The sequence below is a fragment of the Thyridium curvatum genome, assembly GCF_004353045.1.
Source record: "Thyridium curvatum strain D216 chromosome Unknown NODE_133_length_58504_cov_82.914470, whole genome shotgun sequence".
In the NCBI taxonomy this organism is placed as follows: Eukaryota; Fungi; Ascomycota; class Sordariomycetes; order Thyridiales; family Thyridiaceae; genus Thyridium; species Thyridium curvatum.
This window is the reverse complement of record NW_022156888.1, coordinates 1-58504: the sequence shown is the minus strand read 5'-3', so window position 1 is coordinate 58504 and position 58504 is coordinate 1. Positions and strand designations below refer to the sequence as shown.

The following is a 58504-nucleotide window of genomic DNA, read 5'->3' as shown; positions in this document are numbered from 1 at the left end:
AAGGGTTTTCCCCCCCCCCCCCCCCCCCCCCCCGCCAATGGGATTCGTACCTCCTCGAGGAACAAAAAGTCCGCACCTGAGACATCGTGCATGCTGCTGCCGCCCTGTTGGCAGCTTGTTGTCCAGTGGCCAGCCATTTGGGTGTGGCTGCTGCTGGACAACTGCAGCAGGTGGCTTGCCGAATGAACTACTGCATGCAGAAGCTGGCAGAGCACTGGCCTATGGAGAGCCGCATCGTCGTACAGCGAGGGAGCTAGAAAAAGGAGGGTGTTGTCTGCTCAGTGGTCAATAGCGGAGAGTGCGAGATCAAGGTGCATATCGGAAGCACAATCGACCCGGTAAAGAGGTGGTGTGCGTGCGTGTGGTGACGGGCGAATCGCCGGATGCTGTTTGTCATGCAGTGAAAATCAGGAACGGGCACATGGCCTCCCACCCCCTGCTTAGGGTCTCCCATTGCCTGCATGGGAGCGAAGGGATGCGGGTCCTCCAACTCGTTCAGACGCTTGTCACGCAACATGTCGCGGCGACGAATCGATTGCATACTTGTCGAGAACGAAACCCGGCGAATTCTGCTTTTGGACGAGCGTGCAGGAGGGGGGTGTCTCTGTCAGAGCGTACCTGAGCCTGTACACGCGCGCGAAGAAGTATGAGAATGAGTACATGCACGAGCTCCTGCCTCATCAACAAGCGAAAAGAAAAGCCAGAAGAAATAAAACCAAGAGACTTGTAAAGCAAGCAACTGGACGTGCAGCTGGAGACCACGAGGCACCCTAGAAGCGAGCCCCTTTTGAGGTGTGCACCGCGGCTTCCTCAACAAGGAAGTCCCCTGGACGGCAGGGCCCGGAGAGACAACCCCCCCTGCTGGAACGATCGGCGCTGTCTTTTTCATTCGGGGACGCGAAGACCGCCTTGGCCATCCCAAACTTGGGGTTAGCACTGAGTGCACGGGCAGCTTCTGCGCCAAAACATCTCGGGCTACTTTGATGCTAGCACCAGGCTAGGAGGGGGGAGCTCCCGCAACTCTAACACCAAAAGCCACAAGTTCGAATCCCTAGCTCCCTGCTGCTCCCTGTGTACTCACTCTCCAGTCAGTAGCAAACAGGTACGAGGGACAGACAGTGCAGTCCCAGCTCGAGCAAGCACATACTTGTAAACATACCGCAAATATACCGAGGGGTAGGTATGCAGCTAAAGCCAACCACGACCAGGGCATAGAGACGAATAGAGTAATGTATGCCTGAGAATGGCTAGTCTGGCCTCGAAACGAACCACCATGGCTGGGCTTGGAGAGGCAACCCTGGTTTGTTCAGAGGAGCGCCGGCTTCGACGGACTGAGACCAGTCATGGACCATGGTAGCTGATCTGCAAAGGAGACCTGCCCCGGAGCCTGAACACAGACAATTCCTTGGGGTAGTTACCAGGCGAGAAGAAGCAGAGGAAGAAGCGGTGTAGCTACTGCGCGGGACTGATGAGCTGAGCAATCACAGTAGCAGAGTAGATGCCGTTTTGATGGTTCTCTCTCGAGATATGTTTAACTGTTGACTTGCAGAATCTCCAGCCAGGTACACGCCGGTGATAGGAAGCGGGTGAGGAGCGCCTCCCCATGCATCACGAATATGCACGTGCCTCAAATTGGCTTTTGCGTCAGCCTCTTTGGACGTGGATAGGCAGATGGCGTAGGTGAGTTGCATGCTTGTGCTCAATGCCGCGTCTGTCTTGTACAGCCATCGAATAGGATGTGCGGCAGCGGAAACGCAGAGCCACTTCTTGTTATCGTACATAGTAGGTACATGAAGACCTTAGCCTAGTGGGATTGATCTTTATCAGCCAGCTCTTCTGAGCATCCAAGATCGCGATTCCGACGATCCCCCAAAGGACGTGCCCGCATCATGTACGAAGGACGGCAGAGTTGCACAGCCAGCCCATGGTCAATGCAGGTCGATGACTAGCCGGAGACAGACGCGGCTTCGGCATCATAGATGAGACGGGCGAGGTTTGGGGCCAATACCTATAGTGGGGGTCGTTATTGATATTGCTCAAATGCAACCTGGATTCATCACCCGTGATACTTGTAGATTGAAAGGGCAGAAGGACAATGTGACTTGAGCGACCAAGCGAGCAAAAAGCATTATCATCATCATCACCTACCCACACCCTTTTGCTCAGCAGCCGCATCCGTCACATCGCTCTAATGTTCGCAACCTACCTGCACTAGGCTCAGGGGTAATGCTTGAAGCTCTCTTGATCTCGCATTCCCCAAATCATGCACCACCGACCGCGAGTGGACACCACCAGTTGGGCCGGTCGCCGACAAACTTCGGCCAGCGACACAACTAGTCTGGTCGGTCTCTCGGTGTGACCAAACGGACAATTCCGTTCATCCTGCCTGACTGCCAACCTACATACCGCGACGTCGGGGCGGGACGACAATGCCATGGCTGGCCATGCGGTATACTTCACGCAATGCATGTAAGTGGGCTCACGATTATCGTCGTCGTCTCTTAGTAGAGTGAGCGGATCAAAATGCACGGACAGGTATGGAGAGCAATCATCAACACGGACAGCACACTACCCAAACCCAGCTAGGTATCTCGTCATCAGAGACAGACATACCTGGACTCCTTCCCCCCCGTTAACTCTCCGTATCTCGCAATTCGCAATCAGCACACCCACCTGGCCGAATTGAGGCATGCGCCAGCGTCACATCGTGCTCCGGGTGCAAGATTCATTCCTTTCTCGGAACCTGAGATAATTTAAGCTGCCACTACGCATCACTTTCGCTCTCCTCTGGGGTCCTCAGGGACCACGAAGTGGTCACGGCGCCCATCACCCCAGGCAGTCCCTGTATCTTCCCAATCCAAGGTGGATCCGGCTGTGGCGGCAGATTGAGAAAAAGCAAAGACAGGAAAAAAGCAAGAACCTGGGTCGAGAAACACATCTGCAAGTCGTCGGTACCATTGAGGTCAATCACACCCCAGGTGAGACGATCAACATCTTCGCTTAGGTACAAGTAGTGCCGCACCTCAAACGAAGGGATCCAGAATCTGTGACAAGGAGAGGAGAGAAAGCGAAGCATACATTCATGAGTATGTGCCATGGCTTGTTGTTGTCGAGTGTTTCGCTCCATACATTGCTAGACAAGTTGGTCTATTTGTACCTACTTTACAGATAGTGTAGACTCGTTTGCTCTTTTCGTCTAATGGCATGTCGTTTAAGAACAACTAAGTAACCAGGGTGGGTAGTACAAGTACGTAGTAGGCGTCTAAGGCCTGAAGATGTCTGGGCAAAGGTTACAAGCGGCAGCCTCAGCTTCCAGTTGTTAACAGAACGAGTGGAAAGGGTCGAGTCCTGTGTTGATCCGGGAGCAGGCCGAACTCAATGTCCGGCTAGGATGGGTCTGCTCAAAGGTGATAAGCCAAAGCATGTAGCTTGGCTCTGTTTTGTGGCTTTGAGGAGATAGAGAGCTACGTACAAGTAGGACTAGGACGAGGTGTATCTATCTCTTTTGCCGCGTAAATGTACAAGTATGTAGCTGGATGTTTATTAGGTAGACGACTTGGGGGTGTTAATGCACGCCAAGGCATGAGAGGGGCCGATCACCCACTCATCCAATGCATTCAGGTATGGTGCGCTGCGTGGTAACAAACGGTCTCTGGCTTTTCCTTTTCGTCTGTCCGTGGTGCCTGAAAGGGGTCCAAGCCCAGCCCCAAGCTGACGTCCCAGATCTCTCCTGCAGCACAAGAGGGGAGAAAAAGCCCCGTCCCATCTGCAGAGTTGATGCAGTGTCAATCTTAGTACGTCTCAATAACCCTCAATTCGACATCGACTGGATGCATGCATGTACGTGCTAAATGCATGTACATAGAATTCCAGTCTGTCATCTCTCAGTCTCTGTCTCTGTGTCTACGGTAGAACCACAGCCCATCCTCGTATGCCCTTCAGTCATGTACCTCGTAAAGTAGGTACTTGCACTAGAATTCATACTTGTACGAAGTAAAGGTAAAGGTCTGTGCTAGGGCGGGTAGGGAGGCAAAGGGTCTAGGTCTGCTCGTTACCCAAGTCGGCTTGGTCTGAGGAGAGGCTTGGGACTGAGACGGATCTGCTGGAATTAAAAAAGCGTCGAGAGCAAAGCGGCCGTGGCGGCGTAGCGGCAAGGGTCGGCATCACTGATGGCATTTTCTGGGGACGGGTGGAGGAGGCGTGTCTCTGTTAATTTCGCTCCCCTGGAACTTGCCTTCATCATCCCGGTTCGGCGCCTTCGTTCTTTCCGCCTTCTTTCGACCAAGCCAAGGATCAAATGGCGTCCCCACTGTCGAACCTTATGTAATTCCACTTTGTCCGCCGGCCTGGACGCTTCATGTCCCCTCGAAAGCTTTACATACACCATCTTCTCGCCTCTTGCACCTCCTCCTACCCTCTTCGTCTTGTTGCGGCGCGAGGTCGACCAACTGGTAGCCTCTACCTCAAAAGCAAGACCAGCCCGCACGACCCTGGTCGACAACTCCGCCTATCTGCACTACCTTGGCTATCTTCTCCAACAACACCCCGAAACCAATCGTCTCCTCCATTGCTGTCGAGCGCTCTCTCTCAACATGCCGCAGCTCTGGCTTCCTTGAAGAGATTGCAGTGTTGTTGGTAGCCTCTATCGGTCAGGCTCTCGGCTGCCGTTCTTACTGAACCATAGCCGCCAATCGTCAGCTCCCACAGCGCGGATAACAAACCTTGAAAGCGCAACCATGGAGGGCGTCTTTCTTGTCCCTCCGGATAGGGGCGCACTGATTGGTAGAGCTCTGTGGAAGGTGAGCCTATCCAGTTCTGCTCAGACGACACTGCCTCTTATTTTGTGACCGAGAAGACTAATTCAATTCATCAACCCAAAAAGCCCCGATTTGTCACTATTGGTGGTCCTCAGAGGGAACCTGCGCATAGTAACAACCGCGCCCATGCCAATCGCTCCTCGACTCCCAAAGGCCAACAGATCACGGACCCTGACGCTGTCTACCTATCCGTGTACAAGAGCAGTGTATGTGGCCCTCGTTGCCATCCTAATGATTGCTTATTCGCCGCTCCATGTGGTATCGTTGGCTAATACACAACTACAGAGCGATTATGAGCCAGCTCAACAACACGCGATCGGTTCAATAACCGATTGCCAAATCCAGCTGCTATCCCATCGCAAACAGGGCCCACCGCAGGCCACCTTGGTCATCAGCATTTCCCCCGATCCTACTACTGATAAACTGCGGAAGAGGCGCTCGAGCAGGACTGCCGGTCTGACAAGCACAAAGGAGACCAGCCCCTCAACATTACTGTTTCGTCAAGGCGACCCCGACGGTCCCACGCTACGGGAGTTCTTGCAGCATCTCCAGGCGGTCATGCGCCAGGCCCCTCCCACGCTGCCTATGAGCCCTATCACCCCGGCCTCTCCCACCTTCATCAACCCCTTTTCTCCCCGGTCGAGAGACGCCTCTGACTATCAACGGCCCGGCAGCGGTCACGCAGCCACCAATTCTACGCTCAGCCACAAGGGCTCAAGCCACACGGGCTCCAGTAAGGAACGGGAGAGACCCGTCACTTTTTCCGAGGCGCAAAGCCTCAGGTCGAGACGGAGTGATATTTCCCACGCCAGTTCCATGAACCCTTCACGCCCAGGCTTCACTATTCAACCTCAGGCGTATGGACGAGCGTATCCGGCAGATCTACCATCGCCCGCTACCACCGTCGGCGAGTACCAGGGCGAGTTCATCGAGGGCTGGACGTCGGCGCAGGGTAGGTCATCTGTAGTGAGCTCACCGGTGCGGGGCCGTGACAGCATCGATACCCAGCCCTCGGCGGCGCCTCGCTCTATCGTGGACTCGAGCTCTCCTCCGGGTCCACGAGAGACCATTTTGGATCGGGCATTCCAGCTCAGGTGTATCCCTGGCTCCGAACGTCAGATTCCTGGGGAGGAAAAGCTCAGCTCCCTAGCTCGCTTTGACGCTCTTATGCGCGAGGTCGACCAGAAGCAACAACGGTCAAAACCAAAACCAGTCCTGACTGATAACGATCCTGGTATGAAGAGCGCATGGGATCTGGATGAAGATGACTCGGACTCAGATGACAGCATCATCCCAGAAGAGGATGAAGATCCCGACAGGGAGCTGGCGAGCGAGCATGATATCGACGGTTCTGTCTACATGCCGGCGTCCGCTCAGCGAGCGCTCTTCTTTATCACCAGCCGCCACGAGCCGCAACCATCGAGGTCGCAGAGCTCCAGGTCGCCAGCCAGCTTTGATGCCGAGACCCTCAGAACACTAAATAGTGGGTATCCTCATCCCAGGCCGCAGACCGGTTACGCCAGAAGCAGACCAGGCATGGCTCAACGAACCCACAGTCAACCCCAGCTAGCGGGCAACTCGGCAGCAAAGCTGTCGTTGCTTGACATACCCGCCTCCTCTATACCGGCCAAGACGCCCGAGGAGCAGATTTCCGCACGAGGCAGCGTCGAGAAACGAGCATCGAACTCGAGCACGGTGCGACTCAGCTTCACCGATTTCACCCGACGACTGAGCAGCACCAGTAGCCTCCTCTTGGTACAGACTAATACTAGTGGCGGCAGCAGTCGCGGCAGCACCAGCGAGGCCGAGCTACAGCAGACCGCAGTCAAGGGAAATCTGAACCCGCGAGGTGTCCCTCCGCCACCAGTCGATCGGGATCGCTGTGGCTGGCGTGGTAGTGTCGGCGTCCTTGCGCCTGAAGGCGGATTTCTCTGAAATACTACACTGGAGGGGAGCTATGTTCTTTCCCCTTCAAACCGGCATCGGCACATTTCTTACCGGCTGCATTGCCTTTTGATACCTTGACCTAGCATTCAACGGCGCATTCACACTGGGGATTCCCCATTCATACCGCATTGTCTTTACGTTTCCAGCATGAGCATTTGGTTCTCTACACGACCTGATGATGCCCCCAGGAGAAATATGGGGTAGCTTTGCAACAACCTGTTACGAGAATCATGATGGAAGGAAGAACCATCCAACAACTTGAGCTTGGCCGGGGAGAGAGAGGGTCATGGCTTAGACCCGAGGGTGTTGTATCAGTCATTGAAGAGTACGCCGTGCAACGAATATTTGCGACTTTCCTTTCCTCGTTTTCTGCTTCTTTACGACTGTTATTTCCTATTGAATCGAAGTATGACGAGACGGCCGCCTCATATCTGAGAAGAAGGGCAGAGTGATATCCACTGGAAAAGAGATGGGCAACGCTTGAAGTGGTGATCAATTGCCAGATGCCTTTTTGCAGAGATCTTGTAATGATTTTGATATCCAATTCGCTGTACTTGTTTACTTTCGACACTTTCTCTCCTGGGACTCAAGGGGATCGTTGCAATACAATTTCAGGTGGTCTCCTGAAGCACTAATGGTTCTCATTCTCTGTGTATCGTGTTTGTAGCAAAGGGAAGGCGGCCTGGTATAGAAGCCTGACTTTCCCGGCCTCTCAAAGACATGTGTGCCTACAGGTAAGAGGGTGGTAGCCTACTATACTTGAGGGGTGGCCCGAATAGAGACAAACTCTATATACAGCGGTGCATGAATGTTGCAATCCTCCCAGCACTGATATATCCTGTCACGAAATTAGAGAAAGCAGCTAGTTCAGAAGAACAGAGAACCCCGACAGCACATGCAAAATGACTGGTGGTGGGACAACCTTATCTCTCCCAGTCCATCAACTCCAATCGATCCGAGGGACAACAAGCCAGCGCATCCGGGCCGGCCTATTAATCCAGCCGCCGGATCTAACCTTGTATTTAGTCGACTTTAGCAGCCTGGCTGACCTGGTGTTGACAGACCGGGGGCCGACGAAAAGCATTGCCTCATGCCCCATGCCTCAGTTGCATCATTCGTGGTGACCGAGTGGTGATGTTTCGTCTCGGAATCGGGGATGCGCTAACGAGATAAAACATGCAGCCAACGCCAATCAAGCCTACGAGCCTACCTAAAGCTTGGGAGAAGATTGCCTAACCTGATTACTCCGCACGCTAGACACGATAAAGCAGCGTCTGGGGGCGTGCATGGGCTTGTTTCTGCAGCACTGAGTGAAGTCTATCGGTTTGGTGGTCGTTGAACCCAGCACTGTCTGTCCCTGCCACCATCCACGGCACGAAAACGAAACGGGCGAGCCAGGCAGTGCCTGATGGATCAGTTTGCCTCGCATCTTCTCGCTCAGAGGTACTGTTGTGCCATGTGAGTCCTCAAGCTGGTTGAGTCGGGCACCCGGTCCGGCAGGGTACCTACTTCCCGAGACGGGAGCTCTGATCAGGCACTGTGACCACTGTGGACCCCCCGAAGGTGGCACCTGATCACCACATCTGGATGGCCCAGTGCCCCATACGAACTACCTGCCTACTAGCATCTATCATTTGTAGGGGAAGGTGCTCGGGCTGCTGACACACCGCATTCATTTAGGGATACCATCCCCCATTGCAGCCTTCAACGCTGAACTGTCCATGCCCCATCCATTTGATCCGTTCTCAAAGGCGACATCTGACTCGGAATACAAGACATCTTTCCTCATCCACTTTCACCCAAACGGCCAGAGACTACCTCTACACTTTGCAGTCAGTCAGGTTACGCTTTTGGGGTGCACCCGCCCCCTCTAGAGTACGTTTGTTCTAGATAAGCCGACCGCATGTAGTCAGTGGGCTTCGCAGGGCGGATGACGGCATACTCTTGATCTCTCGCAAGCTGCCGGCTAGCTTCGTCTCCCCCATGACTTGACCTACGTGCCACGACCCAGCAGACACACTACACACACAAAACACAACATCCTGCGGCGCACTGCTTGGGCTTCTGGAGCCTTCTTGAGCATCAGCGTTATCTGCGGGACGCTGCCTCCCGCAGCAAACAAGACGAAGTGGCAGACGACACTCCCCAGCCGCAGTTCCCCATCAACCTATCCACCTCCGACGACCCATCCACCACGCAACCCCCCAACCCTCCTATCAACACAGTCTACTCAGCACAACATACTACGCTATCTTCTGGTCCTCAGCAGGACCGAACAGCACAAGGCGGCGATCTCTTGAACGAACCCGCGGGTGTCAGTACCGCAGCAACGAATCCACCAGCCCCTCCGCGCCCTGCTCCACGACAAGTCCTTGGGCGAAGGCAGCGTCCCGAGGCTGAAGAAGACGACGTCGGCGAGCCGGCTGGAGATTCTGCAGTCTCTTCTGCAGCCCAGGGCTCCCCACACAACACTCGACGCCGAGCCAAGCGAAGACGAGCCGAAATGTTGGGCGACGGAGATGGAGACGCAAGTTCTAATGGAGCTACAACGGCGGTATCTAACGGGACACGTGCCCAAGGCAACTCCTTTGCGGCCTCAACCAATGGAACTCGCAAGGCGGTGTTGTCTGAATCCTTGAACGGTTCATCGCAGAACGGGAAGCAGGTGGCAGAGCAATCCGCAACCACTGCATTCGGCCATGACAGGGAGGAGGTCACTCGCATTCTCATCCAGGCTTTGTCCGACATGGGCTATTCTGAAGCGGCGGCAAGTGTCAGTGAAAAGAGCGGCTTCGCGCTAGAGAGTCCGACGGTCGCCAGTTTCCGTAAGGCCGTGCTGGAGGGGGATTGGGCCTCAGCCGAGCAGCTGCTCATTGGGGCAGCAACGGCATCAGAAGACAGGACCGAGTCCGACAGCGGTCTGGTCCTTGCTCCCGGTGCCGACAAGAGTCTGATGCGCTTTTGGCTGAGGCAGCAAAAGTTTCTAGAGCTCCTGGAGCAGCGAGATACGGCGCATGCCCTCGCCGTCTTGCGAAACGAGCTGACGCCGCTCTACCAAGACACCCAGAAGCTGCATTTCCTCTCGAGCCTCCTCATGTGCCAGTCTGCGGAAGATCTGAAGGCCAAGGCGGACTGGGATGGTGCTCGTGGACAGTCTCGGCAATTGCTGCTGTCCGAACTCTCTCGTACGTAGCCCAGGGAACTCGATCTCCAATCACCCAGAGATGGTAGGTGCTAACTCACGAGTAGGATCTATCTCACCTTCTGTCATGCTCCCGGAACATCGTCTCGAGGTTCTGCTACAACAGGTAAAGGAACACCAGATAGGCGTCTGTCTGTTTCATACCAGCGCTGCGTCGCCGTCGCTGTACTCGGATCATTACTGCGAAAAGTGTGATTTCCCTACAGAAGTAATACACGAGTTGGACGCACACGCCGGCGAAGTCTGGCAAGTGGTCTTCTCTCACGATGGTAAGCGGCTAGCTAGCTGTGGCGGAGACCGACACGTCATAATCTGGGATGTGCCGTCCTTTGAAGTCTTGTTCAAGTTGGACGGGCATGAAGGGGGTGTGGGCAATATCTGCTGGAGCCCAGACGATAGCCTACTGGTTTCGTGTGGTCGGGATAGATATGCTAGGATATGGGACATGAAGGTGAGTTGAGTAGACATGGGGAAAGTCCCCATCGCCATTGCCCAATACGCAAAGCTAAACAACCCTCCGTAGGACGGCCTTTTCAAGACAGCCCTGGAGCGATTCGATGAACCGGTCAGCAGCTGTATCTTTGCTCCGGACGGCCGATCCATCATTGTCGGATCGTTTGACAGAGAGCGTGCGCTATGTCAGTGGGACCTGGAGGGCAACAGAATGGTTTCATGGACGAAGAAGCACAGAACCGAAGACTTGGCTGTGTCTCCGGACGGACGCTGGCTAGTAGCCATGGACGACCAAAATACGCTTCACGTCTACAATTTCGTCACGCGGGAGCTGGAGTACGACATGGACTTCAAGTCCCGGCCGACATCAGTCAGCATCAGCCAGGACTCGAGGTTCCTGCTCATCAATAAGACGGATGGAGAGCTTCAGCTGCACAACCTCGGGTTCCGCGGCAATCCAGTCAGGAAATACATTGGAGCGACAGGGGGCAAGTATCTCATCCGGAGTTCTTTCGGCGGCGCCAACGAAAGCTTTGTCATTAGCGGAAGTGAAGGTTTGTGTGCCCGGCTTTCCGGTGCCAGCAGGTCCCCCTTTTCCGAAGGGCACGTTTCACTAATAGGGCGCTCGCAGATGGGAAACTGGTGATATGGCACAAGAACTCGGGGATCCTGGTGCACAAAGCCTCGGCGCACCAGCCTCGCTGCAACGCAGTGAGCTGGAACCCAGCGGATCCTTGCGTGCTCGCAACATGTGGTGACGACAGCATCATCAAGATGTAGGTTTTGTTTGAGCCTCTCTTTCGCAGTGTAATGCTGACTGATCTCGGGCGCAGCTGGTCCAATAGAAGTCGAGCGGCGAGGCAGAGGACAGGAAGGCCCTTGGCCTCCAACGGCAGCGGCCGCATTTCAAACGGCAGCCGGCTTGATCTTTTGGAGACTTAGGGACCTCCGATACAAGCCCGGCAGGACTTGAATGCTATGGCTGCCGTTGACTACCTCCAGCATATGATACGTGCGAGGACATCTTTTCAATAACACGGCTTAGAGTAGAGATGAGGGATAGCCGTCGAGCAGAAGATAACCCGGCGCGGCACGGCATCAACGTCCATAGCGGCGGCCGACAGAGGACGAGAGATGCACCCTGTAAGCGCCGCAGTTGGAATACCGAAGCTGAGACTCCAGCATGGTCCGGGTATGACAGATCGAGTCTCGTATGGCTGGCTGCCATCCCCCTGTGTATGTAATATGTAGCAGCTCTCTGGCGGTCACATAGGCATTTCGTGAGCGAGAGAGCACAGATGTCCGGACGCAACCCCAGCGCCCTTAGCGCATGATAGTAGAATATCAATATCAACTCTAGCATTAGATTTCTCAAGTACTCTCTATGGAGTAAGTTGACAAAAGGCTATTTGTGAATCCCTAAGATTACACTAGAAGGAAAAGCCAGAAAAGCCGCGTCCAGCGATGACGAGTCAATCCAGGGCTGATTGCTGTATACATACTTGAAGTATATGGAAACCCCGGAAGGTAGGCAGCAGAATAAGGTTGATGTCTTAGGTAAGTTCGGGTGTACGTACTTGTAGTTCTATCGTCCCCTAGAACAGAATGGAGGCCTGGGCTGGATGCGTGACCCACTGACGATAAATATGAACAGCCACGTCAATCACGTGTGGGGGCGGTGCAAGGCCAGCTGGCGGGCGGCCCTGTTAGATGTCTACCTAGTCAAGTGGCCCCCCCCCCCCCGAAACTCGTCGAAGCTCAGGCGAAAAGATACGTAACGCTCTTTCACTTGGTGGTCCCGCCGCGCTTGTGAATGCTGGTCCCGGCCCTGGCACTGCGTAGTTGGGCCCAAAATATCGGCCTTGCCTTCCCATCTATCTATGCAGCCTGGATCGTCCACGCACGACCCCCCCCTGAACATCTGAATCTCCAAAAAAAAAGGCCATTGTACGTACGGACTCGACAATCTGTCGCTCCCTCTTCTTCGCAAAACCGACTGCAAGCCAACGACGGCATACGCACAGCATCGCTGCAGGCTGACGAGAAACCCTTTCCCCGCGCGACACAGCTAGCTAGCTCATCGGGCACCGTTGTACTCAACAACAAACAAAACACCGCTTTCCTCCTCGACTGTCGTCGACATCACAGATCTGCGCCAGCTTCAGGCGTCGATAGACCACCACACACCCTTGACAACCCGCGTTCAACACCAAAAGGCCAACGCTTCATTTGCTTCTGCCACGACCGACCGCCAACATGACGACGAGCTTGGCCACGCCGGGAGGCATCTCGGATCCGGCGCTCATCCAGTACGTTGTCGTCACAGCCCGCCGTGCCGTTGACCGGGGCGGCGATGGGAGAGATCGCCGGAAGGGGCGTGGCTAACATGGGCGTTTCTGCTTTCTAGGCTCGTGAACAAGCTCCAGGATGTCTTCGTTACCATCAACGTCAACAACCCCATCGACCTGCCGCAAATAGTCGTCGTCGGCAGTCAGTCTAGCGGTAAGAGTTCCGTGCTCGAGAACATCGTTGGCAGAGATTTGTAAGTTGGTTGCGATGCGTCACCCCCCCGCAATACCCGATTGTCTGAGGAGCGACATACTGACCCAGGTGATACTCCGACACAGCCTGCCCCGTGGCTCCGGCATCGTGACTCGACGACCGCTGGTCCTCCAGCTCATCAACCGGGAACCCAAGGCGCAAACGAACGGCGTTAAGGACGAGGTCGCTAATGGCACTACCGACAAGCACGCCAACGCAGATGAATGGGGCGAGTTCCTACATATCCCTGGCCAGAAGTTCTACGACTTCAACAAGATCCGCGATGAGATTAGCAGAGAGACCGAGGCCAAGGTCGGCCGCAACGCCGGCATCTCCCCGGCCCCTATCAACCTGAGAGTCTACTCCCCCAACGTTCTCAACCTCACCCTTGTCGATCTTCCCGGTCTGACCAAGGTCCCCGTCGGCGACCAGCCCCGCGATATCGAGAGGCAGATCCGTGAGATGGTCATGAAGTACATCCAAAAGTCCAACGCCATCATCCTGGCCGTCACGGCGGCGAACCAGGATCTGGCCAACTCGGACGGTCTGAAGCTCGCGCGAGAGGTGGACCCCGAGGGCCAGAGGACGATCGGTGTCCTGACCAAGATCGATCTGATGGACGAGGGTACCGACGTTGTGGATATTCTGGCTGGCCGGATTATTCCTTTGCGGCTGGGCTATGTCCCCGTCGTCAACCGCGGTCAACGAGATATCGACAACAAGAAGGCGATCTCGACTGCGCTCGAGGCTGAGAAGAACTTTTTTGAGCAGCACAAGGCCTACCGAAACAAGAGCTCCTACTGCGGTACCCCCTACCTGGCGCGGAAGCTGAACTTCATCCTGATGATGCACATCAAGCAGACGCTGCCGGATATCAAGGCCCGTATCACCAGCTCTCTACAAAAGTACAACACGGAGCTGGAGAGCCTCGGGCCCTCTATGCTCGGAAACAGCGGCAACATTGTCCTCAACATCATCACCGAGTTCACCAACGAGTGGCGTACCGTGCTGGAGGGCAACAACACCGAACTCTCGAGCGCCGAGTTGTCGGGTGGTGCCAGAATCAGTTTTGTCTTCCACGAGCTCTACTCAAACGGTATCAAGGCCATCGACCCCTTTGATCTGGTCAAGGATCCCGATATTCGCATGTTCCTGTTCAACTCGTCTGGTTCCTCTCCCGCGCTGTTTGTTGGCGCCAACACCTTCGAGCTCATCGTCAAGCAGCAGATCAAGCGGCTGGAGGAGCCTAGTGTCAAGTGTATCTCCCTGGTCTACGACGAGCTCGTCCGCATCCTTACACAGCTCCTGGGCAAGCAGCAGTACAGGCGGTATCCCCAGCTGAAGGATAAGATCAATCAGGTGGTCATCAGCTTCTTCAAGAAGGCCATGGACCCTACCAACAAACTCGTCCGGGACATGGTCTCGATGGAGGCTTGCTACATCAACACGGCTCATCCCGACTTCCTTAACGGGCACCGCGTAAGACACCCGCCCTTGTTTACCCCGGCCACTTACCTGTCTCTTATACTAACGCGTGCAAACTTAGGCGATGGCCATTGTCAATGAGCGACACAACCCCTCGAAGCCGGTGCAGGTCGACCCCAAGACCGGCAAGCCCCTGCCCAGCCCATCGGCCCGCGCTGCCTCGCCCACGCTCGCCGACACGAACCTGGGTGGCGAGGACAAGGCTGGCTTCTTTGGGAGCTTCTTCTCTGCCAAGAACAAGAAGAAGGCGGCTGCTATGGAGCCGCCACCGCCGACCCTCAAGGCTCTGGGTACGCCCACGGAGCGGGAGACCATCGAGGTCGAGGTTATCAGTACGTCATAGAACTACCCTGGAGGAGGTTAGATTCGGAGCGTTTGAGACTAACCACTCCTTTTCCTCTCTCACAGAGCTGCTTATCCAATCATACTTCAACATTGTCAAGAGGACCATGATCGACATGGTTCCCAAGGCTATTATGCTGAACCTTGTCCAGTGAGTTACACCCCAGGCAAGACTTGCTCGAGATTTGCGATATGTGGCTAACACAATGATACAACAGGTTCACCAAGGATGAGATGCAACGGGAGCTGCTGGAGAACATGTACCAGCAGGACACTCTGGATGACCTGCTCAAGGAGAGCGACTACACCATCAGGAGGAGGAAGGAATGCCAGCAGATGGTCGAGGCCCTTACCAAGGCGGCCGAGGTGGTTGGCCAGGTACAATAGAGGACACGCTGGGCTTTGTGAGACTGCAATGCTTTGGTACGTACGTAAAGAGCGCGCGCGTGAGACTGTTGCTAGAGATGGAGGAGCAGAGAACAGGCAGTAGGCAGGAGGAGGAGGAGGAGGAGGAGGAGGGGGAGCTGGGCAGCAGGCAGAGATTCGGTATGATTGACTGACAAGACGAAACGTTTCTTGTTTTTCTTTTGGAGCGGCGTCTGTCTGCATATGTCTATTAGAACGAGAAACACTTTTGATAATCGAGGAACTTTGATACCAATATTTCGATAATTATCGCGGAGGCAGCTTTCTTTTTCTTGAAGCGAACAGATAGGTAATAATACATAGATGCCAGGTTGCAAATATGCAGTGTGTTTGAACCATTTCCATTGAGTTCGTTTGGCTAATCAGAACACACCCAAGAGAAACGAATCCAACCTACTCACTGTATCTATAACCTTGAACGATCCCGGAGCACCAGACCCCCCTTGTTGCTCACCTCGTAGTCCCGGCCCCTCGCCCAGCCGGCCCATTCCCGCAGCCGCTCCTCGCCGCCCTCGCCGGGGCTCAGCGACGCGCCCTCGTACCCGCTCCCGGGCACGCCGGGGCCCTGGCCCTGCGCGACGTCGGCGGCGCCCTGGTGCACGGCGAGGCAGGGCGTGTCGCGCAGCGTGACGACGGGCCGCTGGTCGCCCTCCCTGGCCGCGGACCCCTCCATCTCGCGGAAGCCGAGGACGGGCGTGCAGCAGGCGTCGGTGCCGTCGAAGACGCGCTCCCACTCGGCGCGGGTCCGGGTGCGGAAGGCGGCCTCGATGAGCGCGCGCAGCTCGGGCCAGCGCGCGCGGTCGGACCGCTTGGCGCCGCCCGCGGCGGACCAGGAGCGGTCGAGCCCGAGGCCGCGCGCGAGCTCGGCGAAGAAGTGCGGCTCCAGGGCGCCGACGGACATGTGCCCGCCGTCCGAGGTCTCGTACGTGTCGTAGTAGGGGCAGCCCGTGTCGAGCAGGTTCTCGCCGCGGGGGCGGTCGCCCAGCGGCGTCTTGAGCGCGTAGCGCGGGAAGGTGGCGAGGTAGGCGCTGCCGTCGACCATGTTGGCCTCGACGACCTGGCCGCGGCCCGTGCGCGCGCGCGCGACGACGGCCATGAGCACGCCCTGGAAGAGCACGGCGCCGCCGCCGGCGAAGTCGCCGAGGATGTTGTACGGCGGCGTGGGCTTCTGGCCCGCGCGGCCCAGCAGCGAGAGCGCGCCCGAGACGGCGAGGTAGTTGATGTCGTGGCCCGCCATGGCGGCGTACTTGCCGTCGCGGCGGAAGCCCGTCATGCGGCCGTAGATGAGGCGCGGGTTGTCGGCGCAGAGCACGTCGGGCCCCAGGCCGAGGCGCTCCAGCACGCCCGGCCGGAAGGGGTCGATGAGGACGTCGGCGCGGCGCGCGAGGGCGCGCACGAGCGAGACCCCCGCGGGGTCCTTGAGGTCGACGGCGATGGAGGCCTTGTGCCGCGTGAGCATGTCCTCCGTCGGCGTGGGCTGCGGCGCGGCGCGGTCGATGCGCAGGACCGAGGCGCCGGCGTCGGCGAGCATGAGGCCGGCAAAGGGGCCTTTTTTTTTGGTTTTGGTTTGGCTGTCAGTCGCCCGATTTCTGGTCTTGGTTCTGTTATGTGATATGTAACGTACCTGGTGCCAGGCCGGCGAACTCGAGGACCTTGATCCCCGTGAGGGGAGGTTGGCTGGCCATGTTTGTGAGCAGGAGTAGACAGACGTTCGTGTAAGTGGGAGAGGCTATGTATGTATGTGTGTGAGATCCTTGGAGCAAACTGCGCAGATCTTCACGAAAACCCCAGAGAAAGAAGGCAATCAACACGACGACATATATCACACACAAAAACACACAAAAAGGAGAGATGAGAAGAGAGGAGAAGAGAGCGGTTCTCTTTTCTCCAAGATGTCACACACCCCACTGGACCTGGGGTCGTCGTTCGTTCCCCTGCCGCTGCCACGGCTTCGATTTGGAGCTTGTGGGGGGTGCCGCCCGCCTGTTAAGCTGGGGAAGGCCCAAAACGGAATTGAATACCCGCGGCGAAATATGGCAATTGGAGATGACCTTTTGAGGTGCGGAGGTTCAGTGTGGTTCGGTGCATCCTCACCCCCACAAGAGCCGTCGTCGTTAGCGGGCAGTCCGGGAGCCCGTTTTGGAGCCGAGGTTCAACGTCTCCACCTAGGTAGTTACTTAGTGCTGCTGATTGATATTCTTCGGCCATGACCTCATGTAAGTCTAGTGGATTGTCACAGCTGGATGCATTATACTGATTATTTCAAGTTGAACAATACGGACATGCCATGCCATGCCAGCCTTCATTACAAAGATTGCCTAAGCTAGTCGTACATAACTACACATCATGCGAGGTGCCAGGCCGCAGAAGAACAGAATCAGCAGAAACACGGAGACTCCCCCGTAGATAGATAGATGCCCTTGCCCTTGAAGCCTATACACAGAACCCTCGAGACCCCCGTCGACCTGCCTGTATATGAAGAAGCCAGCCATAGAGAGAGAACAGAAAATGATCAAGTAAACGCCACCGACAATGCAATATGAGTGAGTCCCTTTCTCCAGACCTCGGCCATAATACACCAGATCCCTCCGTTATATCCAGGACCAGGACCAGGACAACATACACACATGGACCAGACCAGACCAGGCCAGGCCAGGCCGTTATGTACTTTTCGACTGGACACCTCATCGCCACAACTCCGGATTTTGTGTCGTCGTGCTCCCTCCCCCCTTCCCAGAAAAAGTAACATTGAACTCTGCGAGAAAAAAGCAGAGAGGTTGACTCGACACCAAGAAAGTCTTCGTTCGGAATCAGTTGCAAACCCACTCCGCAAAGACACACCACCTCGCCGTCCGGTCGGCCAGCACCAGGCCCCTCCAGACGCCCCTCTCGCTGCACTTGATGATGGTCTCCCACGTCCCGCCGTCGCTCTGCTCCTCGTCGCCCCCCGCAGCGGCCGCCCTCCCGCCACCCGCGGCGCCGACCCCGACCCCGACCCCGCCGCCCGTCCTCCGCTCCTCCTTCCGCATAAGCCGGAGGATCTTGCCGCCGGGCGTCTGGATCGCCAGCTTGGCCGGCTTCTTGCCGCTGACGTACGCGCCGCTGCTGTTGGTCGTGCTCGGGTTCGAACCGGCCGCGCTGCTCGACGTCATGCTCATGGCCGAGCCGGGCCGCGCAAAGGGGATGGGCGACGCGCCGCCCGGGTTGGACGAGGGCGTCATGGCCGAGCCGCTCCCCGACGAGCTCGGGTGCTGGCGTATGGCAAAGACAAAGGTGTTGTTCAGCGCCAGGCGCTGGCACTGCGGCTGCACGACGTAGATGTCGTGGCGCTGCGCGTGTGGCGTCGGGTGCCGCGTGACGAACTCGTACGGCGGGTTCTCGCCCGTGTGGATGACGGGCAGCACGAACGCCAGCGGGTGCGGGATGTCCTTGATGCTGTGCATCAGGCCCCGGGTTCCCGCGTACACCTTGAGCACGCCCGTGCCCTCGTCGCCGGGGAGCAGCGCCTTGACCGTGTACCGCTTGACGCCGCCGTACCACTCGGCCTGCGCGAGCGCCCGCTTGCGGACGACCTCGCCGCTCTCGAAGAAGTCGCCGTCGGCGTCCCTCGAGTAGCCGCGCACTTCGACCTCTGCCACCACCTCGACGTCGGCGGGGACATTAAACTTGACGTGCACCATCTCCAGGTCCTCGATGCGCGTCACAGAGGTGTTGTAGCCGTGCATCTGGAGACCGTTCTTGAAATATGGGGGACAAGCACATGGCAGGTTGACCAGGATCTCATGGGCGACAGGCGGGCAGATGTGCTGCTGCGTGTGGTGCTCGGGGATATGTGTCCAGCAGCTCTCGGTCGGGCGGACAAGGAACCACCATGGGTCGGCCATGCCGCTGCCTGCACTCGAGTACAGGCCACGCCTTGGGTTCGAAGGGCTGGCAAGGCAGCAATCCATGATGCGCCACTCGTTGTCGACCAGGACGGCATTCCACCAGTGGTTGGATCGTGGCACCAGGTTGTACTCGGGAATCTCACCTGGCGTCTTCAGGTAACCACGCACGATCTCGCAGTGCAGGCCCACGGCCGAGCACATTTCCATGACCAGCAGGGCATACTCTTCGGCACACGCCCTCTTGGTCTGGATCACGCGTCTCGTGTCGATCTCGCCTTCAAACTCCTCCTCCCAGGTAATCTTCTCCGACACCCACGTGAAGATGGCCCGGAGGCGCTGCACGTCGCTTCGGTAAGGTCTGCAGACATATGTCGTCGCCAGCGTGATAGCTGTAGTCATCGGCGGCAGACTGCTGATGAAGCGTGAGTTCTTGTCGACCTGGCTGAGATTGATGGCGAGGTAGTCGATCGGTTGGTCCACGGGCATGCCATCCGCACCCTCGTCGCCGTTGATGGTGTCGTAGAGCTCATCGACCGGATCGAGTGTCGGGTAGTCCATCATCTGGCACCGCTCGCGTCTCTCGTTCCGTTCAATACGACTCAGCGAGTTGGATCTATTCACGTCCCGGCGGACCTGGACCCAGTCGATACCATTGCCAAGACCCATCTCGTGTGCCGCGTCTCTCGGCGGCGGTGGTCCCATCCCGCCTATGGAGCTGATGCCGGTGCCCATGGACCTAGCCATGGGCGACGAGGAGACGGAGCCAGCGCCAGCAGTAGCTATGCTGCCGCGTGTGCTAGCCACGCCCGTCTTGGCGGACTCGAGGATCTTCTTGAAGAATCCAGACTTCTTGGGCTTGGGTGCCCGCAGGCCGCCGATGCCCACCATGCCACCCATGCCACCGATATCGTCGTGGAAGCCGATCTGCGACTTGGATCTGGAGTCTCCAGAAGCATGGCTGCTGTGGTAGGTGACACCTGTGAAGGGCGTTTCGGGCCTGTCCATGTCGAGTTCATGCATCCCCAGTGCACTCTGAGCCCGCGCCCGGTTCTTCCTAGCCAGACTGCCAGCACTCGTCGCACTGATGCCTGAAGCTGACACACCACTCATCAAGCTTCGGTCGGTGCTTTGGGTCGTGGTGCTCCTATTTCCTGACGATGCACTTGTGGACGTAGTCTTGGTGGTGAATGTGCGCCCCAGCATCTGTCGTCCGACCTCGTACGCCGACCTCTTGTGGCGCAATCTGTGCTCCGAAGCCATCTCTCCGCCCATCGAAGACTTCGGCCTGTCATACAGGTGACTCTTTGGGGGCGGAGGCGGCGCTTCGTCAATCCCCACGTTTGCGCTGTGCTGATGCATGTTGCGTAACCTAGTCTCCATGCGTTCCACATAGTTGCTGAGCTGAGGAAGCTGTTGTTCATCCTCTCGGTACCCTGTGTGGTAGGTTGCGTCTCTTGACGAACTCCCGCTCCCGCTATAAGTCTCGTAGCCTTCGTCGACCGGAGGCGCAATGCCCATCGACGTCTGGGGCCTGTTGTGCTCCTTGCGCTGCTTTCTCCTTGATTGCTGGTGGACCATGTCGAACGACTCGGGGGACCAAGGGTCGAACGCAGGTTCTGCGGTATCGGTCTCGCCCACGCCCAGGATATCCAACTGCTCAATCACACCATCCATAGCCTCCCGCAAGGGCGAAGGCGTTAGACCGTCGGCCGCTGGGGACGGAGGGCATGGTGACGGTGCTCTGGGGGTATGGTACCCTGCCGGTTGGTGATTATAGGACATGTTCGAACCATGTCGTTCCAGGCCTGCGTGCTGTCTATTGTCATAAGACAAGTTAGATCCATGCCTCTCCAGTCCCGCGGGTTGCCGATTTTCATATGACATGTTTGAGCCATGTCTTTGTAAACCGTTGATGGCAGGACTGTCAAACGAGTTATGGGACCCGTGCCTCGGCACCACATGCCGGTGAGGTGGAGGTGCAGGAGGAGGTGGGGAGTCGAGAGGCTCCGAGATCTGGGCGTGTTGTGGAGGTAGTGGTGACGGCGGCCGGTAGGGCTTATACTCTTTTTGCTGGTAGGAGAAGGAGGGTGCGGGTGAGGGAGCTCTCGAGCCGTAGCTGTGAGCTGGAGGTGGCGCAGGGGACGGTGCTCTCGAAACATAGTTATGCATTGGAGGGGCAGGAGATGGCACCCTTGAACCATAACTGTGCATTTGGGGCGCAGGGGACGGTGCCCTTGAGCCATAGCCATGCTTTTGAGGAGGAGTCGGCGGCCTGCCGGCGTCTTCGTGAACGGTCGGGAACGTATTGCCCGAGTTCTCTCGAGATCTCGCTGAACCAGGCTTGAATGTCTCAGGCTGCTTGGCCGTCGTATAATGAGGAGCTTTCGCATAAGCCTCGAACGGTTTGCGGAAGGTCTTTGACTTCTGCGGGGTGTTCTTGGGGCTTGGGGTGTTGCTGTTTGGCGGCAGTGGGCTCGTCGATCTGCTCATCGGACGGAAGCTGTCTGGCAGAATCTCGACAAAGTTGGAAGGGAAGACGCCGACCATTCTCCTGTCTCGCCGCAGCCGTCCAGTCCACCATGATCCGTCTCCTGCATTGAGGCATTCTATGAGATCTCCTTCGATGAATCCAAGGTCTCGTTTCGACTGCGGAAAGCAAAGTCAGCATACAGCGAGAGAAACATTGCCAGTAGTGCATATTGCGAAGGCCATACCTCTCCTCCCCAAGAATAGACAGCCCTACACCAACAGGGGAACCGCGTTGGCAGTGGTGGTGGTGCGGGTGTCATTTTGGCGACAGGATTGTTGGAAAGGAAGCTCGTCGTCGCATCTGCCTCCCACCAAGAGGCGTGGTATTCGTGAGGTCACAGCAGTCTTTTCTGCTCCGACGTGTCAGTTCGCAACGGCGGTGAGGTTTGTCCAAGGTACGGAGTAGGTGGATAATTGGCGTAGGGTGGTTGTAGACACGACAGCGCCGTTGGGGTGAGATGTTGCAGCGATCCTGAGTCGGCGATATGTCAAAACATTCCAGCGGGCAAGAGGCGATATCGCGATAGATAAGCCCTGTCACTCGTGCGGTAAGTGGACGGCGGGACTTGGAGCTATGTGGACAATGTCCTTGTTGTTTCGGGCATGGTCGCTGGTCGGTGAGGGACGTGGGTGGGATGCGCTGTGGAGGAGCTTGGGCCAAATCCTTGTTTACAGGCCCCGTTGCCAGCGTGGCAACCGCGCTAGTCGGGGGGGAGCTGCAGGGGCAGTCAGGTACTTTTTGGAGGGGCTATGCCTCGAGTGTTGCATGCGACGCAACGCTTTCAGCTCGACGGTATGCGCTGTGTTCCAGAAAAAACAGGTCCTCGTATGACTCGTAGTCGATCCTTGGATCCCAACTTTTTTCCTCTGATCATTTTCTTCTGTATTGTCACGATATCAAGGCAGAAAGGATCCTGTCACCTGTGTGATCTCTCAACCTCAATCAGCCATACAAGTATCTCGTCTAGGCTGAAGCGGGTCCAGCGTGTAAGTCGAAGCCCAGCAGCCCTGGAGACCCAAGTTGCCCAACCGTGCCAACCAAGCCTTGGGGTTCGCGTATCTGGATGGAGTCCGGCAAAACAGATGAGGCCATCGTCAAACTGTCTATGTATGTATGGCTTTTCAACTTGGGAACGAACAGCCCAGCAGCACTCCAAGCTGCATTGGAGACAATCATCATTGATACCTATACCTATTCTTAATTATTACAAGTACCTACAAGTACCTACTTGTAGAGGCATCCAGGTAGGTTGGCACGCTGACAAGCAGGGTAGGTAGCGCTGAGAGTGGAGTCTTCCGCCGCAACGCGGCCGCCGTCCATCCAAGGTGAGCGAGACATCCAGTCTGCCATTCCACCTTCACCGTGAGCGTTACCTAAAATGAGCCTCCGTTGCCCGAAGTGACTGTCGCATGCTTCAATTGGGTCGCAAGCGCCCTCTGACTCTGCAGATGACCCGTCCATCGGTCTGCGAAGACTCAGGCGCTGGAATGCTGGCGCTGCAGGTCAATCTGGGGAAGAGCCACAGTGGGCAGGCAACCCGGTGTAAGTGGCACTGGCCCTGCGCTTGCATAGGTACATATGACTCTGACCGCCATCAACGCCAACACCACACACCGTCTCTTCCTTTTTTTCTCCCCTTCTTCCTCCCTCCCGTCTGCAATGACCCAGCCCAGCAGCAGAGCCGACCATCATGAGAAGTGACATGTTTTTTTCTGGAAAAGACAGCTCCTGTTCGCATCCTCAGTTTCATCCTGGTCCGGGGTAGAGGCTAGACGGCCCCAGTAGTAAACAGCGATTTAAGAAAACCCCCCGCCAGGCCCAGGCGGGTTGCCCGGACACGACCAATTGGCCCAAGCTCCCTCTACCAAACAACCCGGTCACTCCATCGACTTTAATTACTTATACAAGAGCCCGGCAGCCCTCTCTCTCGCGCTCCCGATCTCTCTCGAATCTGCTCAGAAGCATTCTCTGGATCTCCTGCTGTACCGCTGTACCATTCTGCATTCGATTTCGCCGCCAGCGCATCCTCCGGCATTCCGCAAGCTTTGCGCGCGCAGGTACTGAAGTTGCATGTTGACGCAGCCAGCAAAAATGGCCGACGAGGGCGTTGCAAGCCACTACCAGGTTTTGGAGGAGCTGGGTCGTGAGTCGAGCCCCCGCGACAGTCACAGAAATTCACAGCGCAGACTTACTGATTCTTTCATCTCGCTTCAGGTGGCAGCTTCGGTGTGGTGTACAAAGCTCTGGAGAGGGCGACAGGAGAGACGGTCGCTATCAAGCTTGTAAGTTCACGCACTATGGTTATCCAGGCATCTCAAAGAAGGTCACAGCCGACTCACATGCACACCCACTCCAGATTGACCTTGAGTCAAGCGAAGATGATATCCAGGAGATCCAACAGGAGATCTCGGTGCTCAGCACTTGCGCCAGCTCCTTCGTCACACAATACAAGGCCAGCTACCTGCGCGGCCACAAGCTGTGGATCGTCATGGAGTACCTAGGAGGAGGCTCTTGTCTCGATCTCCTGAAACCCGGAAACTTCAGCGAGGCGCACGTCGCCATTGTTTGCCGGGAACTGCTCCTCGGTCTAGACTACCTGCACAACGAAGGAAAGCTGCACAGAGACATCAAGGCCGCCAATGTCCTCCTCTCAGAGAGTGGCAAGGTCAAGCTGGCCGATTTTGGTGTCGCCGCCCAGCTTACCAATATTAAGTCCCAGCGAAATACCTTTGTGGGCACGCCCTTCTGGATGGCACCCGAGGTCATCCAGCAAGCAGGCTACGACTGCAAGGCGGACATCTGGTCTCTTGGCATCACTGCCATTGAGCTGGCCAACGGCGAACCCCCTCATGCCAATATCCACCCCATGAAAGTCCTCTTGCAAATACCCAAGAACCCTTCCCCAAGACTCGAAGGCAACTTCAGCAAGGATTTCAAGGACTTCATTTCCCAATGCCTGGGCAAGGACCCCGAGCGGAGGCCCCTGGCAAGAGATCTTCTGAAGCACAGGTTCATCAGGTCGGCTGGCAAGGTCGAGGCCTTGCAAGAACTGATCGAGAGGCGGCAGATGTACGATGCGAGTCAGCACCGCAAAACGCATCCTGTGTTTTACCAAGAGACTCTGCACACCATCTCACCCAAAGACGACGGCGACGAGTGGGTATTCGACACCGTCAGGTCGGTCGCACCCAAGAGAGCCACGGTCAAGTCTCGCAAGCCATCCTCCATTTTTGCTGCCGACGAGCTCATGCGGAAACTGGACCTCAAGGATGGACCGCTGCAGCCATCTTCACCGGCGACTGGCACAGTACGGAGGGCAACGGCTCGGCGCCAGCCATCAGCATTGTACCAAGGCACATTGACAGGGTCGCCAAGGGGCTCAGTCATTGCCCCCAAGCGCCCGCTGCAGCCCGACATGTCGTTCGGCAACGGAGGCTCGAGCGCCAGGCTTTTCCGCCGCGTGCCGTCTGACAGCTCTACCGGCGGCCAGCTCGGCATGTCCGAGTCGCCCGAGGCTACAAACAACGAGAACCGGCCCCCTCCTTCCATGATGGCTGCGGCCGTCGAGCCCACGAGCAAGGAGGCCCAGCTCGGCCGCCGCCTCTTCAACAAGGCCCTCGATCCTACCCTGGCCGAGCTCCACGCGCAGACCTCGGCCATGCAGAAGCGAGAGGCCCTGGCCAAGCTGTCGGACGCCCTGGCGCTGCTCGACTCGGTGGACCCAGAGGGTGCCTACCACCTCATGCGCAATCTCGTCGCGGCCGTCGCCAGCGACGCCAAGCTCGACAATGCCTTCCTCCAGCCCGCCATCGGCAAGACCCCCAGCGACGGCACGCCGCAGGGCACGGTCATCATCCGGAGCCCCACCAAGCTCGTCCTCAGCAACGCGAACCCGCACCTCAAGAGCCACCGCAGGCGCCAGGGCAGCATCGCTCCCGAGGGCTCGCCCGACAAGTACTCGGAGAAGGAGCGCGCGCGCGAGCTGGAGAGGACCATGCTCGAGGCCAAGTTCCCCGGCCGCGAGCCGCCGGCCGGCATGGAGCACACCAAGCAGCTCAGCGACGTCCTGTACGGCCGCTGGCTCAACGGGCTTCGAGCCCGTTTCCCGAGCGTTTGAAAATCAGATAAAACCATGTCTGTATTAGAGCGGGAGGAAAGATTGTATCACCACTTGTCACAAAACGAAAAGGTCAAGAACTCCTTTTGACAGCAAACCCTCTGCTGTCTCGCATTTTGGGGCGCATGGTCTCGGCATAGACTGCTCGATAGACTGCTGTTCCTCTGCGTTGTCTTTTTTTTTTTTCATCTCCTTCTCTATTAGCATCCACGGGTTGGAACACTTGCATACGATGACGAGGTTGGGCATGAGCAGCGAAGAGGCTTCCCTTTCTTGATGGATTTTTTTTTTCTTCTGGGTTGGGCCTCGTTGCGAAGGGAGGGAGAGGGTTGGGATCTCAGGATGTGGGTGTGTGTATGATGATCTCCCGGCCTCCGATTGCAAACCTCGAGGGGTTTTGTCTGTTAGCGCGTGTGTTTTGTGTATCCGCCTGTGCCAGGTTTTGTCCTGCATAGCATTTCCAAGGCGTTTGTTTTTTTTTCTCTGGTCAGGTTGGGAGCGATGTGTTTGAAACTACCTAGATAGAATCGCGTAGGATTAGGTCTCTTAATGTAAGATGGACGTGATTGAACAACAACGTATAACTATGGAAATTGACCAAGTGATAATAGTCCCACGTGCTGCATAAAAGCGATGTGTCTTTTCTTGTCTAAGCAATCAATAGCCAATCCGCGTTTAGAATGCTGACGGCCACTCCGAGTAGGCAGAAATGAGGACGTTCTTATGGGTATCATTGCTTCCTACGCCGTGCTGGTTGCACTATTGCTATTCAATGTCAACTTTATCCTCCAGTTGATAAAGTCATCCGTTAGAATCTCGCCATGCCCAGCCTCTTCCACCCGGAACACCTCAATATGGCTAGACTTTGGTCTCCTCCGAATTCTCCAAACGCCGTCGTCATTGATGGTGGCTCGCAGCCCTAAGGCGGTTCCGCATTAGAAAATCAGTCGCTCTTCTCACGACAGGGGCCCCGGGATTTTTCCATTTTCAACAACTTACAATCCAGGAACGCACTCGCAAAGTTGATGCAGATGTTGCCGTCCCAGCTGGGCCTGCCGCCGCGCTGCACCTTGGCCGGGATCTCGGCCGTCTCGATCTCCTGCAGGCTCTGCAGGACGCCCTCGCGGCTGCGGAAGCCGACCACGATCTTGGGCACGCCCAGCAGGAAGGACTGGATCCAGAACTTGAGCAGCTTGCGCTCAAAGTTGTCCTTGTCCCGGTCGCTGCGGATCTCGAGGCTCGTCTTGAGCTCCACCCACGCGATGGGCGCGCCCTGCTGCGGCGGCTTCGAGTCCCAGACTGAGAGTGTTATATATCCCACGTTAGAAGGGGTTTGATACGTAGACTAATGTTAGAGAGACGAAAGGGGGGTTGGTTGGGGAAAACATACTTGCGTCTACTTCACCGCCGAGACAGAGCACTGTCTTGCCGACTCCTGTGCGCACGACGGAGCAGTACTGCGCCTTGTTGTTGACGACGTGCGTGTCGCGGCTCTCGATGAAGTCCCGGTCGACCTCGCCCCAAGGGGCAGGGAGCGTGGACAAGGTCTCGAATTTGTACCCCCAGAACGACATGACGTCCTGGGATATTGGGCCTCTGGAGGGCTGTGACGCCTGTTGCTGCCGGGAAGCTGCCTTGAATGCGTGATTCTCCTCGATGAAGCTACCAAGACCATTAGTTGATCGTTTATTCGCCCAAGTTAGCAGTCAAGGGCCCTCCTTACATGCAGTCCTAGTGGAGATGTTAGTATCGGCTGGTATTCCTCACAAACTCCATAGCTCTGTCTCTTACCTCAAAGAGAGTAGCGTTCATCTCGAAGCTGTCAATATCACTCATGTAAGTGAGAGTCTACACCCTTTGACTTCCAGGAGTCTTACCCGTCTCTATCGTCGAAAGGGGAAGCCATAATCTGCCAAAGATAAGTATATAGTCTTTCCTCTTGCTTTTATTGTATCAAACTATTTACTAACCTTTGTCATCATGCCACGCCAGGTGACGACCTGGGCGTCGATCTTTTTCTGGGTCTCCTCTTCATGGGCTGCAATGGTCTTGAGGAGGCTGACGAGATGCTCATCGCCCGAGTCATCATGTTTCACAAAGTCCTCGTAGCCACGAGATAGGTTTGCGCCCAGCAATGGCGGGTAATACCATTTTAGAGACGAGTCTCCCAGGTGAAACTCGTGGTTGTCATCGTATGAGAAACAAGCAAACTCCTATAGGACGGGTCCAAAGGTCAGGTCAGAACAGTAACCACGGCACCTGAGAAAACTGGCGAACGAGCCTGGCCAGATCGAGACGTCTACTGACCTTCGGCCGCTTCACAGGCTCGCTCTGGCCTGCAAACCTGTTGACCGGGTGGACTGGGAAGCTCGCGGTCATGCCAGCCGCCAAAACACAGGGCACGCGACTAGGCGCCCGTTTAAGCAAGTGGCGACGGGGAAACACGGCGATGACTCCCAAAAGGAGTGAGTGCGGTTACTCAAAGCAATGGCTGCGCCTTTTTGATATTCACGCACGTGCGAGATGAGGTCTAGTGTGATTAAGCCGGGTTGATGTCGGATGTACGTACTTGTACATGGAGGAGAGAGGTTGACTTTGGGATAGTGGGGTTTAGAGCTACCAATTGGAGGTTGATTTTAGTGCTTGTTTCTGTCTGTTTGCATGCAGGTACCAGTTCTCATCCAATTCAAGACATTCCCACGTCACATCCGTCCACGAGCCTCGCCCTACAGCAATCATCCATGCGTATCCCACCCCGGAAAGCAGCCATGAGAGTCAATAAAACTACTCTTATGCGCAATTTATGAGCTGTCAAATTTGAGTCTTGGAAGAGCCGGCAGCTTATACAAGCTCAGACCCCACGTGTCGAGCCGCCGGGAAAGCTCCATCCACTATCTCGAATGAACTGTCAAGCGTCACAAGCAAGCGCTGTAGCGCTTACAAGGGCTAGCAAAAGTGCGCTGCCGGCGCGCCGCTCCCGGCAAACCACCACGGTTTGTCGGGACACGTGGGCCACCGTAGCCATGACGGCCTCACCCTGGTCCGGTGGATTTGCCTATTCCGTGTGTGGAGACACCACTTGGGCCTCCATCAATAATGAACCCCGTATCGCGCGGTCGACGGGCTTGAGGCTTCATCGGGGAACTTACACCGACAACCGTGAACTTCAAGTGTTCTATATGATCGGCCAGAGTTCCCTGCCCAAACGAGACAGGATGAATCTGGGTTGTGGTGTATCCCTCAGAGGCCGCTTACAGACATAGACGCCAGTGACAATGCCCGTTTCTATCTCGCTCAAGGCGTCGCTCGCCCTCATCGGCTCTGCTGCCGCAGTCCAATATCTCGCGCCGGCCCAGGTCATCAACCAGCCGGCCAGCGCGACGGCAAAGGAGCCCCTGAAGTGGCTGGGAGCAAACAGCCCCTGGTATGCCGGTAGGAACTTGCCCGATAGACCCGTTCATCTTCTAGAATCGCTTCTGATTGTACATCCCAGGCCCCAATGTCTTTGGCATCTCGTCAGATGTGCCAGAGGGCTGCACCGTCGACCAAGTCGCGTACGTTGTGCGTCATGGCTCGCGATACCCGGACAGGGGAGCCTACCAGGGATGGCTTGATTTCCACGCCAGGGTTAGTTGCCTCAAGGCTCGCATGGACGCGATCATGGGTGGCCAAGTTTCTAACGGTGTGGACAGACCTCGGCCGGTGGCTACACCTCTACCGGCAGTTTAGCATTCCTGCCTCGATGGGAGACAGTTCTGTCAAACCCCAAGCTGCAGATTGCCATGGAGAGCCCTACTGGATTTAAGGAGGCCTTTGATCTGGGCTACCAAGTACGAACCAGGTATGTACTAAGGACTGTATCTCGGCGCATTCCGCCTGTTCACTAACTCGCTGGCTTTAGATATCCTCATCTTTATAATGATGGGGATGACTTCATGGTGTGGGCCAACAACTACACTCGTGTCCTGCAGACCGCCCAGATGTTTGTTCGCGGCTTCCTCGGCTGGGAGGCCGACACTGCTGGCAGCGTGATTGCTGTTACCTCGAGAGGCTATCCTGGTGCCCTCGGTAACTCGCTCGGCCCGTCCGACATGTGTCCGAATTTCCAGGACACCTCCGGCGCCGACCAGGTCGCCCAGTGGGAGAGTGTCTTTGTCCCTCCTATCCAGAAGCGCCTTCAGGCCCTGATCAGTGGGAACCTCACTCTGTCCCCTGGCGACATCACCAGCATCCCGTACCTTTGCGGATTCGAGTCCCAAATCACTGGCACTCTGTCTCCTTTTTGCGGAATCTTCACCGATGAGGAGCTCCTCAGCTATGAATATGACAACGATCTGAGGTACTACTACGGTGTGGGCCCTGGTGCCGACCTCCCCTCGAAGATGATGCTGCCCTTCCTGAACAGCCTGGTCGGGCTTTTCCAACAGGGGCCTAACATCACGGGCAAGGCGCAAGACGGATCCTCCTTCCAGGTCCCCAAGATTCTCATGTCCTTCTTGAACGATGGCCAATTGAACGAGTTCGTGGCCGGAGTCGGTGTTTTTGACAACGAGAAGCCTCTTTCTCCCACCAGCCGCAACGATGACCGCTTGTACATTGCCTCGCACTTCACTTCGATGAGAGGCACTGTCACGGTCGAGAGGCTGAGCTGCAGCGGCTCCGGCTCCGGCAACGGAACCGCGCCAACCACGACCGCCAAGTGTCGGCCCCGTCCGACGGGCGCGCCTCGCAGCTCCCGCAAGGGTGGCAAGAAGTCGAGCTACATCCGCATCAAGCTCAACGACGCCGTCTACCCAGTCCCGTCGTGCAAGTCTGGACCCGGCTCTTCGTGCCCGCTTGATGACTATGTCCACTACGTGCAGAAGAAGTACGCTGCGTCGGGCGACTGGGTCAAGAACTGCAATGTTACTCTTGCAGGTGCGCCGACCACGGTGCAGGGCGCCAGCTTCTTCACCGACCTCAGCAGCCCCTGGCTCCAGAGGATCAAGCCTTAAAAAGCTCAGCTCGAGGTTTCATGTATATATTTAGTGGAAGTAGGGGACGATTCGATGGGATCAACCTTTGTAAAGACTACCCAGCAAAACATAGATAAAAATTGAAGATATTTCTCATAGGATGTGTAATAAAGTAATTCATTTATTTAGAAATCTTAAGTGAAGTGAGTCCAGCAGCTGCACCACCTGCCTGCCAGCTGGCAGTATTCAGCAGCCAGCGACATCAGCAACTAATTGCAGGGTGGGTCCGTGCTGGAGCAGGGGTCGCATTTTTCGGAAAGCATTCGAGACCTCTAAATCTGGTCCACACGTTTTCCAACTCCAGATACGGGACGAAGGGCAAGATGGCGACTCTTCGCGAAGTGTCGCGGCCCCTGAGGCAATTACCTTTCAGCCAATTGATTCGGCCAGCGGCTCCGTTCTGCGTTAGGCGATGCGCGTCGACACAGGCCGCTGCGACTCCCGCCAGCAAGGTCCCTGACCTTGCGGACCTCGAGGCAGACTCGTCTCTCCTGACGCCAGAGCTCGGCCAGGATGTGAAGGCCACAACTCCCAGGATCAGGGCTATGAAGAGGAAAACCAAGTTGCCCGGTAGCAGGTGAGCGACTTCAGCTTACCCGGGTTTCGAAGACATCAACACCACTAACCCGTCTCTAGATACCAATATCACCCGCCCAAGTACGAGCGCGGCCCACTGCATCCTATCCAGTCCCCTGCATCATCCGATCCCGTCGCGCGAGACTTCGTCCCCGGACCTTACAACCTGCCCCGTCTCAAGCAGACATACCAGTCCACGATCGCCTCCGACATCATGACCCTGACCTACACCCACAAGCCGCCCGGGACGGTCGAGCGAGAAACGCCTGAGCGTCTGCGAGGTTGGGATGGCTCTTCGCCGTACCACAAGAACCGAGCGCGGCGAGGCCCCCGTGGCTCCGCCGTCCTGCGCCCGATCGAGAAGGACATTGACTTCCGCAACATCCCCGAGATCAAGTCGGTCACGGTCGTGTCGCACGTGCCCAAGGCCGTCAAGGACCCGGACCACCTCATCGTCGCGCGCGCCATGATGCAGGCCATCACGGGCTCCGTCCCCGAGATCACCAAGGTCAAGACGAGCGTCGTCCAGTGGGGCATGCAGTCCGGCAAGCAGGCCGGTGTCAAGGCGACGATCCACGGCAACGACGCCTACGAGTTCGTCGACAAGTGCATCCACCTCGTCTTCCCCAAGATCAAGGACTGGAAGGGCATCAAGGGCAGCACCGGAGACAGCTCTGGCAACCTCGCGTGGGGTTTCGAGCCGGAGGACATGGCGCACTTTCCCGAGATGGAGGCGAACTACTCTGTAAGTGTCTTGTGTTGCTCGATCGTCCATCCTTCTGTGCCTTCGTGCTGACCATACCCTTTTTTTAGATGTACCCTCCCAAGATGGTTCCCGGTTGCCGTGTGTTCGTAGAGACCACTGCCCGGTCGGATAGGCACGCCAGGCTTCTTTTCCAGGCCATGGGCATCCCCTTCTATGGTGAGCTCAGGGATTAGAAGGTGCAAAAGAAGGTCTAAACATGACGGATTATGTAAATCTCCAGAACAATACTGTATCATATCTGTACATTGTGTACATCACTAGCAGCACGAGCATTTTGTGATTAATATAAAAGAGGAAAATAATCAATTCCCATTGGTTTTTCCGGACCTGCCATATGTGAACCCAGTATGACCACTGTGGTAATGGTATCGTATAAATAACGCCGATTTCTCCAAACCCGAACGCCATCTCATGCAAAAAGAGATCTCCGCAAGGAAGATGAAGCGTGTCTAAGCCGTTTCCTTGGATGCTTCCTCCTTGAGTGCATTCATGACCACATCCACTGCATCCATGTTCATTGCGTCGACCTTATCGAAGGTCTTGCCCACCTTCCCGAGCTCCTCGTGGCACACGTCCATGGCAGGTTGGTAATTACGACACGCCGAGCTGAGAGCATAGACGGCCTTCTTGCGCACGTGCGCCTTCTCCTCGCTGTCGGTGGCCAGGGCAACTAGCCGGGGGACGCCGCCGAGGGCCAGCAGGCGCTCCTGGCTGGGCTCGTTGTTCTGGACGGCCGTGCCGACGCACCAGGCGGCCATGCGGCGCAGCTCGGCCTCCTCGTGCTCGAGCATGGAGAGCAGCGGCGTCCAGAGGGAGAGGGCGCCGAGGTTGTTGGCGTTGTCGAGCGACTCGATGAGCTGCTCGAAGTTGTCGAAGGCCGTCAGCTTGTCCTCGAGGCTGACGTCCGGGTCGTCGCGGCTGGTGACGACGTCCATGGCGGCCCGCATGAGGTCGGCGTCCGAGGGCCCGCCGAAGAGGGAGGCCAGGACCTCCGGACTGAGGTTGCTGCGGGAGGCGGGGGCCGGGGCGGCGCCGGAAGGAGGCGTGCTGGATTCCTCGTGGTTGCCCGTGGTGTTTGTGTTTTCAATGCTCCATTTGAGGAGCTCGTTGAGGCCTCGGTCCATCGTGTGTGTAAAGGGTGCCTTGGGTACAAGCTCGTTCTGATTGGACTGTTTTGTTCCGTGTTTTGGTTTTCAATGTTGGATGTTGGATTATCGAGGCACTATGTGATGATATTATAGGCGATTGTGTCCTTCTCTCCCGTTGTAGGTACAAGGTTTCTCAGTCAAGTCGATGTCATAAGTCTTTCACTCGGGGGGTTTTTGATAGCAAAAAGTCAGGCACTACAATCTTTAAAGCTGCTTTCCTCATTCGGGAAAGTTCACGAATGTTCCATACGTAATTGGCTTAGCGCACACACACGTGACAGCCCACGATGATTCTCTGAATTTCGAGCTTTAGTAGTTACATCTCACAGGCCTCTGGATGGTGGTTCTGAGGAACCCATTTGGGCAGGCCTTGGCAATGCTCAGAGCTTGCATCTGCAACATACCATTCTTCTACCCTGCATACTGGGATTCGCTTTATATAAGCGGCAGGCAGATGCTATACCGGCCTCAATGATGATGTTATCTTGGCGGAACCCCGCCATCACAAGCAATCAAGACACTGCCCCACCAATGCCCCTCGTCCTCGATTTTGGGGAGGTACAAAGAAGATACTTCGTCCCAGCTCGGGCCTGGCAAGCTACGAGGTGCCACCGCCACCTGGTCGAAAACCAGAGGCCAGATGCTCCCATGTCGTTCAGTGACGCGTCTGGTATGCTTGTCAAGCTTGCAAATCCATTCGATAAAGACGCAGGAAAGAACTGTACGGCCCTGTGATGAAACAGAATATTTCTGCCTCTTCTAGGCTCCTGTGCAAAAAGCTTGGCGGAAGCGCCGGGGGTGGTACGCCTACGAGGCTCCAGAATTCGTCAAGGAGTCCACGTAAGCCGCAGGAGGCTCATCGCAAAGAAATTTCGCAGCCGTCGGATGGGCTACCTACCTACCTAGGTAGGTAGAAGCATCAAACTAAGTGCTTTCGCAAAGGGGGGGCGATAGACGTCGTAATTCGGCATGGTGCTTATCATATCCCCCATCTCGGCCACTCGAAGCTAGACGGCAACACACATTAGAAGCGCCACACGTGCATACGGGAAGCACTTAATGTGTCTGATATGCAAGTAATTGAGATTTTGACGTTTTGAAACAGCAGCTTCTGGGTCAGCCTCGTGCTCTGGGCTGGAGAAGGTTGCATCGTAGGGTCGACAGGGTCATCAGCCTTTCGCTAATGGGCCCTTCAAGGCCTTGATTCTATTATTTGCCAAGTTGGGATCAAGGACGATATCGTGGACTGGATCCAGCCGATGTAACTTGCGTTCGGTAGGTGATCCCCAGCTGTCACAAGCAGCCGTGTGATACAGTCCACCTCAAACATTAAGAAATCGATGCTTTACTATGACGGCAGCCTTCGAAACGTCGACCTCGCGGCGGCATCACGGAGGGATCTCCGCCAACAGCATCCGCGTTGCCGAGAAAACAAGGGTTCGTTTCTGATGCATTTGATGCCTGCCTGGCATGTCAGCCAACAGCAGGAACTCATTGTGATGTCCGGCGGAATTTCCAGCCACCTGCAAAAACTCGCTTGGTACTTTGGTCCCCAGAGAGAAAGAGGAGAGTTCATCAGGAGTGATCATGCAGGGGTTTAACAAGATCGGGCGTTGCTGTTGCAGTCGGCCCAGCCCCCAGCTAGCTTGTTAGGTGGTTAGGCGGTAAAGAGAGAACCCATCCATGGATGGATGGAGTGCGGCCTTGCCCCCCCCCCCCCCCCCTCCACCCCCCCCCCCCCCCCCCCCCCCCCCCCCAATCGGCGCCTCTCGTTTCTGCGCCGTGCCAGAGATTAGGCGGTCGCGACTTGCGTTCGTCCTGCCACCGAACCCACAGTTTAGCGCACCGCCCACCCACAGCGATGGCGAGAGCTGACGCCAAAGCCCCCGAAAGAAGAGCTAGCAGGTGCCAGCAGAGCCAAGTACCTGGGCTTGTACCTCTCCTTTTCCTGCACACATCAGCAAGTGACATCGTCGCAACAACCGTTGTTCCTTCCACCAGTTGTCCCCCAGTCCCAGTCCAGTCGTGCCTTGGTGCCTTCCTCCCCTTCCCCTCTTCCCACATCCTCAACCAAAATCCGGCCTCACCTTAAATTCACCTCCTCCTATTGTCCACCTAAACCCATTCCCATCTTTTCCCCCCAAACATCCAACCGGCGTCATCGACCGCACAAATCCTCTCTCCGTTTCACAACGACATCGCTTGGTCGATCTGGGAATCGCTCAAGCTCTCAATTTCTTCATTTCATTTCTTTTTTACATTGCTTGATCTTTTTTCCCTCAGGGAACTACGTAATCCGCCAACATGGAAGGTCGGTCAGCCCGCAACCCCTCAGGCCGCACAAACGAGTGCGCACAAACGCCCGAATCAATTTCTCAACCTCGCATCTCGAGATTCCATCTGCTGACATTTGCTTCATCATTTCAGAGGAAGTCGCAGCTCTCGTCATCGACAATGGGTAAGCTTTGCTTCGATTCACCGCCAGCTCCGCTCCCGCAAACATGGGGTGGATCGAGATCGCCGCGCTGCTGTGCATTGCTCTCCAGAGCTTCGAACTCGACCCCCCATCCGCCGCGAGCTGGATACAAACATGGGCATCTGCTAACTGTGATCATAGTTCGGGTATGTGCAAGGCCGGTTTCGCCGGTGACGATGCTCCCCGAGCTGTTTTCCGTAAGTTTTCGCCTCCCTAGAGCCCAACTTGGGCCGGCCCGGTCAACGCCGCAACGGTCCCTCATCAAGTATAACGTCTCTAACGTGAGAAAACAGCCTCCATTGTCGGCCGTCCCCGTCACCATGGGTTAGTACCATTCCATCCGCGGCCATGCGGTAGCTCTCGGTAGGATCCTAAGTGCCTAACATGCGAACTCACAGTATCATGATCGGTATGGGCCAGAAGGACTCGTACGTCGGTGATGAGGCGCAGTCCAAGCGTGGTATCCTCACCCTCCGATACCCCATCGAGCACGGTGTCGTTACCAACTGGGACGACATGGAGAAGATCTGGCATCACACCTTCTACAACGAGCTGCGTGTCGCTCCCGAGGAGCACCCTGTTCTGTTGACCGAGGCCCCCATCAACCCCAAGTCCAACCGTGAGAAGATGACCCAGATTGTCTTCGAGACCTTCAACGCCCCCGCCTTCTACGTCTCCATCCAGGCCGTCCTGTCCCTGTACGCCTCCGGTCGTACCACCGGTATCGTCCTGGACTCTGGTGATGGTGTCACCCACGTTGTCCCCATCTACGAGGGTTTCGCCCTGCCCCACGCCATTGCCCGTGTCGACATGGCTGGTCGTGACTTGACCGACTACCTCATGAAGATCCTGGCTGAGCGCGGCTACACCTTCTCCACCACTGCCGAGCGTGAAATCGTCCGTGACATCAAGGAGAAGCTCTGCTACGTCGCCCTCGACTTCGAGCAGGAGATCCAGACCGCCGCTCAGAGCTCCAGCCTTGAGAAGTCGTACGAGCTTCCTGACGGTCAGGTCATCACCATCGGCAACGAGCGCTTCCGTGCTCCCGAGGCCCTCTTCCAGCCCTCCGTCCTGGGTCTGGAGAGCGGTGGTATCCACGTTACCACCTTCAACTCCATCATGAAGTGCGATGTCGATGTCCGAAAGGACCTGTACGGCAACATTGTCATGGTAAGTTTCGGCAGCTAGGATGAGGCTCAGCTCTGAACGAGAAGCTAATTCGTTTTCTAGTCTGGTGGTACTACCATGTACCCTGGTCTGTCCGACCGTATGCAGAAGGAGATCACTGCTCTGGCCCCGTCCTCGATGAAGGTCAAGATCATTGCTCCTCCCGAGCGCAAGTACTCCGTCTGGATCGGTGGTTCCATTCTCGCCTCCCTGTCGACCTTCCAGCAGATGTGGATCTCGAAGCAGGAGTACGACGAGAGCGGTCCTTCCATCGTCCACCGCAAGTGCTTCTAAGGTAAGATATCGACACCCGCCGAGTAGCACTCTGATGGAGACGAGCGTGTGAATGCTAACGGGTCTCTTAGCATCGCGACTCCTGCATGACGAATTCTGGGTGCCCGTACTCACGAGCTCAGGCCCATTTCAACGAGATCAACCCCGACACAGAGCCTCTGACATTACGAATGTACCCAGAACTAGTCTCATATGTCCAAAAAGTTATCACCATGGTCGAGAGTTGGGGGCGGTTCATACTTCTCCGTAGGAAAAATATGAAGGCGATTGTTTTGTCATAAGGGTACAGGTTTGTGAAGGATGGGGTGGGCAAGTCTTTACGGAGGTTGATCATGCAAATTCACTTTTTGGTTCCCCCTTGCCTCCATGCGGAACGACGGCCCTTTTTCACGTGCTACCATAAGTATGAGAAATGTTTTTAGAATTGAGCAGACCCTTTTCAAAGTTGCAATTATCCTGCTTGCATGTGGTATTGAGATGGATGTACTTCGGCAGCTCGTTCGCCTGCAGCCTTGTCCAAGTATGAGGCCTAGCCACTTCTCTAGACGGGTCACTTAGGGCACGGAATCCTCTTTAGACCTCATTTGGTCATTTGGTGATAGTTGTGCCTGGGGCTGCTGCTCCGCGTCTTGGCCATCCTTGAGCTGGCGGTACTTCCTCCGACTCTTCTTGGCAGCGCTTGCCTTCTTCTTGCTCTTTGAATCTGCTACAATCGCGGTACGGCTGTGCTCGCCATTCTCCATCTCATCAAGTTTGGCGGCTAGTAAGTCGCGCGCTATCTTGCGATTTTGTGATCGCGATCGGGTTGCTTGCGACTTGACCACGATGCCGGTCGGGATGTGCGTTAGTTGCACGGCGGAATTGGTCTTGTTCTGAACAGCAGGCATGTTAAACTACGAATCTTCTGATGGTAAACCCGTTCATGTTTCCTGGAACGTACGATTTTTTGCCCGCCTGGCCCGCTACCTTTTAGGTAAGACTCCTTCAGGTCTGTGTCTGGCGGCGGCTTGGGCCGCGATGGCATCTGTTTCGAGGAGTTGCATTGTGGTGTACCCGGGTGGAAGAGACGTGCCCCGGACGAGGTGAAGACTCTCTGCAGGGGCAATATGCGCCTGGTGATAGGCCTTGGCCCGGTAGGGAATGCAGAGCCTAGGGATCGGAGAGCTGGGACCATTGTTGTGGCATCTTATGCCCCATGACACAACCTCGACCACGGGAGTAGTGATGTTGTTCCGAACGCTGGATGTCAATTCAACTGAGTTGTTATCGGCGACTGGGCTGCGCGTTATCGATAACGGCTTGGCGGGACTAAAATTTTGATTACGGAGTAGGGGACGCGCATGCCTGTACAACCACTTACTCTAATCACGGTGGGCCAATCACGGAAGACGCGGGATCCTAGAGAGACTCCTGATCTTCACTTTGACAGGATCATCTTAAATCAATTTGCCAGGCAACCAAGATACCCGGCTTCGTTATACTTTGATTACCAATCAACCGGATCTCTGCTTTGAGAACCAACTACACTCCAGAGATCGTCGAACTGCGCTGGTTCCCTCCTCCACCAATTGAACCTCCCAACCACCCACGCGACAGCAAACAAGCATCATGCGCCCCAACACCGCGGACGCAGAGGAGATCCTGAGCAAGGGGGAGAACCGCCGGCACGCCGTCGAGATCGAGCGCCCGGACGAGAAGCGGCAGCAGAAGAAGCAGAACGACGACCTGCAGCTCATGTACGCCGCCCAGCAGCGCAGCCACTACATCGCCATGGGCAAGCTCGAGACCGACAACGGCGACCTGTCGCTCCTGGGCCGCTTCAGCAAGTGGCTCAAGCTCAAGATCTACCAGTTCGAGGCGACCTACACCCTCACCATGTTCTCCTCGGCCGAGAAGTTTGTGTTCTGTACGTTTTTGCTTTTCGGGCCCGCCTTTACCACACGCGCACGCGCACGCACACGCCTGGCTAACAGACTTTGTGTGTGCGAACAGACTCGATTCTCTTCCTCCTGACCAGCCTCACCATGATCGCCTGCTTCCTCTACCTGCCGCACCACATCGCCTTCATCGCCAACCGCGCGTGGTTCTACGTCCACGGCGACAACGTCGACGTCGTCGAGCGCACGATGGAGGCCGTCTCGGAGCTCGCCTCGGCCAAGCTCGCGGCGGGACAGGCGACGTCGACTTCCTTCACAGTAGCGGAGAAGACCGTGTCCATTGTGCGGGAGCTATGAGACGTGAAAGGCGTCGCATTCCTGGAACAAAGTGACCCAGGCGGTGGAAAGGGGGGGATATGACCCGCAGCCAGTGACTTGGGCCGGCGTGGTACGATAGAGATGGGTGACCAAGGCATAGCATTTGCAAATGACATATAGTCCAACGACATTGGCGTTTCGGGGTTGATCTGTGGGAAAATCATTGGAAGTATAGCCTCTCAATTGGGCAGCATCAAACCTTACGAGTAATCTTAATCAAAGACACATTCACATCAACTCGTATATGAATCACTTTGAAGACCGTCTACTTCATCCAGTAAGCTGTATCAAATTTGTCTATCACAGCCCAGTAACAGTGTACACTCTCAACGAGCTATCCTCTCCAGCCACGGCCAGGTCAAAGCCAGCGGCGTTTCTGTCGTCCTGGGCCGGCCTCCAGGCCAGTTGCAGCACGGGCTTTGGCAGCCACAATCTATGATGATTGGTTAGTCGGCATTTCTTCAAGAAGGACAAAGTAGCGATTAGAAACTTACCGCTCAGGAAGGTCAAACTTGGATCGAAGAGACAGATCTGCACGAGCGAGGCGGTATATAGACAACTTGCCCACCTCGTTGCCCACGGCTAGGATCAGATCCTCCTCCTCGGACGGCCTCCTCCAAAGGAATTCGACAGCAGTGACCGGGTGCTCGCCTGCCAGCGTCGTGACGAGTTCGTACGACCTCTTCCCATCTGCCTCCTTCTCACCCCACACCTTGACACTCTTGTCCCGGCCTGCCGTGGCGAACACTCGCCTCTCGCCGCCTGCATACGGCGCCCACGCGCAGTCTAGAATCATCCGAGTATGTGCCTTGGGCATGAGCTGCAACGGCGCGTAGGTGAGCCGCCTCTCGTCGCCGCCGCCGACGACAGCATCGGTCCTCTCGAACACGGCCCACTGCCTGTCCCGCCCGACGCTGAGGAGGTAGTGGTCGTCACTCGAGAAGCGCAGGCGGGCGGCCGTGAGCGAGTGGGCGACGAGGGGCGGCCTGACCTCCGTCCAGCCGCGCGTCTCGAAGAGGCGGATGACGGCGTGGTTGGTCGAGCTGGCCTTGCAGGCGCTGGCCACGAGGCTGCCGTCGTGCGAGGCGGCGAGGCAGCTGATCTCGTAGCCGTGGCCGTACAGCTTCTCGACCTCAGGCCAGAGCGTGTGCCGCGACAGGCTCTCCTCGAAGGGCGGGTGGTCAAAGTCGAGGGTGGACTTGCGCACGACCGAGGCCGGGTCCACGGCATTGTGGTCGAAGTCGTCCATGGGCGCGAGCTCCTCGTCGTCGTCGACGGCGTCGATGGCTTTGTTGGACAGGCCGAGGACGGGGACGTTGGCGGCGTCGGGCATGGCGTCGATGCTCGCCGGGTCCGACTCGGTGCCGCCGGTGAGGCGAGCGATCATCTTGGCCACTGCTTTGGGCTCCGAGAAGACCCGCATGAGCTTCTCGTCGGCTCCGGAGACGAATTGCGACGCTCCCAGGGCAGAAATACAGTTCAGGTCGTAGCCGTGAATCTGTGGCCTAGACATCTCGTGCCACGTCGGCGGCTGTCCTGCAGGCTTCCATTCGGCGTGCAGGCGGGTGGTCTGGTCGGAAGATGTCGACAAGAGGTAGCGGCCATCTCTTGACCACGAGATCCCGGTCACGGCTCTCGTGTGTCCCGTTATAGACAAGGCCTGTATCCAGCGGCCCGCTGTTGAATCATAGGCCCAGCGCCTCCAGCTACCTGTCCTGCCGAGGACGACCACAGATTCGCCCGAGGGTGACCATAGGCCAGTCCAGAAACCGCCTATACTTCCAGTTGCAGTAGTGGCGCCCTTCTCCCTGCTGAGTTCACCGAGCCTGGCAGTGGTAACCCAGACGCCAGTGCTAGCATCTGCCTCCCAAATGGCCAGCGAGTTGTCTGCCGAGGCGGAGAGGAGACGCAAGCTGCCATCTGCTGCGGCGTGCCACTTGGCACTGTAGATCCAGTCATCGTGGCCGAAGAGGAGGGCCTCGAAGGACACTGAGTAGTCTTCGTCCCCTGCCTTTATCCTGTGGGCCTTGTTTGATGGGGATTTCCCGGGGAGGAAGGCGCCCATGGCCGAGTCTTGTCCCATGGCCGCCTGGGCGGGGAGATCCTTGCCCCTGTGTATCCGCCAGAGACGGACATATTTGTCCTGGCTTGCTGATGCAAGCAGTATGTCGCCAGCGGGACCGGGCTTCTCACGAGTGAAGTCGAGTGACCTGATCCATCCTTCGTGGCCTGATAGAGTGGCTTGCAACGAAAACTGCAAGGTCCCATCCGAAGTCTTTGATCCCGAGTATATCTGAATGATATCTTTGGTTCCGGCAGAAGCAAGGACGAATGATGAATGTTGGTCGTCGAGTGGACTAAGTGCTAGTGCAAGGGGAAAGTATTTGGGTTTCGTCTTGAGTGTCTGCAGTAACTGCAGGTTGCCAGAGTCGAGAGCCCAGATCCGGATGGTCGCATCGGCCGAGCCAGTTGCCAGGATTGTCCTCCTGACAACATCTGAGCCTACACACTGTGCAGCAGGTACAGCAATGCAGTGTATGGCTGCTTGGTGATCCTGCAATGTCTGTACGCACTCTACATTGCCGTCGTGATGAACCGCCCAGAGCTTGAGCAGGTGATCGTCTCCACCACTGACAATGTAGTGAGGCCCCCCGCTGTCGTGCCGTGGCAAGAACTTGACCGCTTTCACCACTTCCTTATGGCCACTCAGGAGATGAGAGACGCCAAAGGGTGATGAGGCCTCATGAAAGGACATGCGTGTTAGTTGACCAAGACAGGGTGAAAGGGGAGAATCTCTCGGCAACTCACATCTGGTCGCCATAGGGCTATGTTACTATCTGCTCCAAACGCAAGTAGCCCATCGGAGCTCCAATCTGCGATAGCTGTGTGTCGGTTGGCTCCCACGGAGAGGTAGCTCACGTCGACGGCTGCTTCGCCCATGATGCCGAGTTGAGCCACACCTATCAAGGGTGCATGACCCTGCCCTCGGCGCAGTGTGAGGCGATGTGGCGATGTTTGGTGCTCTGTTCCGCTTGTGGCCTTATTGTTGATATTCGCATTTGAATCCTCACCAACATTGACTCTCTCATCAGAACCCTGCATTGCATTGGCTTTCTTCGTGACCTCGCCCCAAATTCTGGATATGGTAAATTTTGGCACTTGTCAGCTCGCACTGTGCGTCACACACACTCTCAAACAAACTGCTTGGTGGAAAAGCTGTCAAATGTACCGTATGGAGCACTGTACAAGTTGGAGCCTTGGCGCGGGAGCTAAGATTTTCTTAGTAGCGAACGTGCCTACCTTATTTAGGCGACCACGCTCCTTCACATAATATTCATTCATCATATTCACGCCTGCCTGCGACCGACTCGGACTTCTGATTTCACCGTGTGTTTTCTCTCTCAACACCGGGCCTCGTGTGTTTACCTCGCCCGTTCTCCTCGCGATCGTTCAGTCAATATGGCACAACAGCAGGTCCCTGCGCTACCAGTGGCGGAAAATCTGCACGCAATGCCGATTGTCGTGGATTTTTCGTGAGTGTGCACTTTGCTTCTCCCGTGCGGCTACTGCTAGCTGCTCACTCTAAGCCTCAACTCGCTCTCTTCTTTTTCCTGCGTTTTTGCTTTTGGAGCCCTAAACCTCGATCTCAAACGGTCTCCCCGGGGCTTCTCTCTCATGCATCCGTCCTAGCTTACATTGGTTTGGAACAATGCTAACATGGGTTTATGCCCTGTAGCGGAGGCCTAGAGATGCTCTTTTCAGATCAAAAGCGTCACAAGTTGGCGATCCCCATCAAGGATCAGGATGGCAAGTCCGTCACAGTGGCGTTTCTGATTGAGTACCTATGCGAGAACATCATGAAGGACAGCCGGAAAGAGCTGTTCGTATTAGATGGCCACCTGTGAGTGTCTTGTCCCTCACCGTACGGTGGTGCATCATCGGCAGGACTGACTCTCTGACAATAGCCGGCCGGGCATCTTGTGTCTCATCAACGATGCTGATTGGGAGTTGGAGGGCGAAGAAGGTTACAAGTTGCAGAGTGGTGACAACATTCTGTTCGTGTCGACGTTGCACGGCGGCTAGCCAGCTCAAACCCCCATGAGGATCGCCTGCCCATCAGCGGCACGGCGACTTTCTAGATGAACTACAATCAATGGACCGCTTGCCCTGGCTCGGGACCGACCTCCGGCCCAGGATGCCCTTGATTGACAAGTCAGCTCTAGGACCTCAGTCTAGGCCTCTAGGCGGGTCGCATGGCTGTCTTGAGCTGCAGAGACTCATTTCCAAACGCCCCGCTCGCGAGTTGCCAGTTTGTTTCGAAACCGATTTATCGATGTATGAGCGGTCTAGAGTCAGCTCAGCCTTTCAGCCAGCAGCCTGCTTTTGGTGGCAGATAGCCAGCCACAATTCCTAGCCTGCCCCCCCGGCCGTGTTAGTCAGAGATCTTGGCCTCGCATGACAAAATAACCGATGCTGCTGCTATGGCAATGTCCTCTGAATCGCTCGGTGGATGCCCGACCTGTGTGGTCCTTTGTCGTTGATGCTTTCGCGTACACTAGCCAGCTCATTTCACCCCTCGCGTCGATGGGTCGGGCTAGAACGCTAAGACAAGAGAGAGACGTCAAAACCCTTGGAAACCAGGAGATTGACTGGCTAACACCTGTGCAAGGGTATTGCATATTCTCCTGCCAGTTCGAATTCGTATTGTACTCGCTGCAATGGCTCGGCGATAGTTGCCCTGGGTCGTCAATTCTGCAGAAGACTGCAGAACACACACCCTCCTTGCGGGAGCGGTGAGACCAAGGACGATATTCAGCAAGAAGCGCTGCCTTGCTAAGTGGTCAACCGGACTTTGTCCGGCTGCCGATTACTGGCTGTTCTGCACCTCTTCTGCCACACTCACCAGACATTGTGACCACAGACGCGGCCAGTCTTAGCGGCCGCACGAGGCTTGGTTCCGCGATTGGCCAAAAGGCGGTTCAATCCACCCGCACACTTCGGGCTTTTGTACAAGAGCTGCACCGGGGTTGCCATGCGCCACGCGGGATGTCCCAGTAACACTCGTGTTTGCTGGCACACCGGCGGCGGCTCAGCAATATTCTACGCTGGGTATTGCATTGCCCATGGCCGTTTCGATAGGCCTCTATCTGTCTTGATGCCCGGCGTTCTTCCCCGGCCTTTCCTGTCCATTCATACAAACCCATTCTATGTCAATAAAGGTGGTCGACTGCAAGCAGAGTCGACCGGTGAGCTAAGGCTGCTTGCTACCTATACGCGATTGTTCTGCCAGTTCCTCCACCCCCATTACATCATTAGTGTGTACATGCAGCCTCTCCTTGGGGGTGTGTGCAAAAGCAGCCGATTGTTCAAGGTGGTGAGAGACACGGTCCCGTGCCGTCCTCTTAGACAGGACCTAGCTTCAAAGTGTTGCGGCATCGGAGAATCCCATCAAGACATATACAGTACCCTCACGAAACAGACCGTTACAGGACACGGCAGGGACTAAGACATTCCTTCCCGCAGGCCCCCTTTCCCCCCAGCCGCAGACGTGCCGTCCTCGTGAAGTCTTTCCTCTCTTGTTTGTCGGAGAGGGTTGGCTAAAAAGACCAAGATGGCCCCCGGAGAAGGCGGTGATGTTCCGGGACACAGTGGCTGCGATCTGCCCACTTGGCCCGCAAGCCATTTTTCTGTAGATGCATGACATACCGTCTTTTTGCCCCCCGAATCGGAGGAGGGGCGTCACCGCCTATCTTCCTCGTTGCCCTTTGGGCGCAGAAAATAAGTTTCAATAGATGGCTGCAGCACCGAGGGGGCGTGTACCTGTGAACGGTTGTCTTTTCTACGCCCAAAGGGATGGGGCGCAGGCTTTGGGTGCTGGCCTCTCTTGCTCTTGTGTACGTGCAGCATACGATGCACCGGCTCTCCCCAATGGCGGCCTCCAGGCCGATGATCACCATACATCATCGTTGCCGCCCCTACCTAACAGACCCCTTCCTCCTGAATTAGACTTTTTGTTGTTGTCCTTTTTTTTTATTTCCCCTTCCTTGACCGACTCTTCTTGCCTCTTTTCCCCTACCTACAGCCCGGGTCAAGTACCACCTCCCGGGAAGTCACAAAGTACCTACATCACCCTCTCTCTCTCCTGTCCTCTTTGCACCCTTGCGTACGTGTATGTCTTGGAAGAAAACGTGTAATGCATATGAGACCCCTCCCCCCGTGCTGGGGGGCGGTTTTACGGATCGGATCGCAATCCGGGAAGACCAGGCACATTTTCTCAGCCCGTGCCCAGAGACCCTGGGACAACAACTCTTTCGTCACTCCATGCTATCCGGTACGGCTCACGCATACTCCGTACAAACACGCACACCCCCCCATATGGGAAGATCTGTATGCGAGACCAGGGGCACGGGGTCATGAAATCTTGATGACGATATGATGAGGGTGACTAGGCCAGGCCATGTGGCTACACACACCGACAACAGTCAATGCCCAAAGGGCCCATCCATCCATGTAAGGCAGAAGTTTAAAAAAACACGGGATATCGGATAGGTGGCCGAAGTAGGTAGATACATGTAGATATGATACAAAGTTCGAGACAAGCGTGACAAGTCCATCCGTCTCGGGATTGCCCAGCCTCCCATCTCGTCACCACAAGACAAGGGGTGGTGGATGAGTAGGTAGTCTGGAGCAGCTCGGCCCCCAACACAGGTAGACAAACAGAGAGACAGAAAGACAGTGCTTGTGCCCTCGACGGATGAGATACAGCTGGGTAAAAAACAGATATGCACGCTATGATACGACGGCAACCATGCCCAAAGGCCCAGTGTGATAACCGGGTTGCCTAACCGGCCAGTGACAACAATATGACAAGAAAAATCAAAATTCAGCATCTGACACAAGGTGTTCAGACAGCCACCCACCCCCCTCTCCGTTGTGCGCCTAGAAGCAGCCATCATGTAAGTGCTGTCAGTCCTCATGATCCAAACCGGAAAATAACGCCACGCCCGCTTTTTGACTCTCCTCCTCTGGTTTTCTATTCCTTTTAGACACCCGCGGAAAATGCAAGCAGCGGAAAGCCTCCCCAACCACGCGATGCTCCTCCTGGACGCCCCCTGGAAGAAGGTCCTGAACTCCCCCTGAAAAGGGACAAAAAAAGTGATTCGCTTCCACCCTCCAAGAAACAGCAAAATCTGTGCCGCTCGCCTCACCCATCTGCGTCCGCTCTTCCCCTGGCCAATTGACCATCCTAAGAGAATGCGCCAGTTTTTCTTCGCTTGATTATTATTGAATGTCGTGTACCATCGTCTCTTCGTGTAGTAGTAGCAGCAGTAACAGTAAAAAGGTTGATTTTCGTAGCTGGGTGGAAAGTAGGAAACGCCTTGCTGAGTTTTGTAGTGCACATAGATGCGGGTGGTTTCCCCTTTCCCACCCGTGGTCTTTCGTTTCGTCGTAAATTTTGTCGCAATTGCTTGCGGGTTTGATCTTGCTTTGCAAGATCGAAATGCCAAAGACATAGAATGGGCAGTAAAGCCCAAGGGGGGCTCGGGAATGGCAATGGTTGACGGATTGGTACTCACTAACCTAACATGATAAGGCAGGGGTTGCAGTGATATCATGTTAGTGTATGGGTACCATTCCGTCAACCGTTCCCGACCCCCCGGCAGGCCTTAGTACATTCGCTCGTTAAAATGCCGCTCGCTAAAAGCCATCTCGCGGGCGTGATCGTCCTCGTAGATTGGGCCGCCTGACGAGGACGAGGAGCCGCTTGCGGTCATGGACTCGTGGTCGGCGTCGTACATGTCGTAGCCGACCTGGTGCTCCCTCGGCAGGGACATGGGGATCATCAGGGCCTGGGGTGCAACGCGGGCAGCAGCGAACGCTGGTTGATGCTCCACGCCCGCCTGGAGACCATGCACAGGGTTCTGGGCGCGGTACTGGGGCGGAACGCTGGGCGTCGGGCTGATGGGCGTGACGGGTACGGACGACGCGCCAACCTTGCGGTCTCGCCCGCGGCCCTTGATGCCCTTGTTGCTGTTCTTGAAGAGCGTGGCAAAGTACCCCCGGAGCTCCCTGTCGTCCTCAGTCATGTCGCACTCCCTCATGTACTCAAATTTGCCCATGAGGGCTTTGAGAGAAGCGGCATGGAAGCGGTTCATGTGGGCCTGGGCAAATCATAGTTAGTATAGCTCACAGAGGATCACAAGAACAAATCTCTAGGACAGAATACTTGCCTTCAGGTTACCTAGCTGACTGAGTCTTTTGTTGCAACCATCTAGCTTGCACACGTACGGCTTGACGTGCTCGTGTGTCCGCAAGTGGGCGCGAACGTTTCCTCGCTGTGCGAACCGCTTTCCGCACTTTTCACATTGGTAGGGCTTTTCACCGGTGTGGCGCCGCTCGTGAGTCTGCAAGGGGCTGTTAGAGAAGCTATCTAGAGGTGAGGCACTGGCGATTGCTCACCTTGAGGTTTCCAACCTGAGAGAAGCGTTGTCCACAATTGGGCAGCGCGCAAACCTATCGACAACTCATTAGTCACGCCTCCCTCTTCCAGACATCAAGAGGAACCACTTACGTAGGGGCGCTCGCCAGTGTGTGCACGGCGATGAATATCGAGGTGCGTTTTTTGATAGAAGACCTTCCCACAACCCGGGACGTCGCAGTTGTGCCGTCTTCGTTTGGCCTTTCTCGACCTCTGATCACGGTCAGCACTGAACGCCTGGCAGTCTCTTGCAAGCTACATGGGCCTCACCTTTCCCCGGGCAACTGGCGGATCTGGTGAGACTTCTCGTTCCTCCTGAAGGTCTTCAGGATCGGGAGCTTTCACCAACTCATCTGTGTGTGGCTTGGACTGGATCGACTTCATCAGAGTGTCGACGGCCGTGTGGAACTCCGGTTGAACTGCACCACCGATGGGAATGTTGGAGGTGATAGTTCGGGCCTTGGGAGGAACCACGGTGTCTTCAGAGGCTATCTCACTCTTGACAGACGGGCTTCGGTGGTGTTCCTGGTAGGCCGGCGGTGGCTCTCGTTGGTACCCGACACAGCGGTTCAGATCTGCCTCCGTGGTCATTGGCCGCAGGGCGGCAGGTCTCTCATCCTTGAACGGTGCCTGGACAGACTCTGGGGGGGAGGTGTACGGGTTGTACTGCATGGGGATCTGTGGTTGATACTGCGGAGCTGGCATGGTGGGAGCGGTCGCGGCGCTGTAGCTAGGAGGGCTCATAAGGTACGGGAAGGCCGCCGGTTCTCTGGGCAGAGGCGGCGATCCGGTTGGCCGTCCGTTGTACTGCTGGTGCATCATGTGTGTTCCCATCATCATGTAGTGAGCATTCTGGTTTTGTTGCGGCCAGCGTCCCCATGACTGGGGCGCGGCGGATTGCGCTGTGAGAGCCAGTTTAACTATTGTTGGAACAGTCTTGCAACAGGGGCAAGACTGTCACGGGTACAGCTTGTAGTGCAGGACCTGGTGGTAATCGCCAGGTCACAGTTGGTGGGCTTCCGGGAGAGTCGACAATTTCAGATCTCTTTATATGATAGGATATCCCTGCAGGAAGGGAAGCACCTCAGGATGACAGGGCCGTAACAAGCAAGTCTTGTAAGACCAATGAATGAGCCGTGTAGGTGCTGTGGTGTTGTGGGAGAAGCCCGTGTGGTAGATATGTCGTGTATCTGGTCTGGGGACAAGCAAAGAGGGAGATGGGTCTAGATGATCAGGAAGAGAGAGCGTCGACTGGGTGGTCCCGAGAGCGGGAGGGCAGGTATATCAATACTTTTGGGAAGAGTTGGAGCAAACGAAGCAGCTGGAGCTGGGGTAGAAGGGTCTAGGGCCGCGAGTGATAAGCTGGGAACTGGGGAAGAGATCTTGCCTGGTCTGTCCAGACGACAAGGATGGCCAACGACGACGACGGTGAGGTAGGGGACGGCCCAGGGTGCATGGAAAACTCCCACAAGTCTCAAAGCAAAGTACCTCGCATCTGGATCTGGAACCAGAGGCCATGTCAAATATATGGGCGAGCCGGCATGACCTGTATGTATATCAGGTACCCACGCAGAGACGCAGAGGGAGCGGCCACTAGGTAGGCAGGCTGAGGAGGAGCAATGCCGGAGACTAACTAGACGAGCCAGGTCAACCCAGGTCAAGTCAACCAGGTCCTTGGAGGAAGGTGGAGTACGGTGGGTTGGGGTGGGAAAGGCTTGGTGCGTACATACAAGTACTATGTGTGTGGATTTGTTTGATCCTTGTCGAGGTACCCTGCCTACCTACATGAGGGAAACGAATTTAAAGTCGACGCCAGCGTGGGCCAGCTCCAGCCTCAGCAAAAGAGGTTGACGAGATGGACGGGAAGGGTATCGGACTAGAGGGCAGAGTAAGACACCAACCGACTGCTCGCTGTCAAGGCGGACCAGACGACCCGGCTACACTAGCCAGGTCAGACCGGGCAGCCCATACTTACATCAAGTACATGGCATTTGGGCCCATGTCCACGCACCCAAGGCAGAGAGGGCATTGATCGTGGATCTTGGAGGGAGGGTGACTATGGACGTCGGGAGACTCCAAAGGTGGTGGTGGGAAGCGGAGGCCAGGCAGGGCCGAGAAAGACTGCGGGAATGGACATATGTGCCTTCAATGCTGCATGTACGGAGTGACTGGGTTCAACAGTTTGCTGTTGGGTGATTTGATAAGAGGAAAACTGGCAAGGTTCAGCGTTGGACCCAAGAGAAGGGATATCACAGTAGAGCTGAGCTCTGGAGTAATACTTGACCGTCAGGCGGTGGCACCTCCCTCGCCTCTCCCCGTCTCTGTCGGGCCTGCCCTCTTTCATCCCTGCTCCTGTTCCTGTCCCTGTTCCATTCTGTGCTGTGCTGTGCTGTGCTGTTTCCCTATGCTTTTTACCACCGGGCCGTTCCTTCCCCCGTATATCCACTCAACTCGGTCTGTCATCTGCTCACCTTCTTTCTCAACTGCCCTTATTTCCAACTTTGGCCGTTCATGCTGCTTCCTTCTCTTCTCCCCGCGTCGTGATCTCTCACGAGACGTCCTCCCTGGCTTCCCAGGTACCTACCTCTCGGAGATGCCCAACGCTGGCGGGGTACCTTGTCTCTCACTTTTACCTATGGGGCTACTCCAGTGCTCTGCGGGAGTCAGAGATTTCCGTACTGGTTTGTATGGGCTTTTACGTCCATCACCAGTCATTGTGCCTTTCTCAGAGGTGTGGCAGATCTGCGGGACGGCGACAAGGGTCAATAGCGGGAAATGGCAGTGGAGACAAGGCCACTAGGAACGATTAGCGGGAATGTCAAACTGGACAGAGTAGGTACATGATCGTGAGAGCAAAGATCAATTGGGGAAAGCTAGGGCAAGGCTCAAGTTGCGGGTGGTCTTGGTGTGGTGGATGTTCAATGCAGAGCCAGCAGGTGTCCCGATCTACCTGGCCGTCTACAAACCGACGTAGATGGCGAGATGGCTAACAAGAGCTGCAGCAAAAAGAGGCCGGGGAGTGGGTGGCCCACATGTCCAGGGGACCCTGGTCTTGGGAGCTGGAGGCCAGATTCTGGCTCTCTCGGGCGTCGTGGGCCGGGAAGAGGAACCTGGTAAAAAGTACTTCAGGATCGAGCAGCCGGCAGCAAACCCTGCCAGAGTCTGATACATGCACACCCCCAGCCGCACCGCGGCCATGTTGCTGCGGAGCGGTAGTGACTTGCAGTACCTGCAGTGCAGCAAGATGGAGAAGGTTGAGCAGTTGGGGGCGGCCAGAGAAAGAGGAGAACGGCTTCACCCGTCGCGTCAGCTCGCCAGTCCTTGCTCCATCGCGCCCCCGTCAACTCACGGATTCATCTCTGTCAGGGCCCTGCCGTTGCAGGGCTCCAGATCCAGGTGAAGGGGGCACGATCAAGTTGTCCCGTGCAAACCTACCTAGGTATGGCGCACGTTTCCCCGGCCTAACTAAGGGGTTCATGCTGTGTCTGATGAGGTGGACGACTCGCTCGGTATGACCGAGCTACACTACCCACCTCGCTTCTTTCATTTCGCCCATGGACACGGCCTAGGCTCTCGACGAGCCATGCGAACGCGGCTGGCGTCTAGCCCAGCGTAGTAGTGAGGGAGAAGAGCGCCCAACATCTTCCTGCTCCGTTCGTGACGACGCCGTCGTCGCAACGTAATTCCAACACCAGAGCCAGGGTCAAAGGTGGCTTGACGGTCCATGGCGGTACGCGGCAACTGTTGCTCTTTTTCCGTATGGGCGGAGGAAACCCGGACCACCCTCTCACCGGTCACCAAACTTCAGTTCAGCCCCATCCTATCCATCCTATGTAGTGATGCTTGGCCTGTGTCATGGCACTACCCTTGGACCAACTGTCGTTCCATTTTCGATCTCCTTCCATCAACTCGCCCCAAGGCGATCCTTCATTATACAGAATTCAAATGTGTAGTGTCTGCACGATCTTCCTTAACAGTACGCTTGCGATGCTGGCGTGGACAGGCCATGAAGAGGAACGTGTTCTACAAACCGTCCCTTTCCTTGGACGCACCTGGCCTATATGTGCGTCTGCTAACACCTCTTTGTGAGGAGGTGAAACGATGCTATGCCTGCACCGGAAGCCCTACCCTGAGCAAGGATATCAACTCTATTTTTGTTGACGTTGGCTGCTGGTGATGGTGTGTGGCTTGCCTTGCTTGGCTGGCGCCCAGGGCGCCATCCGTTGCTGAATTTGGAATCACCCAAACAACGACCTAGCCGCTCCCGACGCGAATCTTGCAAGGGCTTTGCAGGCTCTCTCGAGCTTGATAGAGATATCCTGAGACAAGATGGTTGTACAAGACAGAACGGAAAAGAGATTGATAGGGCCTCTGTAACATTTCCAATTGAAAGGGAAATATCAACCTTGGTAGAGGAGAGAGCAGGGTCGAGAACGTCGGAGTTCCAATAAACCCGGCTAGGTCTTATGAACGCTGGTATCAGTATGGCATCCTGCCTGTAACGTTAGTCCTTTTGGGGGAGCTGCTCGATTCTGGTCCCGTGGACATGCATTCGGGATCTAAGATTGCGCCGATGCCCAACCATCGTGTTTTAAATTAACTGTAGCCTTTGAATACTAATCATTCTCCAAACCCTGTGTTTGTGATTGATCACATCTCGATTGCAAGTATTATCAGGTTGGGTATATTCGTCAACAGCTCTGCATCCGGAAGTGCCAGTTCGCCAACCAGTGTGCTGGGATAGAGATCCTCGCTGTCTCGCTAAGCTAGTGTTCGATGATATATGTATGGCAGCGGCGTGGTGTCCAGCAACACCGCTATCCCCGCGAGAACACTCTAGGGGTAAGGGCTGCATTCTGTAGAGCTGCGCCATCTCCGTATTCTACGTTAGCTGGATGATGAGACGCTGATGACGTGAAGCGTAGTCTTCTAGCCCCGGCCCAAGGTTTCGAAGAGAGACACACCGTTAGCCGTCGTTTGCCTTTTGTGTCACTCTGCCCTGCAGTCTGCAGTGTTTGTCTGCACCTGGGCTTGGCATCGCGCATTTTCTCGAGTGGCTTTTCATGTGGGCCTTTCAACTGTACGGCAATTGTCCGCTTCTGGCAAATACCCAGTGGCGCTTCTCCATCTTCCGCGCGCGTCTACCGGGAGGACACACTTTGCGCCGCGGACCTTAACCTAGGTACCTCTCCCTACCTGCCTGGAGCATTTACGGCGTACCTACGAGTAGTCTAGTACCACAAATTACGGCCGAGTTGGGGGGTTTGGAGCATCCAGGGGCCTTCCCAGCAGACCGGCGAGAACTTAGCTCCGCAGACCGGCTTGATCCGCCTCGCGCCGTCTCCGCGGGTGCCCCTCTTTGCCTTCCGCTAGGTTTGGCGCCGTCGTATGGGCCGTGTCCAATGGGAGGGAGCAATTGAGAATGGAATAATACTCGCGAGAAACGGCAAATGTCTGCCGACAAACAACAGCAGAGAGGCAATGAGAGGACCCTTTTAGCAGAGATTGCGGCGTCCTCGGTGAGGTCCAGACCCTATTAGTGACCAATTCAAGATTGAAGGTGAAGTTCTCCCTCGGGCCGGACGACCGGGGTTACAAGCTAAGTGAGAACACAGGGAGACAGCTTCTCGCAAGACGACGAAACATACATGAGACGGCGGGCAATCCAGTAGCTTCTCGATTACTGCAGAGTAAAGGAGGAGAATTTTGTGATCGCATACCCAGGCTTACCAGGCAGACAACACATCCTCAGGGCTACCTAGGGTAAAATGAGGGCCCAGAGTCAGAAGATGAATGATGTTATCATCTGTACAAGTAGGTAGGAACCGGGTCCACTGCCCTGCCAAGGTTATCCTGGAGACGACGCTGGACTCTTGGTCCCCTTCTAAAACGAATTCGGGATAGCACGATCTACGCACCTTCCATCCCTCCCTTGGCTCTACAGCCAATCAGGCGCCCGTGCCCCTGTAAGAGAGTTCCTTCAGGTTTCGCCTGGCCTCTCACAGCCACTCACTTACATACGAATACGTACATACATGCCTTAACACACTTAGTTATTGCAAGCTTTTGTGATCTGTCATATTCCTACTCCATCTCGCGCTGTGTCTCGGATTCCAAACCCCATCCCTCGTTTGCCCCTCTCGCCGACTTTGCCGCAATGCAAAGTTGTGCATCGACATACCCGCACAACCTCCGCCCTCTGATGCGCTGCACCCTAGCATTTCCAAGGTATTGCTGTGTGCCCATCCACCACAGAACCAAGCCCGCCACCGCGGGCGCCGCCGATGTCTGACACTGAATCGCCATTCTCGCTTATCCTCTTAGCTATATCATTCCTCCGTGTAAGTAAGTACCTACCTACTAGGTTCTGGAACGTCCCAGCAAGTCGGGACCGTCAAGCGAAGAGAAGCTACTGAGCACCTTGTAGGCACCATGAACGCCGCGCTGGGCCACACTACACAAGTCAAAGGCTCATTCTGGACCATGATGGCTTGCTCTCTTGATTCCTATCGCCGACAAAGACCCGGAACGGACTTCTGCGAGTTTCTCCAGCGGCTATGAAAGTCCTGCCGATATACCAATCTTCGCCAATCGCAAGAAGGTGCTTCCAGGAAGCTCTCAATTCTGGTAAAAATATATACCAACAGTGGACAAGTACTCCAGGATGATTTCAGTCTCCGGGGAGAAGCGTACCTAGCTCAGGAGGTGGTACGTCACATAACAACACTGCCAAAAAAGGGCGATTGCAGTTTGCATTTTGAAGGGTTGAGATCGTCCCGATTGCCCACCATCCGACCTCCACTTTCTATTGGTGTCTTTCTGGCTTTTTGAGATATCAGCTGCCAAAGAGATCCTTCGGCCACGACATTGTGATTGTGTCTGTTGCATGGCAACTTGCTTCTCGAGCAGTCGACAATATCTGCATCAGGAGAGCATACTGACGCCTACTCTGTACAGGCTTTTACTTCATGATAGATCGACACCAGGGGTAATACTGAGGCTTGGCTGGCAAGACCTGCCATTGGAAGGGAGATGAACTTGCCTAATCTGGCAGGACTAGCGAGACGGCATCGGAGCCGGTCTCCCAACCCCGGTAGTATCCTTGACAGAGGTCTTCCCAATGCTCTGGTTAGCCGGCGATCCCCCGGTTAGATTTTTCCCGTATTGGGTCAGATCTGGTACCAGCTCACAGGCGCTCAAGCTGAGCTCCCATCGCCCGGGAGCTGCTGCGATTTTGCAACCGCGACAAACAGTAGTAGCGCACAACTCGGATATTTCGATGATATCTTCATTCGTCTATATAGGAGCACACCTAGAGGATGAGAGACGAACAGTCACTCACGACACCATGGCTGCTCTCGAGAGGCTCTCGAGAGCAAGAGGCAGCCGGGCGTAACTCGGCAGTAGGACCCGCTCACCAAGAGCAAAGCCCGGAGCGACTGGCGATAGCTTCCTCAACATTCTCCGAGCCAGCCAGCGCTTGTGGCTCGACTTTCAGTCAAGTGATGGCAGGGGGAACTAGCCCACCCCATTGCTTGGATTTCGTCGTGTCATATCACTCGTCACCACCCTTCCCAAATACGTGGGGGGCTGGTTCCATTTCGCGAGCAAGGACAGGGTAGACAAGTTTTGCGAGGACCTCCACCGCATCCGCTCCACACGATGCTTCTTGGGCTTCTTGGTGGAATGCGGGAGTTCCCTATTTCTTTTCTTTTGATCGTCACGTCAAAACGGTTGCGCTAGGCGTCGCTTGTATGCTCAGAATCCGGCCGCGTTCTCCATTCTACTTGGCAGTCCATTTTCTTGTCACAAAGTTGCGAATTTTTGCATGTTGCAAGGGCTCACATTGAAGAAGAGGATGTTGAAAATGCTGATCGACGGCGCAGTCACGAGGTGGCCTCAGTGGCTTGGCCGTGCAATTTCAATGACCGCCTGTCATTTTAGGTGCAGCCAATCTTCAAGCCCCCCCACTTATTCTAAAACGCAAGAAACAGTTACTTTTTTGGTATTCATTATTTCTTTCTGCAGAGTTCAGTATGGTCGCTGTTGTCTTGTCTTGGCTACACCGCTTTCTTCAAAGCTGACAGTCATTGGTGATGAAGTTGAAAAATCTGTCTGTCCCGCAGCCGGCTCCGTTCCGTCCCGCGATCAGTTGGGAGCGCTAAAACAAACCAATTCCAAGATGGACTCTGGATCTCATCAAAGGACCTAGCCCTGCCGGTGGGGAACTGATGTGGACCTGTGGCTTGAGCCTGGCGAGAGTTGTGTCGTGGCACGACTTCGCCTCGCCCGAGTTCTTTTAGAGGTCAGTTAGAGCCGTAGAGTCGCAGCTACAATTGAACTGGCATCAGAGATAATGGCTGCATGATTGCCGATCTGCCCTCTTCTCCCGATTTACTTGGTGCCTTCCATCGCGCGTTGCTTGAGAGCTGAAGGCGGGGACGAACTTCATTCTCAGCGGTGAGCTCGGCAAACTTCCCAAAGGTGCAAAAGCCCGGTGTAAGTTCACTCTGGGGCATCCTCTGTCGGGGAACAAGGGTAGCTACGGGCCGGAAGCTGAGGCGTCTTTAGCTGCTCTCTGTGCAATACCTATCATGTCCACACGCATGTAGGTACACACATCTACTTGGAGGTATCTACCGCCCTGCGCTGGTGACACACGCAGCGAACCCCATCGGTACGTACGCGTACGCCACAGATGGCCAACCGCGGAACATGGCGAGGTGTTGTTCAACATGCGTCACACATCATCACATCGCACGATGTCACTGTTGGCCGGTACAAATGTTCATCGATACCGATCAGAGACTAGCCTGCTGTGCACCAAGCAGTCTTTGCGCCATGCATCAACTTGTTCCTCACCGACTATTAGTTGAGACGGCAGCCAAGCCACGATGCAGCCCACTGTCATCTCCCAGAACCGTTTGCAAGAGCCCCATTGACCGAGTTCCCGACTGGGAGGAGACGAATCTCAGCGAAGCTACGAGTCGGATCTCTTCACGAGGCTCCGCCCATCCACTTCCGCGAGACGACACGATACATCTGCTGAAGCACCCAATGGGCGACGCGAATCGTGGGATAAGCCAAACACTCCGAGACACTGCGAAACTTAGCGGCTTTTACTGATCTTCCTCTTTCCTTCATCGTCTTGGTGAACTACAAGTATTGCAAGCCCCGACTGGAGGGCGATTTGGTATCCGCCAAGCTGTCACATATCAGATTTGGTCAAGCTGCGCATCCTGGCCACTTGCGCTGTGAGCAGAGTCAAAAACCCGCCAGCATCCTCTCATGGACAGTGCATATGAGAGCTGAATATTAGTCGTATGCCAATGGACTAGAGGCCCTCCAGCCGGTCAGAGAAGCCCGACCGCAACTTGTCAATTTTCATATATGCAAGTACTGTGCGAATAAGGACTGGCCAAGTTTCGTTGAGTCGTCTCTGACTCCAACCCGCTGGAGGCGTATAACGTGTAAACGTGGTAGTCGTGGATTCCTACTTCGCAGGTCTCAGAAGACGGCCTGACAGACGCCGATCTTCTGGGGGACACGGGCTTTTTCTTCTCCCATCTCTCACATGTGCCAACTGTGATTGCCATTCCAGAAGGAAGGAGAAGAAAAAACGCCTTTTTGTTTTCTTTTTTTTCACGTCTGACTGGTTCGTGGAACTTGAAAATGTCTTGCACTTGGCATACCAGAAGAAAGAATGGGAGAAGCCAACGGTCGCCAATCAGGCCACGCGGGCACAGACTCTCTTACGCACAGCCTACAGGAAGGCTGCAGACCGTTTTTATTGCACTTTGATCGTACGTCACATTCCCAACAATCGAACCCTGCGCATACCGCACTGTGGCACACCTTATTTCGTTGGTGCTGTACCCAAGCTGTTCGTCGAGGCGAAATAACAACAGAACCTGACACGTCTGATTTTGTTCAGCAGGACTGAGCTACAGACCAGGTCAAATACAGCAGCGATATGCAACGCAGGCCTCCCAGCGAGAGTGAAATCCTCCTCAGACCGTGCGCAAGCTCCATTACGACGTCCAATCAGCCTGTCCAGCAGCATTTTGCTTGATGGCATGCCAGGTCGACAGGGAACAATCAAGTATGCAAGATCCAGCTGTCATGGTAGTGCTGAGAACCCACTCGCTCGGCGACCAGGAGGCACTTCCGCGGACGAATGAATGGCTTCAGAGAATATTTGGCATCTGCAGGAAGCTCTTTTAGGAAGCGACCCAGCCCTGAAACACAGATCGGATTTTTCATCACACACCCCCGGTCCGCCGTTCAATTACGGAGTAGTTACCTACCTTGGGGGGGGGATTACCCGACCTGCCTGACCTGCCTCCTCCACATTTCCCAGGAAACAGCACGGCTAGAGGCCACCGGCGTAGGAAATGGCCTGGAGGCTTGCTGACAGGTATCTCGCCCTTACATCGACTTATTGGAAGACCGTCTGTGCATTACGTGGTTTTGCCACCAACCTCGACCTGGGTCTCGCCAGATGGCGAGTTGACACTGAGCACCTCGACGTCTTGAGCCCCCCCCCCCCCCCCCCCCCCCTCCCCCCCTCCTTCTCCTCGC

General features: G+C 55.8%; 16 protein-coding genes across 16 annotated transcripts; 9 read left to right on the top strand and 7 right to left on the bottom strand.

Moving 5' to 3' along the window:
* Window positions 1–4736: 4736 nt before the first annotated feature.
* Window positions 4737–6752, top strand: E0L32_012063 (uncharacterized protein; the record flags this gene model as incomplete). Its single annotated transcript, XM_031134862.1, has 3 exons — window positions 4737–4799; window positions 4883–5023; window positions 5103–6752. 3 exons carry the CDS (start codon window positions 4737–4739, stop codon window positions 6750–6752), a joined length of 1854 nt encoding a protein of 617 aa, XP_030999363.1.
* A 1733-nt stretch (window positions 6753–8485) lies between these two features.
* On the top strand, window positions 8486–11361 carry E0L32_012062 (uncharacterized protein; the record flags this gene model as incomplete). Its single annotated transcript, XM_031134861.1, has 6 exons — window positions 8486–8596; window positions 8776–9949; window positions 10014–10417; window positions 10490–10973; window positions 11051–11195; window positions 11253–11361. The coding sequence occupies 6 exons, from the start codon at window positions 8486–8488 to the stop codon at window positions 11359–11361; spliced, it is 2427 nt and encodes an 808-aa protein (XP_030999362.1).
* A 1314-nt stretch (window positions 11362–12675) lies between these two features.
* On the top strand, window positions 12676–15347 carry E0L32_012061 (uncharacterized protein; the record flags this gene model as incomplete). The annotated part of the gene is made up of 7 exons (XM_031134860.1): window positions 12676–12728; window positions 12827–12961; window positions 13047–14439; window positions 14507–14777; window positions 14854–14938; window positions 15006–15165; window positions 15225–15347. The coding sequence occupies 7 exons, from the start codon at window positions 12676–12678 to the stop codon at window positions 15345–15347; spliced, it is 2220 nt and encodes a 739-aa protein (XP_030999361.1).
* A 272-nt stretch (window positions 15348–15619) lies between these two features.
* E0L32_012060 (uncharacterized protein) lies at window positions 15620–16898 on the bottom strand (the record flags this gene model as incomplete). The annotated part of the gene is made up of 2 exons (XM_031134859.1): window positions 15620–16761; window positions 16838–16898. The coding sequence occupies 2 exons, from the start codon at window positions 16896–16898 to the stop codon at window positions 15620–15622; spliced, it is 1203 nt and encodes a 400-aa protein (XP_030999360.1).
* Window positions 16899–18023: 1125 nt separating this feature from the next.
* Window positions 18024–21889, bottom strand: E0L32_012059 (uncharacterized protein; the record flags this gene model as incomplete). The annotated part of the gene is made up of 2 exons (XM_031134857.1): window positions 18024–21746; window positions 21815–21889. The coding sequence occupies 2 exons, from the start codon at window positions 21887–21889 to the stop codon at window positions 18024–18026; spliced, it is 3798 nt and encodes a 1265-aa protein (XP_030999359.1).
* A 1832-nt stretch (window positions 21890–23721) lies between these two features.
* Window positions 23722–25747, top strand: E0L32_012058 (uncharacterized protein; the record flags this gene model as incomplete). The annotated part of the gene is made up of 2 exons (XM_031134856.1): window positions 23722–23773; window positions 23940–25747. The coding sequence occupies 2 exons, from the start codon at window positions 23722–23724 to the stop codon at window positions 25745–25747; spliced, it is 1860 nt and encodes a 619-aa protein (XP_030999358.1).
* Window positions 25748–26487: 740 nt separating this feature from the next.
* E0L32_012057 (uncharacterized protein) lies at window positions 26488–28324 on the bottom strand (the record flags this gene model as incomplete). The annotated part of the gene is made up of 9 exons (XM_031134855.1): window positions 26488–26666; window positions 26747–27046; window positions 27138–27409; window positions 27471–27478; window positions 27539–27566; window positions 27625–27656; window positions 27718–27960; window positions 28055–28154; window positions 28317–28324. The coding sequence occupies 9 exons, from the start codon at window positions 28322–28324 to the stop codon at window positions 26488–26490; spliced, it is 1170 nt and encodes a 389-aa protein (XP_030999357.1).
* Window positions 28325–29022: 698 nt separating this feature from the next.
* E0L32_012056 (uncharacterized protein) lies at window positions 29023–30741 on the top strand (the record flags this gene model as incomplete). Its single annotated transcript, XM_031134854.1, has 4 exons — window positions 29023–29179; window positions 29241–29374; window positions 29440–29588; window positions 29649–30741. 4 exons carry the CDS (start codon window positions 29023–29025, stop codon window positions 30739–30741), a joined length of 1533 nt encoding a protein of 510 aa, XP_030999356.1.
* Window positions 30742–31085: 344 nt separating this feature from the next.
* E0L32_012055 (uncharacterized protein) lies at window positions 31086–32277 on the top strand (the record flags this gene model as incomplete). Its single annotated transcript, XM_031134853.1, has 3 exons — window positions 31086–31339; window positions 31399–32083; window positions 32152–32277. The coding sequence occupies 3 exons, from the start codon at window positions 31086–31088 to the stop codon at window positions 32275–32277; spliced, it is 1065 nt and encodes a 354-aa protein (XP_030999355.1).
* A 276-nt stretch (window positions 32278–32553) lies between these two features.
* E0L32_012054 (uncharacterized protein) lies at window positions 32554–33228 on the bottom strand (the record flags this gene model as incomplete). Its single annotated transcript, XM_031134852.1, has 1 exon — window positions 32554–33228. One exon carries the CDS (start codon window positions 33226–33228, stop codon window positions 32554–32556), a length of 675 nt encoding a protein of 224 aa, XP_030999354.1.
* Window positions 33229–35556: 2328 nt separating this feature from the next.
* On the top strand, window positions 35557–37189 carry E0L32_012053 (actin; the record flags this gene model as incomplete). Its single annotated transcript, XM_031134851.1, has 6 exons — window positions 35557–35563; window positions 35680–35710; window positions 35870–35925; window positions 36022–36052; window positions 36127–36898; window positions 36959–37189. The coding sequence occupies 6 exons, from the start codon at window positions 35557–35559 to the stop codon at window positions 37187–37189; spliced, it is 1128 nt and encodes a 375-aa protein (XP_030999353.1).
* A 554-nt stretch (window positions 37190–37743) lies between these two features.
* On the bottom strand, window positions 37744–38076 carry E0L32_012052 (uncharacterized protein; the record flags this gene model as incomplete). Its single annotated transcript, XM_031134850.1, has 1 exon — window positions 37744–38076. One exon carries the CDS (start codon window positions 38074–38076, stop codon window positions 37744–37746), a length of 333 nt encoding a protein of 110 aa, XP_030999352.1.
* Window positions 38077–38797: 721 nt separating this feature from the next.
* Window positions 38798–39423, top strand: E0L32_012051 (uncharacterized protein; the record flags this gene model as incomplete). The annotated part of the gene is made up of 2 exons (XM_031134849.1): window positions 38798–39095; window positions 39182–39423. The coding sequence occupies 2 exons, from the start codon at window positions 38798–38800 to the stop codon at window positions 39421–39423; spliced, it is 540 nt and encodes a 179-aa protein (XP_030999351.1).
* A 321-nt stretch (window positions 39424–39744) lies between these two features.
* On the bottom strand, window positions 39745–42546 carry E0L32_012050 (uncharacterized protein; the record flags this gene model as incomplete). The annotated part of the gene is made up of 3 exons (XM_031134848.1): window positions 39745–39877; window positions 39939–42184; window positions 42253–42546. The coding sequence occupies 3 exons, from the start codon at window positions 42544–42546 to the stop codon at window positions 39745–39747; spliced, it is 2673 nt and encodes an 890-aa protein (XP_030999350.1).
* A 357-nt stretch (window positions 42547–42903) lies between these two features.
* E0L32_012049 (uncharacterized protein) lies at window positions 42904–43527 on the top strand (the record flags this gene model as incomplete). Its single annotated transcript, XM_031134846.1, has 3 exons — window positions 42904–42977; window positions 43181–43345; window positions 43410–43527. The coding sequence occupies 3 exons, from the start codon at window positions 42904–42906 to the stop codon at window positions 43525–43527; spliced, it is 357 nt and encodes a 118-aa protein (XP_030999349.1).
* A 3584-nt stretch (window positions 43528–47111) lies between these two features.
* E0L32_012048 (uncharacterized protein) lies at window positions 47112–48760 on the bottom strand (the record flags this gene model as incomplete). Its single annotated transcript, XM_031134845.1, has 6 exons — window positions 47112–47606; window positions 47672–47675; window positions 47734–47849; window positions 47905–47958; window positions 48017–48136; window positions 48194–48760. 6 exons carry the CDS (start codon window positions 48758–48760, stop codon window positions 47112–47114), a joined length of 1356 nt encoding a protein of 451 aa, XP_030999348.1.
* Window positions 48761–58504: the final 9744 nt, after the last annotated feature.